Source organism: Lactuca serriola, chromosome 5 (assembly GCF_051521515.1).
Source record: "Lactuca serriola cultivar US96UC23 chromosome 5, Lser_US96UC23_V15, whole genome shotgun sequence".
Classification (NCBI taxonomy): Eukaryota; Viridiplantae; Streptophyta; class Magnoliopsida; order Asterales; family Asteraceae; genus Lactuca; species Lactuca serriola.
Window position 1 is genome coordinate 296677200 of NC_136412.1, and position 72089 is coordinate 296749288.

The following is a 72089-nucleotide window of genomic DNA, read 5'->3' on the forward strand; positions in this document are numbered from 1 at the left end:
CAGCATAGATAGCAAGTATACAGATAATATGCACACATAGCACGTAGTTTATATAAAATACTTCATATCTATGTGTAAGATGAAAGTAACTATGCACTCACTTGCAAAGGTGGTGACTTGGTACTTGGACAACACTTCGTTATCTCAAAACAATTTCCTTCGACAAAACCTAGTATCATTACCTTTAGGGTTTAGTCTAATATTCACCGAGACTAATTAATAGTCTAGCTATTATTACTATTATATAAGCGTTAAACAATACTCTTCAACCACTATGTACAGACATGGCCAGACATAAAACACCTGTCACACCTTGAACCAGACAGCGGAAACGTCCAAGGGCTATTGTGACTTAATTGAATACCATCACAATGATTATACATGATTCATAACATCATTCATCACCATGCATTGAAATATTACAACCGATAGTGTTTACATTCAGTACATTGTTTTAAAACATTACATTTCCAAAACATAAACCGTTCGATATTAATTAAACAAAACATCATGATATCACTGGATACATTTTCTTCGATTTACCTTTTACCTGAGAATACAAGTATTTTGGAAAAACTTCAACATATGAAATGTTGGTGAGTTCATAAGTAATGTTTGAAAAGTAATGATTTGTGTTGTTTTGAAAACCACCAGAAAATCCGATATTTTCTGAAAAGAGTATTGTATATAAGAAAAAGTGTGAAGATCCGTAAGTATGCTTGTTGATTTTTGTAAGTGTGAATAATTGTTAGACTTGGTATGCATCACATACGTGAAAGTGTTGAATTCCCTAGGAAACCCCAATGTTTTCCTAATACATCAAATTACGTGTCTTATTTATTGTTATGCCGATGCGACGTTTGTATTCGATAATTCCAGGTGACATTGGATTAATTATGGGTTGTGAGTCGTTATAATCACGCATTAATGAAAATGACTAGTTTATAACTACCAATTACAAACGATCCTTTTGGCGTCGTCCGTAAGACTCACTTAATCCAACCACCCTGACTTCTCATAACCCCACAACTGAGGAGAAAAGAGGGTACGAAGCCCTCGATATTTCCATAAGTCGTTCAAGGCTATCGTGAATACGAAAGGCACTTGGCCCAACTCGCATTTGACTTCTCGACTTTGCTAGCAGTACCAAAGGACCCTTGGGGCCCAACAGCATAATAAAGCTATTGAAAGTCCTTTTACACGGAATTAGGTCATATAAGGCCCAATATCATGTAAGCACGTTCCCTTCGGGCCTAAAGATCATGTCATTGGGCTAGCTAGGCCCAATGTCACACCCCCGAACCAGACGGCGGAAACGTCCGGGGGATGTCGTGACTCAATTGAATACCATAACATTGAATATATGAAACATAACAACATTCGTCACCATGCATTAATATAGTACAACCAGTAGAATTTACATGAAGTATATTGTTTAAACATTACATTCCCAAAAATAAATGGTTCGATTCGTACATCAATACACTGCAAGCCATCACTGAATATGATTTCCTTTGGTTCACTGGTTCCCTGAGAATACAAGTATTTTGAAAAACGTCAACATATGAAATGTTGGTGAGTTCATAAGTAGTGTTTGAAATCCAATGTTTGTATTGTTTGAAAACCACCAGAAAATCCGATATTTTCTGAAAAGAAAAAGCTTTTGAAAACGTTTGTGAAGATCCATAGGTATGCTTGTTTGTTTCTATACTTGTAAAAAAAATTGTTCATTGAAGTTGTATGCATTTCAAATCTGTATGTATTGAAAACCCTAGGAAAACCCGATGTCTTCCTAATTCCTTGAATTACATGAAGTTACATTGAAACCATTGCATAGCGTATAGTGTCAGTCCCAGGCGACGTTGGATTATTTTGAGCATGATTAGTTGCTACAAACACGCATTACACAAACGACCAGTTTATAGCTATACTAACGATCCCGTAGGCGTCGTCCGTACTAATCACGTTATCCAATCGCCCTGACTATGTGTAGTCCCACATCCGAAGAGAAAGAGGACACGAAGACCTCTATGACTCTATTAACCGGTTGGGGATAAAATGTGTACGAGGGGTCCCCGACCCGCCTCGCAAAAAATGTAGACTTTACTAGCAATACCAAAGGACCCTTGGGGACCAGTAGTATACAAGCCATTGAAAGTCCCTCTACGTTGTGCCAAGTCGGTGAAACCCAACACTTCGTAGAAAAAAAAATGTCTTCGGGCCTTAAGATCAGGTCGTTGGGCTAGCTAGGCCCAACAAACAAGATTTTACACTTTTGGGGCCCAAAGATGGTGCGTAGACGTCTGTGCACACTCGCATGTAAATTGAATTCCCAAACGTTATTTGTATGTATCGTAGTGTCGCCATGTTAGTAGTTTCGGATTTTCATTGGTTCGAGACCGAACCAATTCGTTTTACAACGATTTTGGTATTGTAGTGTATTGTATTTCGTCGATAGTCGCGGTACCATTGTTTGATCAAATTGCATGTATTGAATTAGCCTTGAAAGTTTTCTGTTTCAGCCCCTCATTGTTTGTAAAATTTACTTTTTCACCCCTTTAATTGAATACTTTCCGGTTTGGTCCTTAAATCAATTTTCTTGACATTTTAACACCAAAAATTATTGAAATTAATATTTTTCAGCATATTTTTCATAGAAAACAGTTTAAGTCCCTGAAAATGCAATTTTCTCGGCTATAACCCTTCTTTTTCGCAACTTTGACAATTTTGGCCCAAATTGTAAGATTTTTGCAATTTTGGTCCTTTTTAAATTTAAAAGCATTTTAAACCTTTGAAAAGGACTTGGAACAATTATAGTCCACTGTTTTACAGAAAAATACAGTTTTGACCCTCCAAAACAGGAAATCTCGCATAATGGGCCTCATTGGGCCGAAAATGTCATTTTTAGCCCATTAAGCTTGAAATTTATGTTTTTAATCCTCTAAATGAGTAAATTTCCAGAAATTGTTTTATTGAAACTGTTTTGGCACACCTCATCCATCAGAATTCGTGGTATGTCAATTTGGACCCTTAATTTTGTATTTTTCACATTTTAGGCCCAAAATTTGTGTTTTTAGCCCAAAGAAAATTGTTACTAACTACTTAGCTATTTTCTTGAAACACTTTGTATGTAGAAATATATTTGATGCTAAAATCATTTAACATAAGATATATCTCGGTTTTGAGGGGTTTTATGGCTAGATCCAACATTATAACACACAAAAGCATACATGTAAGCATGAAAATCATACAAGGCATACAAAACACATATAGATCTACACTTTCACTTGTATTCCCCCCCCCCCCCCCCACAAAACTCATAAAAACAGAAAATAGGGGGTATGAAGCTCACCTTAGGGTGTGATTTCCGGTTTTTGGAAGAAAAGATGGAAGAAAACTTGGTGATTTTTGGCCTTAGCACCTTTCCTTGGTAGATCTCGAGTTTGAGATGGTTCTAGGATGCAAGATCACGATTTTTGCATAGATTAGGAAGGGATTTTGATAACAAAAAGAATCTAAATCATAGATCCATGCATAATCTTACCTTAGATGAAGAATTTGTGGAAATTTCCTCTTGAATGCTTCCTAAAACTCGAGATTTTTGAGTGGAGAGGGGGGATGTTCTTGAGAGAGTGTGAGAGATTTTTGTGAGTGTGTGTGGGTGTATGGCCGAGAGTGAGAGAGATAGGAAGAAGAGATGTGATCTTTGAAGTGATATGCTCCTAGAAGTATGAGTTGTGCATGGAAACATGTTGGATATTAATGAGGTGGCAAGCAAATAGTCAACTCTTCCATTTCTTCTTGGACTTGGGCCTTGGGCCGAGAATTTGAAAGGGAAAAAAGGAAGAATTTGGGCCTTTGCCCCTAAGCCCAATATTAGAGTTAATTTGGGTGAATTTTCTCATAAAAGAATATAGTATGATTTTTCCATTTTTGTTGAACTAGTTTAGGGTATTCATGGATCAAAGCTTTCAATTCATTTCATTCTAGGCCCAATATGGCCCAAAATGTTGAAATAAATTAGTGTGGGTCCAATTAGAGCCCAATTAGGGTTCTAAGCCCATGAGAGTCTAATTGGAAGCTTATTGGTCCATTTGGATCCAATAAGGGAGTCCTAGTCCAAAGTGGACTTAAACAGGGACTTCTAGGGTTTCCAATTGTTTGGTGACTATTTGTAGTACTTGTATAATGTATTTGATTGAAGTTTTTGAAGTCATAATCATAGGTGTTACACATGTTCTTAAGTTTTTGATTCACATTAGCTTGAATGTATAGATTACATAACACAAAATTTCCAGTTGTGACACCCAACAAGCAAGATTTGAAACTTTTGAGCCCAAAGAATGTGTATTGACTTCTCGTATATTACCGCATGTGTATTGAAGTACCGTTGTTTATTGATTTTTTGATTCGTTATTGATTCGAGACCGAATCAATTCGTTTGGTAACGATTTTGGTGTTGAAGGTGTATTTATTATTACGTTTCGCCGGTAGACGTAGTACGCGTATTTTTATTTTAAGGGATCTATTGTTTTAAGAATGTGAGTTTATCTTCTTAAGCCCATTCTCGGATAAAATTTACACTTTTAACCCTTTGTGTATAAAAGCATTTCCGGTTTAGTCCGTAAACTATCTTTCTTGACACTTTAGTACCAAAACTTATGGGAAAGACATTTTTAGCACAAATTTACTTGATAAACAGCTTAAGTCCTTCAAAAATGAAATTTTCTCGGTTGAAACCTCCATTTTCGCAATTTTTACAATTTTGACCCAAAATGGAAAATTTTTGCATCTTTGGTCCCTTTTTAATTTGAAAAGCACTTTTGACCCTTGAAATAGATTTGGTACACTAGTAATCCTCTGCTTTACAGAAATGTGCAGTTTCAGCCCCTCCAAATCAAAAATCTCGCAATTTGGGGCTTTATTGGGCCGAAAAGTCCATTTTGGCCCATTATGTTTAAAATTCACATTTTTAACCCTTCAAAAGTGTTAATTTTCAGAAAATACATATTAGAAACTGTTTAGACTCATCTCAACCTTCAGAATCTATATTTTGTCGTTTTGGGCCCCTTAATTTTGTATTTTTAGCATTTTGAGCCCAAAAATGGGTTTTAAGTCCAAAAATGTTCATATTAACCAACTAGGTTATTTTTCTAGACTTGATTAGTGTCAAATGGTATAAGTTATACTTATTTCATTCATCATATTGTAGATCTCGGTTTTTAGGTTCTTGTGGCTAGTATAAACATCACAATCACACAAGATCATACATATAAGCGTAAAAATCACACAAGGCATACATATACTCATAGATCTACACATTTGCTTGTATTCTCCCCCACAAAACTTATAAAAACCGAAAAAGAGGGGGTATGAAGCTCACCTTTGGGTGTGGTTTCGGTTTTTGGAAGAAAATGAGAAGAAATTCGGCCTTAGCAACCTTCCTTGGAAGATTTTGAACTTGGATGCTTCTTAAGTGCTAGATCATGAGTTTGAATGAATTAAGAGGTGATTTTTGGATGAAATGAAGTAGCTAGCTTAAGGATCTAAGAGATTCCTTACCTTAGATGATGATTTTTGTGTGAAAATCCCCTTGATTCCTTTTTAGATCTCGAAATATGGATGAGTTATGAGAGTGTTTCCTTGAGAGAAAAGTGAGTGAAATGTGTGTGTGTGTGTGTGTGTGTGCTTGGACTCGGCCGAGGGCAAGAGAGAGAGGGAGAAAAGAGTAGCTAGACTTGGAAGTATGTAAGTGCATGGATGTTTGGGTCTTCATGCATGGATGTCCCTTGAACAATTGTGAGGTGTCACTCACAAAGTCAACTCTCCTCTTCTTTTGGGCTTGGGCCGAGAATGGTGAGGGTAAGAGGAGGTTCTTGGGCTTTTTGCCCTTAAGCCCATGTTATAGCTAGGTTGGATGATTTTTGGCCCTAAAAAAATATAAATTGATTTTTATGCCTTATTAGGCTAGATTAGGTTAATTATGGTCCAAAATGGTTCATATAATTAATCTATTTCATTCTAGGCCCAATATGGCCCAAAATATTGAAATAAATGGAAGTGGGTCCAATTAGAGCCCATTTAAGAGTTCTAAGCCCAAGATAGCCAAATTGGAAGCTTATTGGTCCATTGGGCCCAATAAGGAAGTCCTAGTCCAAAAATGGACTTAAACAAGAACTTCTAGGGTTTCCAATTGCTTAACGACTATTTGAATTGCTTGCATGGGGTGTTTGATTGAAATTTTGTTGTCATAGAGTAAGCATCATACATGCTCTTATGTTTTTGATTCATAATTTGACTTAAGTGTTGTAGTTACATGGCACAAAATTCCTAATTGTGACATCATCCCCCCGTTAGAGGGAATTTCGTCCCGAAATTCTTTTGAAAGCTAGATTTGAGAATGCTAGAATAGGTGAGGGTACTTTTGCTTCATTTGATTTTTGTGTTCCCACGTGAATTCTGGCCCACGCTTCGCGTTCCACCGTACTTTCACGATCGGGATGCGACTTTGCTTAGTACGCTTCACTTCCCTGTCCATGATTTCGACCGGTTCTTCAACGAATAGGAGATTCTCGTTGATTTCAATCTCGTCAAGGGGAATGATGAGTGTTTCATCTGATAGGCACTTCTTTAGATTAGATACATGGAACACGGGGTGTACATTGTTTAGCTCAGCGGGTAGTTGCAGTTTGTACGCCACTGGACCTATTCAGGCAACGATCTCGAAAGGTCCAATGTATCGTGGGTTCAGTTTTCCCCGTTTTCCGAAACGAATGACTCCTTTCCAAGGTGAAACTTTTAACAACACTCGATCCCCGACCTGAAACTCTAAGGGCTTTCACCGTTTATCGGCGTAGCTCTTTTGTCGGTCGCGCGATGCTTGTAATCGAGCTCTGATTTGAACTATCTTTTCCGTGGTTTCACGAATGATCTCCGGTCCCATTAGTGCCTTGTCCGATGCGAGTGTTTTTGCTAGCTGGGTGTCACCCACCTCAGCCCAACACAACGGTGATCTACACTTACGCCCGTATAATGCTTCGAAAGGAGCGACCTTGATGCTCGAATGGTAACTGTTGTTATACGAGAATTCGAATAAGGGTAAGTGGGTATCCCAAGACTTCCCAAAGTCTATCACACATGCGCGAAGCATGTCTTCGAGCGTCTGGATGGTTCGTTCGCTTTGACTATCCGTTTGTGGGTGATAAGCGGTGCTTATGTTGAGATGGGTTCCAAGTGCTTTCTAAAGTGATTGCCAAAAACGTGAAGTGAATCTACTGTCTCTATCCGAGATAATAGACACTGGTATTCCATGGAGTCTCACGATTTCTCAAATGTATAATCGTGTTAGTTCTTCCATCTTGTAGGATTCTTTTATTGGCAGGAAATGAGCGGATTTCGTCAGTCGGTCGACTATTACCCATATGGTGTCTAGTCCATCTGACGTCTTAGGTAGTTTGGTCACAAAATCCATAGAAATCCCTTCCCATTTCCACTCGGGAATCACCGGTTGCTGTAATAACCTCGAGGGCTTCTGGTACTCCACCTTTACTTTGGCACAAGTAAGGCATTTGCTGACATAGGTGGCAATTTCTGCCTTCATGTTAGGCCACCAATATTGTTGTTTGATATCCAAGTACATCTTGTCCGAACCGGGATGGATGGAGTATCGCGTTTTGTGAGCTTCATTCATGAATACCTCCCTAAATCCTCCGAGTTTAGGGACCCAAATACGGTTCATGAAGTAGTATACTCCGTTCTCCTTTACCTCTAGATTCTTCTCCATTCCGTGTAATGCTTTGCTTGCTCTGTTTTCCGTTTTCATGGCATCTGACTGGGCTACCCTGATCTGAGTGGTTAGGTGAGATTGGATGGTTATCGAGAGAGTTTTTGCACGACGATTAGAGTACTCCTTCTGGATCAATGCATCAGCTACTACATTGGCCTTGCCTGGGTGATACTTGATTTCACACTCGTAATCATTTAATAATTCAACCCATCTTCGTTGCCTCATATTCAGCTCTTTCTGGTTCAAGATGTGTTGGAGACTTCTGTGGTCCGTGAAGATGGTGCACTTCGTACCATAAAGGTAATGCCTCCAAATCTTCAGAGCAAAGACCACCGCTCCCAATTCCAGATCATGGGTTGTATAATTCACTTTGTGTGTCTTTAGTTGGCGGGAAGCGTAAGCTATCACTCTTCCACGCTGCATGAGAACGCAACCTAAGCCCTGATTCGACGCGTCACAGTAGACCACGAAATCTTCCGTTCCCTCTGGTAGAGATAGTACCAGGGGACTACAGAGGGCTTGCTTCAGGGTTTGGAATGCAACTTCTTGTTTGTCCGTCCATTTGAATGGTACGCCCTTTTGTGTAAGCGAGGTAAGTGGCTTGGCGATCTTAGAGAAGTTTTGAATGAACCTCCTATAGTAGCCTGCTAGGCCTAAGAATTGGCGAATTTCTGTGGGTGTTGTTGGGACTGCCCATCCTTCAACGGCTTTGACCTTAGAGGGATCCACATGAATTCCATCTTGGCTAACAACATGACCTAGGAAGTTCACGCTACGGAGCCAGAACTCACACTTGGAGAGTTTTGCGTATAGCTTTTCCGTTCGCAGAGTTTCTAAGATTTGTCGGAGATGTTGGCCATGCTCTTCCTCGCTTCGGGAATAGACGAGAATGTCGTCAATGAAGACGATGACAAAGTTGTCGAGGAATGGTCGACAGATTCGGTTCATCAGATCCATAAATGCGGCAGGGGTATTTGTTAGACCGAAGGTCATTATAACGAATTCATAATGTCCGTAACGAGTTCGGAAAGTGGTTTTTTGAATATCCTCTTCCCGGACTTTGAGTTGATGGTATCCGGACCGTAGAACTCTATAAGGACAACACATTTAACAGATAAACAAGTAAAATGTATTAATTAGAAGCAAAATGTAATAAACATGCTAAGGATACCTACTATATAATAATAATAAAAAGTTATAAAAAAAATAATTATAAAAGATAAAGATGAGTTATGAAATAATATATATTTCAAGTGCAAAATGGAAAAAATTCATTTGCAATGCTATCATAGATTGAGCAAATAATACGAATAAGAAACAACCAACAAACATCTCAATTGCAATTTTGCACCACAAATGAGTTAAAAAGAACCAAATCAAAGTAAACATGAATGCATGTATTATTAGGTTCCACCATAGGTTTTTATTATAAGTAAAATGCATTGAGAATACACACAATGCTATATTTTGATTTAAAATGCCAATCAATGTAAACTAATACACACAAGACAACAAAATATATACCTGGATAAATAATTGAAGTGTTTTGCTGTTTCTCAGCATCCCCACTATAATTGACAAGATTTAAGAACACACAACAAAATAACAGATGTTTAGAATCACTCAGTTGTATCTTCTTACACTGTCCACGAGAATATTCAAAATTAAAAAGAATAAAACCAACTGCATAAATTACAAATTGTCACAAAGGGGTGGGACTATGAGACGTAGTGCCTATTGTGTAAACCCTGGTGACTATGATACGTAGTGTCTATTGTATAAACCCCGACGACTATGTGACGTAGTGCCTGTTGTATAAACCGTGGTAGCAAATGGACTTTGTGCCAATCCCTTAGGTCAATCCTTAGGAATGAATGAATGAAGGATAATTGACTCTTAGGGTAAAGCTTTAAGAAACAAAAGGAGATAATGGGGATGGGTAATTTGGGTTGATTGTCTGATGATTAGATATAATTAACATAATATCTTACTGTGGGTTAATAACCCTATATGCTCACTAGGCTCCCAAGCCTGACCCACTCAGTTTTCTTTGCATTACAGGTAATGGCACAAGAGTATAAGTTGATGGACTTGATGAGAGATTTTGGATTATAGATTAGTGGTTATAAATAACTGTTGTAAGGTCTATTTTATATTGTTTATGCTTTTGGTCTGTATCGAAACATGACATCCAGAGATTTTGTTATATAAGGAAAATACATTTCTTTAACGAAATGTTTTGATAAATTCTTATCATCTTTTGTTTTGGGAACAAATTCCGCAACTGTTTTCTTTAAAAGATTACTCTGATTTTAAAAACAAAGCATAAACAAATCGGTATTTTCTGGCCGTGAAATTGGGGATGTCACAATACACATTCATCAACAGCAATGAAGACTTCACTTTTTAAATATTACTCTGAAATTATTATAAATGTATTTAGAATAAAGGTTTTCTCAATATTGGTTTTCTAATTAGGAGGATTTACTTAAATAAAAATGAAAATTTTTTGTTGTGAAAATGGGACATTACAACGAAGCTTAACATGTTCCCCAAGATACCACATACAACACAACATACATATACAATTATGGGTTATCAGCAACCTTGAGGACTATTAACAGTCCTAATGAGCTAACAACACGTCCGATCGGTTATCAGCAACCCTGGTTAGCTATCAGGCATCAGCAAGCCCAGTCACATATAAATAGCATAAAATAACAATAACAGCTAGACCCTGCTGGTTATCATAAATACACCTAAATGAACTTGCAAGGCTCACACAGTCACCCAAACTTAGGATTAGGGTTTACGGAAGGACTGGAGGCTGATAAGGATGACCAAAACAGGACTTAATGTTCTTTATATAGGGAGCAACCCATGGAATTAGGGTTTGGAGTCTCGGTTAGTGCGCTAGGCGTACCATACGTACACCCAATGTACTAGCTGGCCATCCGCGATCATACATTCTGCATGAGTACGCTGTGTACGACCTAATCCACGAGTATTTTTCTTCAAAGGTCCAAATGTGCCATTTTTAATAAAGACTCAAGAGATAATAAATATACCTGATTTTCGGGACGTTACAGATGTAAAGGGTGAGATTATATATTACATTGATTATATTTTAAAAGATAAAAAAGAAAATCATAAATATTATGTAAAGTGGTTTTAAATTGATCTTATTATATAATATTGTTTATATTTAATATTTAATAAATTGAAATGTCATCTCAATTTGGGTTTAGAAGTCAAAGTGGTTTTCAATTTATAAAATGTGGTTTTGATTCAAAATCAGGTGTGAATAACAACACTCGGTTTTTAAGCTTTTAGTGTTGACCATCTTCTCTTTATGGTCTATTAAATTAATATTTTATTGATTTTTTTGGATTGTGCTATAAGTACCTTTTTTTTAATCTTTTTTATTCCCTTTAATCTCAATCTAATCAATCATTTGCCCTTTGATTTGACATCGTTTTTTGTTTTGTTTTCCTTTTGGTTTTATTGTTTTTCTTTTCTTTTATTTATTAGATTATTCTTATTATTTAAAAAAATTAAAACTTATTTTTTTAGAATTACACTACAGATATAATTTCACATTGAAAAGTGTAATTTTACTTATTCGTAAAACTTTTATGTAAGATATTTTCATAATGGATAAAAAGCTCACTTATTATTATTATTATTATTATTATTATTATTGATAAAAAAAAACTTATTTTTCATAGTGGAATTACACTATAAATGCAAATGCAAATTTATATTGGATAAAAAAGCTTCTTGTCGTCTATGGGTCCATCACATTCATTCATAAACAATCTTTCTTTCAAAAATAGATTCATATAAGTAGAAAGAGACAACTCACTACTCGTCCAATGATATTATTTACACAACATAAAAGTGAAAAAAAAAATATAAAGAAAGTGACTTCTCTAACAATCAAAACCTACCTCCAACTAACTCCTCTCTTCCGTATATAAAAGACACATAATGACAGAATTGCCCTCAAATCAGTTGAAAGTTACTCATTACTAACATGAGATTTTCGAACATAGTAAACTCTAAGTCTTATTCGTTCTTGTGTAAGTGAGCCTTAGGGAATAGAACTAAATATATATGTGCAATTGGTGCCACTATAGCAACTGTAGAAAAAAGATAAAACTAAGGCATCATGATCAAAAGAAATAGAAGATTTAAAAAATAAATAAATAAAACTTAAGAGTACTGCATAAAGACCATTATAGACACAAGGATACTTAAAAATCATCATCATTAGATTATATATCCACAAAATAGACAAGTTAAGGGAGATAATCATTGAAGAAAAATAAATGTGATATAAGTGATGCCCATTTATCCCCTTATTAAATTTCTACTCCAACAACAAAGTACATGAAAATAAATTGGTTGAATTTTCAAAGTAAAATATCTTGATAAGATAAAAATGATATAATGTTCAAAATAAAATGCCTTAAGAAGAAAATACTTGAAAGTTATAATGTTTTTAACACAAATAAAACTGTAAAGTGAAATGATACAAATGGGATCATTTTTTACATGGAAATAGGCTTACTATATAAAAAAGGAAAGTACAATGCTATAGTTGATAGATTTTTCAAAGAAAAAATGCCTTAATAATGAAAAATCCGATAGATTTTTAAAATTAAAATGCCAATGTATCACTTTGAAAACAGTGGAGTAATAGAATAGTTATTTCTATGATTTTCTAGATCAAATTATCATGTAGTTCCCCATCTACTACCCTTAAGAACTCTATAAGGTCAAGTCATTTAACAGATAAACAAGTAAAATGTATTAATTTTAGAAGTAAAATGTAATAAACATGCTAAGGATACCCACTATATAATAATAAAAAAGTTATAAAAATAATTATAAAAGATAAGATGAGTGGTGAAATAATATATATTTCAAGTGCAAAATGGAAAAAATTCATTTTCAAAGTAAACATGAATGCATGTATTATTAGGTTCCACCATAGCCACATAACCAGATAGGATTCCTAAGGTTGAAGAACACAAACATGGGCTACCTTCCTAATGAACAAATCCAAAAGATTATTAAACAACTGAAAATATATTAATATGGAATAGATAGGATAACACAATGCAAGAGTCAACAAGAACTCAACATGAGTAAACATAAATGCTTCATGATCAAAAGGTTAATAATTTATAACAACAAACTATCTCAATCACAATTTAACACCATTTATGAGTCGACAAGAACAAAATTAGAATAAACTATCTCAAGATTTCAAGAAAAATGGTACACATTCAAGAGAAGTGAACAATTTCCATCTCCAGATAAGAAGGCAAATATATTACTGCATAGCTCATGTATAACAACATAAACAAGGTAATGGAAAGAACTCAAAAAGGGAAAATAATAAACTGGATACTAGTAAAAACTATAAATATGTGAGCACATAAAACCTTATAGAGAGACCCGAAAAAAGAAGGGAAAACAAAGTGAACTTAAGATTCACAATCAAAAGGTTAATTATAAACAACCTCCATGTTCACCAAAAGACTGTTATCAACAAAAAACAAAATCCAAATAAATTTAAAAAATACAGACATGGTAAAGTGGCTGAATGGGTGAAATGGTTTGTATGGAGAAAAATACTGTATAGATAAAGCATGTTTTTTTGTTACGTATTAGGAGTGACAATTGATTAAACCAATGACATTTTACAAAGTTCAAAGTTGAGGAGATCAAAGTAAAATTTAAAAAAATAGAGATAAAAAATACATTTTACAAAGTAGAGTTATTAAAATTCATAATGGAAAAATTCATTAGATAAAGAAAGAGACCCCAAGCATCTCTAGAGGATGGAAGACAAGTAGGTGAATACTAATCTTGCAACAGAAAGAAAACAAAGAAGTGTGAAGCTATAAATGGGTTGACTTTTCAAAGGGAAATTAATATGCTTATAATAAGAAAAAATTAAAGTACAATGCTATAGATAGTATTTTTGTTTTCAAAAAAAAATGTCTTGATGAGGTAAAAACTTGATAGATTTCTATTATAAGTAAAATGCATTGCTATATTTTGGTTTGAAATGCCAATCAATGTAAACTAATACACACAACACAACAAAATATATACCTGCATAAATAATTGAAGTGTTTTGCTGTTTCTCAGCATACCCACTATAATTGACAAGATTTAAGAACACACAACAAAATAAGAGGTAAGAATATTCAAAATTAAAAAGAATAAAAGGGGTGGGATAATTACATCAAACAAAAAATAAAAATAGAAAAGGTTAGAGAAGTTTACCTCATGAAAGACTTCCTTGATACCCTTGTGCTCTTTAATTACTACACATGTTGAAGATATCCAAAAAATGATTTGTAGACATGATCATATTTCCGCACATGAAGGGTAGGATAGTCATATTCTAATATTCAACATACAGTTATTTCTTTCATCTAACAGGAAATGTTAAATGTTGATTTTTATTTTGTTCATATTATAAGGTTTTATTAATATAAATTTCTAATTGCAAAAAAGATACTACTAAATAGAGATATGAACACAGCAGGTAAGTCGCATGTTTGTGCCCTAAATTTTAGCATCATGTCCTGAATACTTAAGAAAAATTGCATTGCTCCTGAGGTACAATGAAAAAAAAAAAAAACTAAAATCAACAAACATGGAATCGACAATGAAAAATCAACAAACATACATGCATTTTGTGCCACAATCACAACTGTAGAAAAAATGAGATGGACTTAATATTTATAATCTAAAGGTTAATAATATTGTTTTTAATTGTAGAATAGTGAAAGTTCATTACACTTATATATATATATATATATATATATATATATATATATATATATATATATATATATATTTCATCAAACGATTAAACAACATAAAAAAATCTCCTTTGTTGTGTTGTCAAGGAAAACAAGAAGAAAAAGTCAGCAACAGAGTTGAACTTCCTCATCACTGGAAAAAATATTAAAAAGATGAAAGGAATTCAAAGCAAGTAAAATCGATACACATACAAGAGAAATAAACATCTTATATCTCCAAATAAGAAGACAATGTAAATATACATTCCATAGCATGAATATATTACTAAATAGTGAAGAACAGACAAATAGTTGAAGAAAAATATAAAAATGGGGACAAAATAGTCATTTAACATGGATTTAATGGCTAACTTTAGGCAGCATGAAGCGTTAAAAAAAAAAACAAGTGGTTATATAATAGGGACAAAATTTGTAATTTAGTAGTATAAGGCTATTGATATAAATTTCTAAGTACAAAAATGATTAAAGTTGATAGGATGGTATTAAATTGAATAGAGTGGGTGAATAAAAAACAACAAACTATTTCAATTGCAATTTAAATTTTAACACCATTTATGAGTTGACAAGAACTGTAGAAAAAAACCAGCGCCATTGTGATTTGTGAAAGTTAATAAGTTGAAGCATAGAATGATGAAAGTTCATTAGATTGCTCTAAAAATTCAGGATGCCTCCTAGCTTGCTTAATCAAAAACATCATATATTAATAGTGCATAACTTGTGTACAGAAAATAACCATGCAAAGAAGAGTTGACAATAAGTTAGGCTCAACCATGAATTTGTGCCACCATAACAGCTGTAGAAAAAAGACCACATGATTTCAAAATCATCATAATCATTCTACATGGATTTAACAGCTAACTTATATTTAAAATAAAAAAAAAATGAAACTACAACAATCAAATATGCAAGAAAAATCATTTTTGGTCAATATTCGAAAACAAAGTGCAAACTAGAGGTTGGAAAATGAAAATAGTCAATCAAAAAAGATCATTAAGGTGAAAATGAGCTATAAAAATAAGCTAAGACATTAAATATCTTTTTATAATTATATAAGAGAGGTTTTTTAATATATTAAGAAAGCAATTTAGAATTTGGATGAAAGCAAACCAGCTGCTGCAACCTGTCTTGGGCTTTTAAAAGTCATATTATCCTCATCCTGCTCTGAGTTTAAACCTACAGTAAGTAACAAGGATCCATAAAAACTAGCATAAGATTAAGGGCTTAAAAGGGTCCTTATATTTTTTTATTTTTTTAAAAAAAGGAAAGTTTGGAGAGGTTGATATGGTCTCTTTCGCCTTTGCTATGATCAGTGGTATCAATTCTGCATCAGATATATAATTCTCAATTAGGTTGACTCAATGTTGTTGAATGATATACTTTCAATAGAAAATCACGTACTTTTGAGCTTTAAAATCTCTCATCACATCAAGAAACATGTAACATCATGATCAAAAACAACATTTTTCACATGAGACATTAAATAACCAAGGCATCACGACCAAATATGCATGCATTAAGTGCTACTTAGGATTAATATTGTAACAAAAAAGCTCACATGATCTTGGGATTCATAATTAAAAGTTTAACAATCAAGATTTCAAGAACATAATGGTGAAAACATCTTGTCAAAACAGAAACACTTATTGATGAATAAATCCAAAATTTTATCAAACAAATGATATTATATTAATTTTATATATAAATGTAAAAGCTGTAAAATAGAAAGGGAAAAGTTAATGATACTGAAACAACCTAAAAAGGCACCATTGTCACCAAAAGACTGTTATCAATAATAGAGTTGTTGAAATTCTTGATTACATTTTTAGAAAGTAAACTCGTTTCCAGACAAGAAAACCTAACTTCTATCTCCACATAAGAAGACAAAGTATAAAAGCATGAATATATTATACTACCTAAATAGCTCATCTAAATAAACATAATCTAGAGAAAAAAACAAGTCCCTGAACACACACATCAAAACCATGATAATAAAAAAGTATATGTAATAAAAAAGAATTGGTAGATTTTTAAAAGTTGAATGCCTTGATAAGAAGCTTTTTTGAAAGTTAAAATGCTCTAACATACAGAAAAGTGAATAGTGCAATGCTGTAATTGGGTTGATTTTTCAAAAGAAAATGAGCTTACAACAATAATTATTGAAAATAAAACTTTTGCTTGGATTTTTTAAAGTAAAATGGCTTGTTAAGGAAATTTTAATAGGTACAATTGGGTTGATTTTTCAAAGGTAAATGTACTTTTTATAGGAAAACTAAAAATACAGTGCTATAATTGATTAGTAGATTTGTCAACATAAAATGCCTTCATGTTGAAAAATAAGATAGATTTTTCATAGTAAAATGCCTTGATAAGAAAATACTTGGAAGTTACAATGTTAAGATAAAATTTAAAAGTATTAATGTTGTAACAAAAAGAAAACTAAAAAGTGCAGTGCTATAATTGGGTTGATTTTTCAAAGGAAATATGCTTATAATAAGAAATTACTTAAATCAAAAAAAGAAACCGATAAAATCATCAAACCCTCACTATGATAGACATTTCAACTATCAAAAACAATTACAAATAGATAAAACCAAAATATTAAAAGATTCTTCTATGTATAAAATGAAGAACATGATGAAAAACAAGAAACTCAATGACCTTAATTTTCAAGTAGGAAAGAATTATATAAGGGAACATCTGCCATTCAAAAATCAAAATCCTTTGAAAAGATCCATCAAAGAAGAATCAAGAACAAGGCAATTGACAGATGAAAAAACAAAATATGATAAACAAAGACACGAGTTGAATAGACAGATGAAAGTTAAGGTCATTAAGCAAATGAAAATATATTAACATGTGATAAAATAAGAATGGACAAACCAGACACAAACTGCAATTTACCACAAATTAAGCATCGGTTGACAAGAGCTAACTTTCAGTTTTGCTCAACTATATATAGCACACCTGTATCATAAGTAAATTAGATTTTATTATTAAGACTCATAATGAAAATCTAAAGGCGATGTAAGAGAAGTAAGTGAATAAGAAAGGATAAACCATCTCAATTACAAATTTACCACCACACACAAGTTGACAAAAACAGAATTTTTGGATGCATACTACTGTTGCCACCATAGAAACTGTAGAAAAAGAATGAGATTCTCTTAAGATTAAAATTCAAAAGGTTAAAAATCTACACAGCTATGAACCGAGTGTCTGAATAGAGAGTTGATGAGCAGTAAATATGAGTAAAACATAGCTGCATTTAGTCATCATAGCAACCTATATAAAAAGCTCAGATGATCTTATGATTCAAAATAGAAAGGTTAATAATGGAAGAGAAGACACAAATAACCTAAGCCACCATAAAGACTGTATAAAAACAAAGACACTTCAATATCATCATCATGCCTAAGCTTATCAATCTCATGTAACTTATAAGCAGCATAAACATACTAACAGAGGTAGACATAGAATGGGCAGAGAAGTTTGTATGGATAAAATGTTTTATACATAAGGCATGTTTCCTTTTTAGACTGAATAAACTGTCTAAATGAGACTAAATGACAATTTTACCCTCAATTTCCGACAAATTAATAGATATTCAACATTTTAACAAAAGACAGATATGTAAAGTGTTAGTGTCTTAATACATTAAGTTAAGTTGATTCATTCTGTCTGGGTTAAACTAAAAAAGAAACAGTCATCTATAGCTGTCCAGATTAAGTAGTTAAACCATCAAGCTGATTAAGTCAAAAAATAAAATAAAAAGAGTTTCAACAAAATAAAATTGGTACACATTCAAGAGAAGTGAACAATTTCCATCTCCAAATAAGAAGGCAAATATACTACTGCATAGCTCATGTGCAACTACATAAACAAGGTCATTGAAAGAACTCAAAAAGGGAAAATAATAAAGTGGAAACTAGTAAAAACTATAAAAAGGTGAGAACATAAAAAGCTTATAGAGGGACCCGAAAAAGAAGGGTAAAAACAAAGTGAACTTAAGATTCACAATCAAAAGGTTAATTATAATCTTAAATTCCAAGAACTGAATCATTACACTGCAATAAAAGAGAGAAAGAAAGAGCTGAAATCAGACACCAAAATGGAAGAGAACTCTCATGCTTATGCTCCCCAACTATCTATCAACTGGAAACCCAAAAAAGGAAACACATTGAAGAAAAATTAATGTTATATAAGTGATACTCATATCCCTTTATCAAACCCCCCTCCCTATGATACACATATCTGAATTCTGATAGTTAAAACCAAACTACACAAAAAATGAAATTGCATGACCCCAAAAAGCTAGAAGGAGAAAACCCCCCAAAAAACTCACTATGTTTCATTATGTATCTTCTTTATTCTAAATGATTGACAAAGAAACTCAAACAATGAACTTAAAAAGAATAGAGAGTAGCAAATATATTACAAATAAATAAAACCAAAAAATTAAAAGATTATCTCTGTATAAAATGAAGAACATGATGAAAAACAAGAAACCAATAACCAAGAAACTCAATGACCTTAATTTTCAAGTTGGAAAGAATTATATAAGGAACCTCTGACATTCAAAAATCAAAACCCTTCAAAAAAAACAAGATGTGATATTAAGATTCATAACAAAATTAAAGAGCTAATAAAGGAAAAAGTTCATTCTTTAGGATTTGCTTCTACAACAACTTAAACAACCTCCATGTTCACCAAAAGACTGTTATCAACAATTAACAAAATCCAAATAAATTAAAAAAAAAAAAAAAGTATAGTAAATGTCATCATAAAGAATTGCTAGTTTGTCAAAATAAAATAACTCATTTTGAAAAATATGATAGATTTTTAAAAGTAAAATGCCTTGACAGGCTAAATTTAAAAGTTATAATGTTGTAACTGAAAGAAAACTAAAATGCACGATGTTATAAAAATGAGGTGATATGATCTTAAGACTCATAATAGAAAGGTTAAAAATGGAAGCATCAAAGAAAAGATTACATTCTTAAAGAGGAATCAACAATTATCAAGCACAAAATAGAATACAGCAGAAACTCACTATCAGTTATTACCAATGATCAAAAGTAAGAGGAAAGAGCAAATAACCTAAACCAGCATAAACACTGTATTCAATCAAAATAAAAACATAAACATGCTAGTAAACATAACTTTTTTAAGCGAATTGTGCTTGTTATAAGAAAAAAAAAATGAAAGTACAATGCTATTATTGGTAGATTTTTCAAAATAAAGTGCCTTGATAATAATGAAAAATATGGTAGATTTTTCAAAATAAAATGGGTTGATAAGATGATAAATTTTGAATGTAATAATGTTGCAACAGAAAGAAAACAAAGAAGTGTGAAGCTATAAATGGGTTGATTTTTCAAAGGGAAATTAATATGCTATAGATAGTATTTTTTTTTTCAAAAAAAAATGCCTTGCTTGATGAGGAAAAAGCTTGATAGATTTCTATTATAAGTAAAATGCATTGCTATATTTTGATTTGAAATGCCAATCAATGTAAACTAATACACACAAGACAACAAAATATATACCTGGATAAAAAATTGAAGTGTTTTGCTGTTTCTCAGCATCCCCACTATAATTGACAAGATTTAAGAACACACAACAAAATAAGAGATGTTTAGAATCACTCAGTTGTATCTTCTTACACTGTCCACGAGAATATTCAAAATTAAAAAGAATAAAACCAACTGCATAAATTACAAACTGTCACAAAGGGGTGGGATAATTACATCAAACAAAAAATAAAAATAGAAAAGGTTAGAGAAGTTTACCTCATGAAAGACTTCCTTGATACCCTTGTGCTCTTTAATTACTACACATGTTGAAGATATCCAAAAAATGATTTGTAGACATGATCATATTTCTGCACATGAAGGGTAGGATAGTCATATTCTAATATTCAACATACAGTTATTTCTTTCATCTAACAGGAAATGTTAAATGTTGATTTTTATTTTGTTCATATTATAAGGTTTTATTAATATAAATTTCTAATTGCAAAAAAGATACTACTAAATAGAGATATGAACACAGCAGGTAAGTCACATGTTTGTGCCCTAAATTTTAGCATCATGTCCTGAATACTTAAGAAAAATTGCATTGCTCCTGAGGTACAATGAAAAAAAAAAAAAAAACTAAAATCAACAATCATGGAATCGACAATTATCAACAACTGAATCTGAGTGAGTAAACATACATGCACTTTGTGCCACAATCACAACTGTAGGAAAAATGAGATGGACTTAATATTTATAATCTAAAGGTTAATAATATTGTTTTTAATTGTAGAATAGTGAAAGTTCATTACACTTATATATATTTCATCAAACGATTAAACAACATAAAAAATCTCCTTTGTTGTCGCGGAAAACAAGAAGAAAAAGTCAGCAACAGAGTTGAACTTCCACATCACTGGAAAAAATATTAAAAAGATGAAAGGAATTCAAAGCAAGTAAAATTGATACACATACAAGAGAAATATACTACTAAATAGTGTACAACAGACAAATAGTTGAAAAAAAAACAGTGTACATACTACACACCTCATGAGAAGTAAAAATCATTTGCTTCAAAGTTCATTGTTGTGACTGAGTTCTTGTACAGAGCTAGTAAAAATATAAAAATGTGGGCAAAATAGTCATTTTACATGGATTTAATGGCTACCTTTAGGCAGCATGAAGCGTTAAAAAAAAACAAGTGGTTATATAATAGGGACAAAATTTGTAATTTAGTAGTATAAGGCTATTGATATAAATTTCTAAGTACAAAAATGATAAAAGTTGATAGGATGGTAGTAAATTGAATAGAGTGGGTGAATAAGAAACAACAAACTATCTCAATTGCAATTTAACACCATGTAACTGTAGAAAAAAACCAGCTCCATTGTGAAAGTTAATAACTTCAAACATAGAATTAGTAAAAATATAAAAATGGTGCCAATTATGCTTCAAAGTTCACCAATTAGTAAAAAAACCAGCTCCACAAACTTAATTAAACATGCTATATAAGGATACAAAAAAGGAAAGACGCCATAGTATTATAGAAATCATTAATTAATAGAGGAGAAGAGAAGTCACCTATTTGTGCCCCTTAAATTCTAGCATTATGTCCTCCTGAATATTTAAGAAAAATTGCATTGCTCTTGACTCTTGAGGTACACTGAATAAATCTGAAATCACCAACTATGAGGCACATAAACTAACAATGCTGACTGATGTATGATAAATGATCAAAAAGAAGAGGAATGAGCAAACAACCTAAACCACACCACATTAATTAAGGTTGTATAACAAGAAACAAAAACTGGAATTCAAGATCATATTAATGCATAAAACAAAGAGAGGAAAAGAAATTCATTATCAGTATTATCAATGATCAAAAGGAAGAGGACTGTAAGTAGAAACACAATAATGTTCAAGCAAATAGCTAAATGCTTTCATGAATTGAACTTGTGTATTGTAGCATCTTACCTTCGATTATAAGTTCATAACATTGTATTTTCAATTAAAGCATTGATATTTTTCTTATTTAGTAGGGCATTATACTTTGAAAAATATGCCTTATTATAATTAATAACAGTAAAAATTGTTTTGTATTTGTAAGATATTGCTATAACTGGGTAAGTATTTCAAAGTGCCATGTTGTAATAGGAAGAATGATGCTATAATAAACAAATCAATGAAAGTACATTGTCATTTATTGCATTTATCATAAGATAAACAAGTGTTTCCTTCATCTTCAGTGAAGGAAAAAAGAAGTGTTTCTCTCAACATGCTTTGGAGGATAGGATAGGAATCCCTGATTTTGAACTTTCTGCACAAATGAAACCAATCATTTTGATCATTGAGCATTACTGAATTAATAATCACAAAGAAACATATAAATGAACCTTGCATTTTTGCTATATACATAATAACATGTGCTCCCCAGTGTGTTGCTCCTATCAAATTATTCTTCATGAGAAGCTTACAAATAACCTATTAGAGAAAAAACAAGTTAAAACAAAAAGACAGATTCTTGAAATCAACATACCAATCAGGCAATGGGCTAAAAGCATGACTTTCAGGAGTGATTAAAGCACCTCCTTATACACACTTTGAGTAAACCCACAAATCATCATTCACATAAACACCATTATATTCATATTTCATATAATCAAGTAACCTACAGTTCCTGATTCATAGACTATAAGCAGAAATACACAAACAGAGTAAAAAGAACAATATTAACAATCTTTAGTCGATTCTTCTGAAATCATACAGTGCACTGTTTTTAGATGGTTCTTAAAAATTTAGAGTACAAGTCTTAAGTTAGGTTAAAAGAAGAGGGAAATTGCTAATTCCACAACCAGAGAAAAAGTATGGCTCAAATGGTTCATGGAGCTATGATGACTAGTTATGAATATGAATAAAACATTTGGTGCCACCATATCAACAACAGAAAAAAGATGAGATGATCTTAAGATTCATAATCAATTAAGCTTTTATAAATTTATTCTCAGTTATATATAGAATGGTAAAAGTTCATTACATATACTAACATAGGATAGTAAAGCCATTCAAATAAGCCCTCTCTCTCTCTCTTGACATGAGACACAAACAAACTAATTTAAAAGAAAATCAAGGATAAACATGTGTGAAACAAATGGGACAAAGGTTAATAATGAAATAAATAATTAAAATAAGACCCCAGGCATCTGAAGACGATGGAAAGATACCCTGTTATGATCCCACATCGGCCGAAAGTACTATAAGTTGGTGGCTTATAAGTCTAAGTGTCCCCTCCTCCCACAAGCTGGCTTTTGGGAGTGAGTTCTACACTTGGGCTTATGGCATGATACGGGCCTAGTATGGGATGGGTACGTATCATACCCTTACTGTTTGAATATAGACATAAAACTAACTTGCCTAGGAGAAATCCAGTTATACTACTCTAACTGTTTGAATAAAACTGACTTGCTAAGACTTATGACCAAGATACCCTTACTATTATTAAACTTACTACATCAGGATAATTCACAAAGATTTCCTTCTCCTGTAGAAAAACAATGTAACTATCTTAGGATCTGTAACAAAAGGTATATATAATTAAAATATAGAATCATGAAAGTTCACAACATTACTACGTTTTGGCTGTTTCACCATAAAACTGACTTACAGATCGGATGCCTAAAGATAGGTGGAAAAAAAAAAAAGACAAAAAGCTTGACAAGAAGATAACCTAACCGGTGCATGAGGCAATGTTTAGATTTACAATTAAAAGTTGATTAGAATGATCTATCTATATATTCAGGATGTATGCGAGAGTTGACAAGAGTGGAATCTGAGTAAACATGCATGGACTTTGGGGCCTCTGTAGCAACTGCAGAAAAAAGATGAAAGTTTAAGAATCTATAAATGCTCAATTGCAAAATGAAGAAAGTTCATAACATTGCTATAAATAGATATAATGAGTAGGAGCACAAATGAATGGAGCAGGCAAACATGTTCAGTTGTTTACAACTGCATTTGAGTAAACATATTCAACTGCAGAAAAAAAAGAAAAAAAAAAGATGAAACTCTTTATGTGTGATAGTTGAAAAATCTAATCTGACAAGAACTCTTTCAATCATAGAATGGTGAAAGTTCATTACAAGTGCTTTTTTTGCTTCACCAAAAAATTAAACGGAAAACCAAAAGAAAGTCACTATAAGAGGTAGACTTCATCATTACCAAAAAACATTAACAAGAGATATATAAACAACTTATATTATCTCCAAAATAAGAAGGCAAATACTGAATATACATACATACCATCATGCATAGGAATGAATGTGAGTGTGAGTGTGTATACATACTATAGATGCATTAGGTGCCACAAAAGCAATTGTAGGAAAGAGTTCATATGATCTTAGGATTATAATCAAAGGTTTAACAATTAATTAAGAAGATTTCAAGAACATAATTTATTACATTTCCATAAATAGATAGGATACAATTTACCATCATCCAAGAGTTGAAAAAAGATCCAGCTCACTTGCAATTAATTTACCACCATGCAAGAGTTGACAGGAACATAATAATATATGTGCATGAGGCGATCTTTAGATCTAGAACACAAGAATTAGGGCTCAACTGTATTCCAACATAGCTGAATGATTACAATACAACTTCTATCATTCAGATCTCTCCCAAGGAAATGACTTCTCTAACAATCAAAACCTAACTCCTCTCTTCCGTATATAAAAGACACTCAAATCAGTTGAAAGTTACTCATTACTAACATGAGATTTTCGAACATAGTAAACTCTAAGTCTTATTCGTTCTTGTGTAAGTGAGCCTTAGGGAATAGAACTAAATATATATGTGCAATCGGTGCCACTATAGCAACTGTAGAAAAAAGATAAAACTAAGGCATCATGATCAAAAGGAATAGAAGATTTAAAAAATAAATAAGACTTAAGAGTACCGCATAAAATTGACCAGTTAATGGAGATAATCATTGAAGAAAAATAAATGTGATATAAGTGATGCCCATTTATCCCCTTATTAAATTTCTACTCCAACAACAAAGTACATAAAAATAAATTGGTTGAATTTTCAAAGTAAAATGCCTTGACAAGATAAAAATGATATAATCTTCAAAATAAAATGCCTTAAGAAGAAAATACTTGAAAGTTACAAAGTTACTATATAAAAAAGGAAAGTACAATGCTATAGTTGATAGATTTTTCAAAGAAAAAATGCCTAAATAATGAAAAATCCGATAGATTTTTAAAATTAAAATGCCAATGTATCACTTTGAAAGCAGTCCAGTAATAGAATAGTAATTTCTATGATTTTCTGAATCAAATTATCATGTAGTTCCCCATCTACTACCCTTAAGAACTCTATAAGGTCAAGTCATTTAACAGATAAACAAGTAAAATGTATTAATTAGAAGTAAAATGTAATAAACATACTAAGGATACCCACCATATAATAATTAAAAGTTATAAAAAATAATTATAAAAGATAAGATGAGTGGTGAAATAATATATATTTCAAGTGCAAAATGGAAAAAATTCATTTTCAAAGTAAACATGAATGCATGTATTATTAGGTTCCACCATAGCCACATAACCAGATAGGATTCCTAAGGTTGAAGAACACAAACATGGGCTACCTTTCCTAATGAACAAATCCAAAAGGTTATTAAACAAATGAAAATATATTAATATGGAATAGATAGGATAACACAATGCAAGAGTTAACAAGAACTCAACATGAGTAAACATACATGCTTCGTAATCAAAAGGCTAATAATTTATAACAACAAACTATCTCAATCACAATTTAACACCATTTATGAGTCGACAAGAAAAAAATTAGAATAAACTATCTCAAGATTTCAAGAAAAATGGTACACATTCAAGAGAAGAGAACAATTTCCATCTCCAGATAAGAAGGCAAATATACTACTGCATAGCTCATGTATAACAACATAAACAAGGTCATGGAAAGAACTTAAAAAGGGAAAATAATAAACTGAATACTAGTAAAAACTATAAATATGTGATACTCATATCCCTTTATCAAACCCCCCTCCCTATGATACACATATCTGAATTCTGATAGTTAAAATCAAACTACACAAAAAATGAAATTGCATGACCCCAAAAAGCTAGAAGGAGAAAACCCCCCAAAAAACTCACTATGTTTCATTATGTATCTTCTTTATTCTAAATGATTGACAAAGAAACTCAAACAATGAACTTAAAAAGAATAGAGAGTAGCATCAATCAACTATCAAATATATTACAAATAAATAAAACCAAAAAATTAAAAGATTATCTATGTATAAAATGAAGAACATGATGAAAAACAAGAAACTCAATGACCTTAATTTTCAAGTAGGAAAGAATTATATAAGGAACTTCTGCCAATTAAAAATCAAAACCCTTCAAAAAAAAACAAGATGTGATATTAAGATTCGTAACAAAATTAAAGAGCTAATAAAGGAAAAAAGTTCATTCTTTAGGATTTGCTTCTACAACAACTTAAACAACCTCCATGTTCACCAAAAGACTGTTATCAACAATAAACAAAATCCAAATAAATTTAAAAAATACAGACATGGTAAAGTGGCTGAATGGGTGAAAAGGTTTGTATGGAGAAAAATACTGTATAGATAAAGCACGTTTCTTTCTGAATGAGAATAAATGACCTATTACCCTCACTTTCCAAAAAAGTATAGTAAATGTCATCATAAAGAATTGCTAGTTTGTCAAAATAAAATAACTCATTTTGAAAAATATGATAGATTTTTAAAAGTAAAATGCCTTGACAGGCTAAATTTAAAAGTTATAATGTTGTAACTGAAAGAAAACTAAAATGCACGATATTATAAAAACGAGGTGATATGATCTTAAGACTCATAATAGAAAGGTTAAAAATGGAAGCATCAAAGAAAAGATTACATTCTTAAAGAGGAATCCGCAATTATCAAGCACAAAATAGAATACAGCAGAAAATCACTATCAGTTATTACCAATGATCAAAAGTAAGAGGAAAGAGAAAATAACCTAAACCACCATAAAGAGTGTATTCAATCAAAATAAAACCATAAACATGCTAGTAAACATAACTTTTTTAAGCGAATTGTGCTTGTTATAAGAAAAAAAAATGAAAGTACATGCAATGCTATTATTGGTAGATTTTTCAAAATAAAATGGGTTGATAAGATGATAAATTTTGAATGTAATAATGTTGCAACAGAAAGAAAACAAAGAAGTGTGAAGCTATAAATGGGTTGATTTTTCAAAGGGAAATTAATATGCTATAGATAGTATTTTTTTTTTTTCAAAAAAAAAATGCCTTGCTTGATGAGGAAAAAGCTTGATAGATTTTTATTATAAGTAAAATGCATTGAGAATACACACAATGCTATATTTTGATTTGAAATGCCAATCAATGTAAACTAATACACACAAGACAACAAAATATATACCTGGATAAAAAATTGAAGTGTTTTGCTGTTTCTCAGCATCCCCACTATAATTGACAAGATTTAAGAACACACAACAAAATAAGAGATGTTTAGAATCACTCAGTTGTATCTTCTTACACTGTCCACGAGAATATTCAAAATTAAAAAGAATAAAACCAACTGCATAAATTACAAACTGTCACAAAGGGGTGGGATAATTACATCAAACAAAAAATAAAAATAGAAAAGGTTAGAGAAGTTTACCTCATGAAAGACTTCCTTGATACCCTTGTGCTCTTTAATTACTACACATGTTGAAGATATCCAAAAAATGATTTGTAGACATGATCATATTTCTGCACATGAAGGGTAGGATAGTCATATTCTAATATTCAACATACAGTTATTTCTTTCATCTAACAGGAAATGTTAAATGTTGATTTTTATTTTGTTCATATTATAAGGTTTTATTAATATAAATTTCTAATTGCAAAAAAGATACTACTAAATAGAGATATGAACACAGCAGGTAAGTCGCATGTTTGTGCCCTAAATTTTAGCATCATGTCCTGAATACTTAAGAAAAATTGCATTGCTCCTGAGGTACAATGAAAAAAAAAAAAACTAAAATCAACAAACATGGAATCGACAATGAAAAATCAACAAACATACATGCATTTTGTGCCACAATCACAACTGTAGAAAAAATGAGATGGACTTAATATTTATAATCTAAAGGTTAATAATATTGTTTTTAATTGTAGAATAGTGAAAGTTCATTACACTTATATATATATATATATATATATATATATATATATATATTTCATCAAACGATTAAACAACATAAAAAAATCTCCTTTGTTGTGTTGTCAAGGAAAACAAGAAGAAAAAGTCAGCAACAGAGTTGAACTTCCTCATCACTGGAAAAAATATTAAAAAGATGAAAGGAATTCAAAGCAAGTAAAATCGATACACATACAAGAGAAATAAACATCTTATATCTCCAAATAAGAAGACAATGTAAATATACATTCCATAGCATGAATATATTACTAAATAGTGTAGAACAGACAATTAGTTGAAGATAAATCTAAAAATGGGGACAAAATAGTCATTTAACATGGATTTAATGGATAACTTTAGGCAGCATGAAGCGTAAAAAAACAAGTGGTTATATAATAGGGACAAAATTTGTAATTTAGTAGCGTGAAAGTTCATTATACTAATAATATGAGGGAGATAAGTCAATCAATTGAAGAAGCCCTCTGTGTAGACAAACAAACTATTTAAAAGAAAATCAAACCATAGGATAGCCATGTGTGAAAGAAATGGGACAAGGGAAACATTCATGTAAACAGAACTGCATCTTAAGATTCGCTATCAAAAGGTTGTTTATAATCTCAGATTTCAAAAACAGGATCATTACACTGCAATAAAAAAAATGGGATACATTTAGTGCCAATTATACTAACAGAGAGAGAGAGAGAGTTAACATTATGCTTCAGAGTTCATTGTTGTGAGTTTCTTGTTTATATCCAAAAAAAATGAAACTACAACAATCAAATATGCAAGAAAATTCATTTTTGGTCGATATTCAAAAATAAAGTGCAAACTAGATGTTGGAAAATTAAAATAGTCAAATCAAAAAAGAGCATCAAGGTGAAAATGAGCTATAAAATAAGCTTAGAGATTAAATATATTTTTATAATTATATATTAGAAGTCTTGGGCTTTAAAAGTCATATTATTATCCTCATATTATTATCCAACAAGGGTCCATAAAAACTAGCATAAGATTAAGGGCTTAAAAGCTGTAAAATAGAAAGGGAAAAGTTAATTACACTGCTATTTGATTTTGCTTCAGCAAAAACTAAACAACCTAAAAAGGCTCCATTATGTTATCAATAATAGAGTTGTTGAAATTCTTGATTACATTTTTAGATTAAAAAGAAAGTAAACTCATTTCCAGACAAGAAAACCTAAATTCTATCTCCAAACCTAAATAGCATAATCTAGAGAAAAAACAAGTCCATGAACACATTACATACATCAAAACCATGATAATAAAAAAAGAATTGGTAGATTTTTTAAAAGTTAATAAGAAATTTTTTGAAAGTTAAAATGCTCTGACATAAAGAAAAGTGAATAGTGCAATGCTGTAATTGGGTTGATTTTTCAAAAGAAAATGCTTGATATAGTAAACAGATCGATAACCAAGGAATTCAAAAACCCTAATTTTCAAATAGGAAAAAATTGTATAAGGAACACTTCTGACATCCAAAAATCAAAACCCTTCAAAAGAAGAATCAAGAACAAGACAACTGACAGATGAAGAAACAAAATATGAAAAACACAGACATGGGTTGAAGAGACATGAATCATTTCATGGGCTAGCTTCCTACCTAACGAACAAAACAAAAAGGTTATTGAACAAATAAAAATATATTAATATGAAAAAACAAGATTACCTTTCATAAAAAAAAAAAAAAAAAAATGTAAAATCTTAGGAAGAATATAAACCTCTACTCCAAGTTGAAGATAAAAGTCAAGAAGAAGGCACTTTAACATATTTACACTAAAGCCTTATTAAACAAAACATTAGACCTTACACTTAGTTTTAAGCCCTACAATATCAATTAAATGAAAAGCTAGTAAATAGTTAAAGCACATAATCAAACAAATAATAGAGGGATATTCCCAAACCAAATCAAACCAAACCTTGAACCACAAATATAAACATAAATAAAAACATCACTCAAATCGAACACTAGCATTCAAAAGAAATTTCTTATAATTAAAAACATCAATACCTCTCAACCTTGCATTTTTGCTATATACATAATAACATGTGCTCCCCAGTGTGTTGCTCCTATCAAATTATTTTTCATGAGAAGCTTACAAATAACCTATTAGAGAAAAAAAAAAGTTAAAACAAAAAGACAGATTCTTGAAATTCAACATACCAATCAGGCAATGGGCTAAAAGCATGACTTTCAGTAGTGATTAAAGCACCTCCTTATACACACTTTGAGTAAACCCACAAATCATCATTCACATAAACACCATTATATTCATATTTCATATAATCAAGTAACCTACAGTTCCTGATCCATAGACTATAAGCACACATACACACAAACAAAGTAAAATGAACAATATTAACAATCTGTAGTCGATTCCTCTGAGATCATACAGATAACTGATTTAGGTTAAAAGAAGAGGGATATTGCTAATTCCACAACCAGAGAAAAACTATGAATAAAACATTTGGCACCACCATATCAACAACAGAAAAAAGATGAGATGATATTAAGATTCATAATAAATAAATTAAGCTTTCATAAATTTATTCTCAGTTATATAGAATGGTAAAAGTTCATTACATATACTGACATAGGATAGTAAAGCCATTCAAATAAGCCCTCTCTCTCTTGACATGAGACACAAACAAACTAATTTAAAAGAAAATCAAGGATAAACATGTGTGAAACAAATGGGACAAAGGTTAATAATGAAATAAATAATTAAAATAAGACCCCAGGCATCTAAAGACGATGGAAAGATACCCTTACTGTTTGAATAAAACTGACTTACTAAGACTTATGACCAAGATACCCTTACTATATATTATTAAACTTACTACATCAGGATAATTCACAAAGCTTTCCTTCTCCTGTAGAAAAACAATGTAACTATCTTAGGATCTGTACAAAAGGTATATATAATTAAAATATAGAATCATGAAAGTTCACAACATTACTACATTTTGGCTGCTTCGCCATAAAACTGACTTACAGAATCATTACACTGCAATAAAAGAGAGAAAGCATCTCACCAAAATGGAAGAGAACTCTCATGCTTGTGCTCCACAACTTTCAACCACAAACCCAAAAAAGCAAAACACATAAGAGTAAATATACATGCATTAAGTGCAAAATGATAAACTCATAGGATGATCCAAAATTAAAAGTTTCAATAACATAATGGTGAAACTTCACTAGTCTGTTATAAACAGATCGGATGCCTAAAGATAGGTGGAAAAAAAAAAGACAAAAAGCTCAATTGCAAGAGTTGACAAGAAGATAACCTAACCTGTGCATGAGGCAATATGTTTAGATTTACAATTAAAAGGTTGATAATATGATATAGATATGAAGCACAGAATGGTGAAAGTTGATTAGAATGATTTAAATATGCAGGATGCATGCAAGAGTTGACAAGAGTGGAATCTGAGTAAACATGCATGGACTTTGGGGCCTCTGTGGCAACTGCAGAAAAAAGATGAAAGTTTAAGAATCTATAAATGCTCAATTGGAAAATGAAGATAGTTCATAACATTGCTATAAATAGATATAATGACTAGGAGTACCAAAAAAATCCTGCATGTAAAAAAAACCATGAGTTTACCAGAACTCAAAAAGGAAAAAACATTTAACTGAAAACTAGTAAAAACTAAGAGGGAAAAAAAAGTGAACTTAAGTTCAAATCAGTAGTTAATAATTTAGATTCCATTACACTGCTATAAACAGATAGGAAGCATTGGAATACAAGTTTTGTCTAGAGAAACCCAAAAAGAAAATTATAATAAATTACAAGTAATTAGCACTTTGGTGAATATCATCAATCAACTAACGAAAATGTGTGATAGTTGAAAAATAACTAATCTGACAAGAACTCTTTCAATCATAGAATGGTGAAAGTTCATTACAGGTGCTTTTTTTGCTTCACCAAAAAATTAAACGGAAAACCAAAAGAAAGTCACTATAAGAGGTAGACTTCCTCATTACCAAAAAAACATTAACAAGAGATATATAAACAACTTATATTATCTCCAAATAAGAAGGCAAATACTGAATATACATACATACTATTAAATTGCATTGCTTATGTAGGAAAATAAAAACGGTAGGAGAAAAATAAGCCAAAGTATGAAGACATGAGTAACATAAAAGGAGAGAAAGAAATTCCTGACTACATTATTTACCATCATGCATAGAAATGAATGTGAGTATACATATACTATAGATGCATTAGATGCCACAATAGCAATTGTAGGAAAGAGTTCATATGATCTTAGGATTCATAATCAAAAGTTTAACAATTAATTAAGAAGATTTCAAGAACATAATTTATTACATTTCTATAAATAGATAGGATACAATTTACCATCATCCAAGAGTTGAAAAAAGATCCAGCTCACTTGCAATTAATTTACCACCATGCAAGAGTTGACAGGAATATAATAATATATGAGCATGAGGCAATCTTTAGATTTATAATCAAAAGGTGAATACTCTTATATTTATATGCTCTACTCTAGATCTACAACACAAAAAATTACATTACAACTTCTATCATTCAGATCTCTCCCAACGAAATGACTTCTCTAACAATCAAAACCTAACTCCTCTCTTCCGTATATATATCCACAAAATAGACAAGTTAATGGAGATAAAAATAAATGTGATACCCATTTATCCCCTTATTAAATTTCTACCCCAACAACAAAGTACATAAAGATAAATTGGTTGAATTTTCAAAGTAAAATGCCTTGATAAGAAAAAAATGATATGATTTTCAAAATAAAATGCCTTAGAGAAGAAAATACTTGAAAGTTACAATGTTTTTAACACAAATAAAACTGTAACGTGCAATGATACAAGTGGGAGCATTTTTTACAGGGAAATATGCTTATTATATAAAAAAGAAAGTACAATGCTATTGTTTCTAGGTAGATTTTTCAAAAGAAAAAATGCCTTAATAATGAAAAATTCGATAGATTTTTAAAAGTAAAATGCCAATGTATCACTTTGAAAACAGTGGAGTAATAGAATAGTTATTTCTATGATTTTCTAGATCAAAATATCATGTAGTTCCCCATCTACTACCCCCTTAAGAACTCTATAAGGACAACACATTTAACAGATAAACAAGTAAAATGTATTAACTAGAAGCAAAATGTAATAAACATGCTAAGGATACCCACTATATAATAATAATAAAAGTTATAAAAAAATAATTATAAAAGATAAAGATGAGTTATGAAATAATATATATTTCAAGTGCAAAATGGAAAAAATTCATTTGCAATGCTATCATAGATTGGGCAAATAATACGAATAAGAAACAACCAACAAACATCTCAATTGCAATTTTGCACCACAAATGAGTTGAAAAGAACCAAATCAAAGTAAACATGAATGCATGTATTATTAGGTTCCACCATAGGTACATAACTAGATAGGATTCCTAAGGTTGAAGAACACACACTTGGGCTACCTTTCCTAATGAACAAATCCAAAAGGTTATTAAACAAATGAAAATATATTAATATGGAATAGATAGGATAACACAATGCAAGAGTTAACAAGAACTCAACATGAGTAAACATACATGATTCAGAATCAAAAGGTTAATAATTTATAACCACAGAAAAACGATGAGTTGTTATCAAGCTTCATAATCAATTGGACTGAAGAAAAAAAAACTGTTTGAAAAACAATGAGATGTTATCAAACACTAACAATGAGGTTATTAATAAAAATTCCTAAATGCAAAATGATAAAAGTTCAATGCACTGCTTCATAGATAGGATGCAAGTAAAATGAATAGAGTGGGCGAATAAGAAACAACAAACTATCTCAATTGCAATTTAACACCATTTATGAATCGACAAGAACAAACTCCACATGCATTGAAGAAAAAAGCACAAATGATCTTAGCATTCATAATTAAAAGTTTAACAATCAAGATTTCGAGAAAAATGATACACATTCAAGAGAAGTGAACAATTTCCATCTCCAGATAAGAAGGCAGATATATTACTGCATAGCTCATGTATAACAACATAAACAAGGTCATGGAAAGAACTCAAAAAGGGAAAATAATAAACTGGAAACTAGTAAAAACTATTAAATATGTGAGCACATAAAACTTTATAGAGAGACCCGAAAAAAGAAGGGAAAACAAGGTCAAATCAAAAGGTTACTTATAATCTTAAATTCCAAGAACTGAATTGTAATTTACCAGTATTCAAGAGTTGACAAGAACTGAATCTAAGTAAACAGATGATGTACATTTGGTATAGCAACCATAGAAAAAGATGAATATTTTCCAAAGTAAAATGCATTGAGAGTTGCAACGTTTTAACACAAATAAAACTAAAAAGTGCAATGCTATAAATGGGTTGAGTTTTTAAAGGGAAGTGTGCTTATTATGTAAAAAATGAAGATATGATGTCATGTTTGGTTTGATTTTTCAAAAGAAAATGCCTTCATGTTGAAAAATATGATAGATTTTTAAAAGCAAAAAGCCTTATATGAAATACATAGACATGGGTTGAAGATAAAATTTTTGGGCTTGCTTACTCGTGAACAAATCTAAAAGGTTATTAAGCAAATGAAGATATATTAATATGGGATTGGATCATAAACCATTTAAAGAAGATTAATTTGAAGGAAAAAAAATGTAAAATATATAAAATAAGGGTAAATAAGAATGGACAAACCAGACAAACTGCAATTTACCAGCAAGCATGAGTTGACAAGAACTGACTTTCAGTGAGCATATATGTGTGTTTTCCTCCACTATAGACTCTGTATAAATAAATTAGATGTTGTTAAGATTCATAATGAAAAGGTTAATAATGGAAATTTTCATTAAATAAAGAAAAAGACCCCAAGCATCTCAAGAGGATGGAAGACAAGTAGGTGAATAAGAAAGGAAAAAACCATCTATCTCAATTGCAATTTTCCACCATTCATTCACGAGATGCTCTTAAGCTTAAAAATCAAAAGTTTAATATAATAATCTATACACTGCTATGAATCGAGTGTCTGAATAAAGAGTTGATGAGAAGACTAAATATGAGTAGAGCATACATGCATTTAGTCATCATAGAAACTATTAAAAACGAGGTGATATGATCTTAATAGAAAGGTTAAAAATCAAAAGGAAGAGGAAAGAGCAAACAACCTAAACCACACCACATTAATTAAGGTTGTATAACAAGAAACAAAAGAAGAAACAGTTTTCACCATGAAACTTATAGCCATAGTAGTTTTGTCAAGACTTTTGAGTTAAAAAAACACACTTTAATAAGTATAGACATTCCTTTAGATTGAGGAACTCATATGTAGATGGAATACCAGATATGGAAATCAAAAACTTTAATAGTAAAAAAAAGAGGTAAAATAATGTTTTTAAAATATGGGCTTATTATATAGGTTTTATGAAACTTATCTTGATGTTAAAACTTTATCATTTTGTGGGACAATAAAGTTCACCTACAAATACAATTCATGACAAATCCAACTATTGAGGGATATTCCCAAACCAAACCTTGAACCACAAATACAAACATCACTCAAATCAAATCACTATGTTTCATTATGTATCTTCTTTATTCTAAATGATTGACAAAGAAACTCAAACAATGAACTTAAAAAGAATAGAGAGTAGCATCAATCAACTATCAAATATATTACAAATAAATAAAACCAAATAATTAAAAGATTATCTCTGTATAAAATGAAGAACATGATGAAAAACAAGAAACCAATAACCAAGAAACTCAATGACCTTAATTTTCAAGTTGGAAAGAATTATATAAGGAACCTCTGACATTCAAAAATCAAAACCCTTCAAAAAAAACAAGATGTGATATTAAGATTCATAACAAAATTAAAGAGCTAATAAAGGAAAAAGTTCATTCTTTAGGATTTGCTTCTACAACAACTTAAACAATCTCCATGTTCACCAAAAGACTGTTATCAACAATAAACAAAATCCAAATAAATTAAAAAAAAAAAAAAAAAATACAGACATGGTAAAGTGGCTGAATGGGTGAAATGGTTTGTATGGAGAAAAATACTGTATAGATAAAGCATGTTTCTTTCTGAATGAGAATAAATGACCTATTACCCTCACTTTCCAAAAAAGTATAGTAAATGTCATCATAAAGAATTGGTAGTTTGTCAAAATAAAATAACTCATTTTGAAAAATACGATAGATTTTTAAAAGTAAAATGCCTTGACAGGCTAAATTTAAAAGTTATAATGTTGTAACTGAAAGAAAACTAAAATGCACGATGTTATAAAAACGAGGTGATATGATCTTAAGACTCATAATAGAAAGGATAAAAAATGGAACCATCAAAGAAAAGAAAAGCTTAGAGAAGTTTACCTCATCATAGACTTCCTTGATACCCTTGTGCTCTTTAATTTCTACACATGTTCAAGATATCCACATAATGATTTGTAAACATGATCATGTTTCTGCACTTGAAGGGTAGGATAGTCATATTCTAATATTCAACATACAGTTATTTCTTTCACCTAACAGGAAATGTTAAATGTTGATTTTTATTTTGTTTACAGTTCTCTTTGGTGGCACCTCATCAATAACAGCAATGGGCAAACCCAAAAATTAAATTATTGTGGCCTTTAAATAATCAATTCTGCATCAGATAAATAACTCTCAATTTTGTTGAGTGGAAAATTACATACCTTTGAGCTTTAAAACCTTTCATAACATCTGATCTTTGACCTCCTTCAAACAAGTCATTGGTTGTGAGTTTCTGTCCATTGTTGTGATTGCATGAGTTCTTGTACAGAGTTAGTAAAAATATAAAAATGTGGGCAAAATAGTCATTTTACATGGGCGGCATGAAGCCCAAAGACCAAATCCAAAAAGGATAAAAAGTGCAAGAAAAACAATCCGAAAACAAGTGTTATAAAATTTGTGTAATTTAAGTGTCTTATAAGGTTTTATTAATATAAATTTATAATTGCAAAAACATATCACTGAATAGAGATATGAACAGAGAGAGCAGGTAAGTCACATGTTTGTGCCCCCTAAATTTTAGCATCATCTCCTGAATACTAAATTAAAATTGCATTGCTCCTGAGGTACAATGAAAAAAAAAACTAAAATTAACAAACATGGAATCGAAAGGGAAAAGTTAATTACACTGCTATTTGAAAGGGAAAAGTTAACTAAAACTAGCATAAGATTAAGGACTTAAAAGCTGTAAAATAGAAAGGGAAAAGTTAATTACACTGCTATTTGATTTTGCTTCAGCAACAATTAAACAACCTAAAAAGGCTCCATTATGTTATCAATAATAGAATTGTTGAAATTCTTGATTACATTTTTCAGATTAAAAAGAAAGTAAACTCGTTTCCAGACAAGAAAACCTAAATTCTATCTCCAAACCTAAATAGCTCGTCTACAAAAACATAATCTAGAGAAAAAAAAAAGAAGTCCATGAACATATTACATACATCAAAACCATAATAATAATCAAAAAAAGAATTTATAGATTTTTTAAAAGTGAAATACCTCAATAAGAAATTTTTTGAAAGTTAAAATGCGAAAAGTGAATAGTGCAATGCTTTAATTGGGTTGATTTTTCAAAAGAAAATGACTTGATATAGTAAAATATGATACATGTTTAAGGAAACATTTGAAAGTTTTATAAAAAAAATGTAAAATCTATAAGATAGGATGCACATGAACATGAATAAAGGGGGGTAAATAATAAGAATGGACAAACAACAATTTACCACAAAAGCAAAGGTTGAAAAGAACTGGCTTTCAGTAAACACATATATGTGTATTTCCCTCCACTATAGCAAATGTATAAATAAATTAGATATAATTAAGATTCATAATGAAAAGATTAATAAAAGAAAAAGTCATTAACTAAAGAAATCTCAAGAGGATGGAAGAGAAGTAGGTGAATAAAAAAGGAAAAAGATCTCAATTGCAATTAATAGAAGAGAAGAGAAGTCACCTATTTGTGCCCCTTAAATTCTAGCATTATATCCTCCTAAATATTTAAGAAAAATTGCATTGCTCTTGACTCTTGAGGTACAATGAATAAAAACTAACAATGCTGACTGATGTATTATTATTTATTATAAATGATCAAAAGGAAGAGGAAAGAGCAAACAACCTAAACCACACCACATTAATTAAGGTTGTATAACAAGAAATGAAAAATGGAATTCAAGATCATATTAACGCATGAAACAAAGAGAGGAAAAGAAATTCATTATCAGTATTATCAATGATCAAAAGGAAGAGGACTGTAAGTAAAAACACAATAATGTTCAGTTCAAGCAAATAGCTAAATGCTTTCATGAATTGAACTTGTGTATTGTAGCATCTTACCTTCGATTATAAGTTCATAACATTGTATTTTCAATTAAAGCACTGATATTTTTCTTATTTAGTAGGGCATTATACTTTGAAAAATATGCCTTATTATAATTAATAACAGTAAAATTTGTTTTGTATTTGTAAGATATTGCTATAACTGGGTAAGTATTTCAAAGTGCCATGTTGTAATAGGAAGAATGATGCTATAATAAACAAATCAATGAAAGTACATTGTCATTTATTGCATTTATCATAAGATAAACAAGTGTTTCCTTCATCCAAGTCTACTAATGAAATGTGACTTACCACCTATAGTAGTTTTGTCAAGACTTTTAAGTTTTAAAAAAATTACATTTTAAAAAGTATAGACATTCCTTTATACTGAGAAATTCATATGTAGATGGAATACCAGATATGGAAATCAAAAACTTTAATAGTAAAAAAAGAGGTAAAATAATGTTTTTAAAATATGGGAAAACTTATCTTGATGTTAAAACTTTATCATTTTGTGGGACAAAAAAGACAATAAAGTCTACCTACCTACCTACAAATCCAACTATTGAGGGATATTCCCAAACCAAACCTTGAACCACAAATATAAACATCACTCAAATCAAACTACCATTCAAAAGAAATTTCTTATAATTAAAAACATGAATACCTCTCAACCTTGCATTTTTGCTATATACATAATAACATGTATGTGCTCCCCAGTTGTGTTGCTCCTATCAAATTATTCTTCACGAGAAGCTTAGAAATAACCTATTAGAGAAAAAAAGTTAAAACAAAAAGACAGATTCTTGAAATCAACATACCAATCAGGCAATGGGCTAAAAGCATGACTTTCAGGAGTGATTAAAGCACCTCCTTATACACACTTTGAGTAAACCCACAAATCATCATTCACATAAACACCATTATATTCATATTTCATATAATCAAGTAACCTACAGTTCCTGATCCATAGACTATAAGCACACATACACACAAACAGAGTAAAATGAACGATATTAACAATCTGTAGTCGATTCCTCTGAGATCATACAGATAACTGATTTAGGTTAAAAGAAGAGGGATATTGCTAATTCCACAACCAGAGAAAAACTATGAATAAAACATTTGGTGCCACCATATCAACAACAGAAAAAAGATGAGATGATCTTAAGATTCATAATCAATTAAGCTTTCATAAATTTATTCTCAGTTATATAGAATGGTAAAAGTTCATTACATATACTAACATAGGATAGTAAAGCCATTCAAATAAGCCCTCTCTCTCTCTTGACATGAGACACAAACAAACTAATTTAAAAGAAAATCAAGGATAAACATGTGTGAAACAAATGGGACAAAGGTTAATAATGGGGGAAAAAAAGTCATGAACTAAAGAAAAAGACCCCAGGCATCTGAAGATAATGGAAAGAAAAATAGGTGAATAAGAAAGGACAAACATGCATTTGTTGCCACCATAGAAACTGTAGAACAAGAATAAGATGATTCTAAGATTCAAAACTAAAAGGTTGATATAATCTAAAGTGGTGTTTGTTTTCTGCCAAAAGGTCTTTTTGACCTCTTATGTCTACGGGAGGAAAGACATTTGTGAAAAAGACTGTTTGCTTTTCAGAAGACAAAGGATATATAAAAAGGTCTTTTTGACATCTTTTTCCGGAAGACAAAAAAAAAAGCTTCTAACTTTGGAAGACATTAATTTTTAAGTTCTAATCCTAATTTAATATTTCTTTTTCCACCTATTTTAAGATTCAAAACTAAAATTTGAATAATCTACAGACACTGCTATGAACCGAGTGTCCGAATAGAGAGTTGATGAGAAGTAAATATGAGTAAAACATAGCGGCATTTAGTCATCATAGCAACCTATATAAAAAGCTCAGATGATCTTATGATTCAATAACAGAATCAGTACACTGCAATAAAGGAGAGAAAGAGAGCTGAAATCAGACACATCCACATTGAGAAAATATCCCACCATAATGGAAGGAGAAGTCTCATGCTTGTGCTCCACAACTTTCAACCAGAAACCCAAAAAAGCAAAACAAATTAAGACCATTATAGAAAAGAAGATGCTTTAAATTCATTAGATTTAGTCAGACTCCCATCTGTCTCCTGTAAGGTATATATCCACATACAGAGAGAGCATCAGAAAAATCACCATATCCATAGCTTCAAATAACTAAATATGAGTAGAAAATTTTGACATTAATATGATCTTATGATTCATAAACAAAAAGATTAATAATCTAGAGGGAAATTGTCAGAAAAGTCCCAATATTTACGGAAACGTTACAGTTAAGTCCCAATTTTTTTTAACATAAAAGCCCCGATTATTTCATTTTGGCTCAAATTAACAAAAAAGTCCTTTTTTTTCTTTTAACAGGAAATGACATATTACCATGTAAAATCAACTAACCGGGACTTGTCTGTTCAAAAAAAATAAATTGGGACTAAAGTGTAACTTTTCCGAAAATATTGGGACTTTTCTGACAATTTCCCTCTAGATTGCAACTTAGCAACGTACAGGAGTTGACAAGAACTGAATCTGAGTGAGTAAACGTACATGCATTTAGTGTCACCATGCATCATCACAACTGTAGAAAAAAGATGAGATGATCTTAATATTAATATCAAAAGGAAAAGGTTAATGATATGATTTTTAATTAAACAATGTAAAAAGCTCCTTCATTTCTCATCGAGGAAAACCAGAACAATTAGACAGAGTTGAACTTTTCCTCATTACAGTAAAAACTACAAATCAGAGAATTAATATTTATGAACAGAAGTAAAACTCATATAAGTGACACTGATATATCCCTTTATCTTTCAAACCACAACAGAATACATACATTAATTAAAAGTTTAGCCAACAAAATAAAAAGATGAATAATATATACCTGAAAGTGGTACCTAAACACATGAAAATAGTCTACAAGAGGGACATCATATTCAGGCTATTAGTCGAGTTGTTTTGAACATAATGTCCTTCCTGCAAATAGCCTGGAAAGCCCATACCATTAGAGATTAGAAAGATTCAACCAACAAATATGAGCAAGATAGAAAAGACCAAAGCATGAAACATGTTGAAAAAAAAAAGCGTTAAGAGAATTGATTTAACATCAATCAAGTTGATTCCTAATAATAAATACGATACAGTTCATGAGAAGTAAAATGGAAGTCTGGATCATTTGATTCAAAGTTCATTGTTGTGAGTTCATGTACAGAAGAATTAGTAAAAATACAAAAATGTGGGTGAAATAGTCATTTTACATGGATTTAAGGGATATCTCAGTTGCAATTTAACATCATGTATGAGTTGACAAGAACCAAATCAGAGTAAATATGTGTGCATTAAGTAAGTGAAAAAAAGTTCAGGTGAAAAAGAAAAGACAAACCAGCTAAAATGAAATTTACCACTGTGCAAGAGTTGACAAGAACATAATCAATCTTTAGATTTACAAACAAAAGGTCGATGATATAGATTTCAAGCACAGAATGTTGTGAATATGAAGGATGCCTAGGAGTATGAATATGAAGGTGAATAAGAAAAGGCAAACAAGCTTAATTAATTGCAATTTACCACCATCACAGGAATGGATTCTGAGTAAACATCCATTGACTTTGGGTGGGGCCTCTATAGCAACTGCAAAAAAAAAAAACAAAAAGGTGAGCACATAAAACCTTATAAAGAGACCCAAAAAAGAAGGGAAACAAGTGAATTTAAGGTCAAATCAAAAGGTTACTTACTAATAAGAAAGGACAACCTAACTCAATTGTAATTTACCAGCATGCAAGAATTGAAAAGAACTGAATCTAAGTAAACAGATGTACATTTGGTGTCATCATAGCAACTATAGAAAAAAAAAAAAAAAAAAAAAAAAAAAAGATGAGAGGATCTTAGATTCTAAGAACAGGATCATTGCACTGCAATAAAAGAGAGAAAGAAAGAGCTGAAATCAGACACCTACTTGAATGGAATATCCACATTGAGAAAACATCTCACCAAAATGGAAGAGAACTCCCCAACTTTCAACCAGAAACCAAAAAAATAAAAAAGGAAACACATAAAGACCATTATAGAAAAGATGATACTTCAAAATCATCATCATTAGTTATCCTGTAAGGTATATATCCACAAAATAAACAAGTTAATGGAGATAATCATTAAAGAAAAATATTTGTTATATAAGCCATACTGATATCTCTGTATAAAATGAAGAACATGATGAAAAAAAAAGAACCCGATAACCAAGAAACTCAATGACCTTAATTTTCAAGTTGGAAAGAATTGTATAAGGAACCTCTGTCATTCAAAAATCAAAACCCTTCAAATAAACCCATCAAAGAAGAATCAAGAACAAGACAAGTGACAGATGAAAAACAACATATGATAAACAAAGAATTGAATCTTTGGATCCATACATGCCTTTGTTGCCACCATAGGAACTGTAGAAAAAGAATGTGATGCTCTTAATATTAATATTCAAAAGGCACACAATCTACACTCACTGCTATGAATCGAGGGTCTGAATGAAGACTTGATGAGAACTAAATATGAGTAAAAAACATTTAGTCATCATAAGATTCAAAATAGAAACAGTCATATAGCTCTCCAGATTAAGTGCTTAACCCATTAAGCCAAAAAGAAACACTAAATATACATTCCATAGCATGAATATGGTACTAATTAAATAGTGTAGAACACACAATCAGTTGGAAAAAAAAACCATAGCATCAAAGAAAGAAATTCCTGACCACACTACTCATGATTCATATAAGCATTTAACTGGAAACTAGTAAAAACTACAAGTGACACTGATGTCCCTTTATCTTTTAAACAACAACAGAATACATTAAAAGCTTAGCCAACAAAATAAAGATAATTAATAACCTAAACACGTGAAAATAGTCTACAAACATATATGAGCAACACAGAAAGAACTCGAAAAGGAAAAACATTTAACTGGAAACTATAAAAAGGTTACCACACAAAAGCTTGCATAATAAGGGAAAAGAAAGTGAAGTTAAGTTCAAATCAGTAGTTAATAATTTAGACTTCATTACACACTGTTATAAACAGATAATCTAGATCTGAAACATGTAAAAATAGAGACAAAATATGACTCAATGAGATGATCTTAAGATTCACAATCAAAAGGTTGTTAATAATCTCAGATTTCAAGAACAGAATCATTACACTGCAATAAAAGAGAGAAAACATGCACATAAAGACCAATATGGAAACAAAGATACTTCAAAATCATCATCATTAGTCAGCCTCCAATCTGTCTCCTGTAAGGTATATATAATATCCACAAAATAAACAGGTTAGTGGAGATAATCACTGAACCTATATCATTGAAGAAAAATAACTTTTACATATATGTGATATCCCTTTATTTCTACTCCTACAACAAAGCACATAAAAATAACTTGGAATTGCTCATCTAGAGAAACCCAGAAAGAAAACACGTTTGTAGATGAACAAATTCAAAAAATAATATATTTATATGGAACAGATAAGCCATCTAACAAAGCATTACGAAACAAGACACATCTCTCAACTATTTTCAGAAATATTCATCAAACCCTCCCTACGATAGAAGGGGAAAACCCCCAAAAAATTTATTCTGATTCATTCTATCTTCTTGTTCTTAATGATTGACCAAGAAACCCAAACAATGAACTTAAGAAGATTAAAGAGCAGGATCAATCGACTATCAAAAACTATTTCAAATAAACAAAACCAAAAGATTCTAAAGATTATCTATGCATAAAATGAAGAACATGATGAAAAACAAGAAACTGATCGATAACCAAGAAGTGGAAAAACCCCCAATTTTCAAGTAGGAAAAAACTGTATAAGAAACTGTTAAAAAATCTGTCAAAGAAGAATCAAAAACAAGACAATCGACAGAAGAGAAAATTAAAAGATGCAAAATACAGACATACATGGGTACTTGAAGAGACTTATCATGGGTAGCTTGCTAATGCTGTTGGAGAAGAACGATCGAAGGGAGTGCAGATTGATTGCTGATATATGTAGGTTTCTAAAGGCGGTTTATGTGGGCAACGGTAATATATTTTATTTCCTTATTTCGCGTATCCAACTAACGATTCTTCTTCTTCATGGCTTTTAAGGCGAATCTAAAGATACCTAATTTAAAACCACTTTGACTTTGAGTAAACCCCTAGGATATCATAACATATTAAATTTTCACAGTATTGGTCTAAAGATATACGAAATTATTAAAATTTTTATTTATAACCATCTAGGATATACTAAAATTCTAGTTTATATTTTCAAATATTAAATATTTTATTATAGGAATTGTGATATAATATCTCAATTTTATTTTGTATACTTACATAATCAAGTTTATTTTATATAATTACACAATCATTTTTATTTTGTATAATGTCTCAATTTTATTATAGGGATTTTTATATAATATTTCAATTTTAAAATTGTTTTTAACGGTCGTATTTTAAGATGAATCTAACAAACATGAATAGAGATTTGTCCAAATTCTTTCATTTAACCTTAAAGGATAAACAACAAAACACGAATAATTAAAAACATAATATCATATTTTTTTCATATCAATAATAAATAAAAATAACAAGTTTCATTTACAGTTGTTTTGTCAAATACTATCAAATTTTAATGTTATTAATTACCAAGAACATCAACTACATGAATATTATAATTATTAAGTGGTGCATTCGGTGGAATATATGCATTAAGTCGAACATTATACAATATTTCTCATCTAGTAAAACATTCTAATATGTTGTCACTTCAAACTGGCAAAACTATAAGCATTGGGTGTGATTCTTGTAAATCAACTTTCACGTAATGGCCATTTATAGTGAAATATAGGGTAAGTTAGAGGATGATTATACACATTCATCGGCAGCCTCACTAAGCTTGTATATTGGCATTCCAACCTGGGGTATTCCATCCTAATGATGACTAGACCAGAGGTTGACTAGGTCTGGGGTATTCCAACCCGATGGTCGATTGGACCCGACATGCATGATTGTATGTTTTATCGTATGGGATATTTTGGGAGAAACTCACTAAACTCCGTGCTTTCCCAGTTGCTTATTGTTACAAGTATCATCAATTTTCTCAGGAAGATGAAGGCGTGAATGTACACATTCATCAGCAGCAATGAAGACTTCGCGTTTTAAATATTACTCTAAAATTATTATAAATGTATTTGGAATAAACCTTTTCTCAATATTTGTTTTCTAATTTGGAGGATTTCCTTAAATAAAAATGAAAATTTTTTGTTGTGAAAATGGGACGTGACAACGAAGCTTAGCGTGTTCCCCAAGATACCACATACAGCACAACATATATATATACAATTATGGGTTATCAGCAACCTTGAGGACTATTAACAGTCCCAATGAGCTAACAACACGCCCGATGGGTTATCAGCAACCCTGTTAGCTATCAGGCATCAGCAGGCCCAGTCACATATAAATAGCATAACATAACCATAATAGCTAGACCATGTTGGTTATCATAAGTACAGCTATCCTAACACCCAGGTAAGAGTAAGTAGGTAAGAGTAAGTGAGGAGACTCACCAGATACTACGACACGAAAATCTAGCACCTGAACTTTCGGATCTACACTCCGCCTAGATAACAAAATAATTAACTCTAATTAATAATTAAGGTCCAAAAACTCACTTGCAAATCCAAATCCCACGGCTAATCCTTCTAAGGGTAAAAGGACCATTTTACCCTTCACATGGTCTAAAAACCCTAAATATTGACCAAAGGTCAAAGCCAACGAAAGCCAACGCTCAACGAGTACGCTGAGTGTACCAATCTTTACGCAGGGTGTACAACAGGGCCAACTTTCATCAGGGAAGTATTAAGCTACGTTGTGCGTAGCCAATAGTAAGCCCGACGTACTCCGTTTGCCTCTATTTCCACTAAGTTAGTGTCTTAATCCATTAAGACAACCAACCCAACCACATATCTGACCAATGTACGATGTCTTAATCCATAAAGTTGTTGGCTTTAAGCCTTTTCACCATGTTTTGAAAACCGGACCGGACCGGCCGGTTCAACCGGGAACCGGTCGCGGATCCGGTTCTTTAATGCTAAAAAACCGGTATTCATGTGAACCAGTAAAAACCGGTCCGGTTGAACCGGTAAAACCGGTCAAAACCGGAAATTTTAAAAAATATTTATTTTTTTCGTTTTTTGTATTTTTTTTATTTAATTAAATATAATTATGCATCATCCGGTTTTTCTGGTTTTCGAGACCGGTCTGACCGGTTGGACCACCTGAACCATCGAACCGGTAAGACGATCGGTTCAGTCTCCTATCCGGTTTTCAAAACCTTGCCTTTTCATGGTTAGGGAGCACTCAATATAAAAATCTTCAGCTTCTAATGCACTCTAAGCTACTTTATTCATGCATGAACCAAAAGGAATGATCAAGGAACCATTTTTGTGAATCCACAAGTCCCATAATACATGAAAGAACAGCTATAAACCCCTGGAGTACCCCAAACTCATAAAGGTCTAATCTTTGGGGACAATACTATTAAAAATTCGAACATGGAGATCTAATGAAATGCTTTCCAAGATACAAACTTTATACATGAAAATGATGCATAGGGAGGGAAGTTTTCTGGATCTACAAGCTTGCTAACACCCACTCCTTTTTCTCTAGTTTCCTTCTTTAACTAAAAGCACCAAAAACACCTAAATGAACTTGCAAGGCTCACACAATCACCCAAACTTAGGATTAGGGTTTAGGGAAGGTTTGGAGGATGATAAGGGTAACCAAAAGAGGACTTAATGTTCTTTATATAAGGAGCAACCCATGGAATTAGGGTTTGGAGTCTGGGCTAGTACGCCAGGCGTACCACACATATGCCCAACGTACTAGCTGGCTATTCGCGATCATGCATTCTGCATGAGTACACTGCACTTACTCATAAGTACGCGCTGCGTACGACCTAATCCGCAAGTCTAAGCACAGTTTTGGAAGGCTAAGCACAGTTGTTCATCGGCCGGAGAAATCTCTTTGTTATACTTGCTATAGATTAAGGTCTTCTCATTGGCATCATATTCATTACCAAAGATTTTGTCATCTGCTGAAAAACTGAAAACCTTGTTGATAAAGATTTTAATTCTGGCGAACAACCTTCAGATCCTTGTTATGGATTTATCCTTAAAAAATAAAGGTAGAGGAGATTCTGAAGAGCAACCTTTCAGATCATTCGTTAAGCTTCGTTGAAAATGAAGATGGTTTTCAAGGAAGACTAATGATTAAACAAGAACTTCTTTCAAAAAATTGAGATAACAGATCTTAAAATAAAGAAAGAAAATATATTCAGAAACGTTCATTCAAGATTTAATATTTTGAATACGTTAAAAAGAAAAATGAAATATTTTACTTCATTAGTACAAAAGAAATTTATGTCGACATAAAATATACTACATTATCTGTTTATCTACCACTATTAACCAAAGAACAAATAAATTGTAACCTAAAAGATATTCCTACATAAATAAGATCTAAAATTAGAATGGTCCACATCGGAGCAGTAAAAATTCCAATCACATCTCAATTTCAAGAAGGAATTAATTCTCCAATATAAATGGCCTTGATTGATGATAGAATTAAGCATCGACAAGATTGTATTCTTGGTGTAGCCTGAGGAAATCTAGCTTACCAAAAATTCATGTTTTCAGTTTATCCTAAATTTGCCTTAGATCTAAAATCAACAAAATTAAATAAGGTTTTATCTTTTATGCATCACTTTGAAAGAAGTGATCTCATGAATCCAAGAGATAAACCCTTCACAATAACCTACCTCATAGGATATGCATTAACAAATAGTCATCATAGCATAGATTATAAAAAAGAAGAATACATAGAACTTGAAGATGTATTATCATAAATAAGACATGTCAAAGATAAACAACTTTGTGACATAGATCCTCAAGATAGCTCTTGGGCTTTAAACATAGCCAAAAAAAAAGACAAAAAGATTTAGGAGAAAAGCTACCACCTAGAATCTCAATAGATTCTCATCATATAGGTGATATATCCAAATCCCTAGAACCTACTCCAAGTGATATACTCAAAAGCAAATGAAGTGTAACATCCCAAATTTCGAGTCCAAAAATTTCTTTTAAAACATTACTAATTCATAATGTTAAGTCATTCAAACATACAAAACGGGTTTATATGACAAATCATAGTTTAATTTCCAAAACACTTGCTTAATTATCAGAGTAAACATCCCATGCTAACTTGTCATGGTGTGTGCACTGCAACCCTCCCGAGCTCCTCTTCTGAAAACTAAATACCTGAAACCAAAACTGAAAACCGTAAGCATGAAGCTTAGTGAGTTTCCCTAACCTACCGCATACCACACATATCTACTGATCCATACATGCCATACATAACACTGTGCACATAACCACATACTGGGCTCCTGTCCGCTGCATTGGGTCTCGCCCGCTATCAGACCCCGTCCGTTACCAGGCCCCACCTGGCTTCGAGCCCCGCTTGGCGTACAGATCTGTTTTCCTTAGGCCCCGCCTGTCTCCGGGCCCCGCCCGCTAACATATATTAACATACAATCATATCACAACACATAACTAACATACTCTATTGGATTACTGTACTAAGGCCTCGCCTATCTTGGGCCTCGCCCCTGTCCTACTACTGAAGAATCATGGAACCCCGTCCACGCCCCTACTGACAGTGAGATACAGGCCCAGCCCACACTCACTCTTTTCCTATCTTGGGCCTCGCCCCCGCTCTACTACTAATGAGGTATGGAACACCGTCCACACTCTGCTATTGGTGAGATACAGGACCTCACCCACACTCACCTCCCTACCAGGCACATACATGTATCACACAGACAACAAGTATAACTATCATACAAACCATTCCTTGGGCACTCGCCCGCTAACATTGGACCTTAGTCCCGAATGTCATACTAGAATATTGTGCCTAGGGCTAACCCCCGGGTCTTCCTACTCATAACTACATGGGCCGATATTGTGGCCGTAGACCCATTCACACAAAGGGAAACTCACTTGCACTGCTGAACGTTGCTGATAACCCTCTGGCTGTTGTCCGACAACTTTCTCAACCGCTGCTCCACTAGCTCCTCGAGCTACTATTATCAATATAATACTTAGTTCCAAACTGAACTCTAGAAGTCAAACTAAGTCAACTCTAGTCAAAGTCAAAGTCCTGGTCAAAGTCAACCTTCTAGTTGACTCGACTCACCGAGTCAACTCATAGACTCGCCGAGTCCCTAAGATCAGAAACTCACCAAATACGACTCAACTCGCCGAGTCACCCAAAGACTCGTTGAGTTCAACAATCTCTGAGTACCATCCTGTCCAACTCGCTGAGTCACCACTCAACTCACTGATCTGCGTCTTAACCAGAAAAGGTTGAGATTTTGCGACCAGACTCGCCGAGTCCAAGGAAATCTTCAACAAACTCGTTGAGTCGTTCTTCCAACTCGCCGAGTCCACGCTCATATTTATAAAACTCGCCGAGTACACCCCTGTGACTCGCCGAGTCTCTTTAGATCTCAATCCATACAGTGGCTTTTCGAGCCATGCAGGGGCTCCAATCCATAGATCCACTCTTCAACAGTCTATCCCCCACGTAAAGTTGCAAACTTTACGTGAAACTAAGGAGCTAAAGGCCCAAAACACTCTAGGGATAGGGTTTAAGACAAAGGGGCTTCACCAATAACTTATTGACATAAACTTTATGACCTTCTGGACCATCCCAAGTCTAGATCTGAGGTAGCAACCTCAAATCTAGGCCTCTAACTTGACATGGATCTCAATCATGCCCAAAATGCCCCAAATCTCAAACATAAGATAGATCTAATTGCAATAAAGCCAAAGCAACAGCTTATTACCTCCAAAATATGCTCCAACTAATGTAGATCACGGATCTATACCACTCCCTTGCAGCAAGCCTTTTGATCTTCAAGCCCCTTTCCACCAAAATCACTTATCTAGGCTCCAAATTGCTTCCAAGGACTCTCACTCACGATTTAGGGTTTCTTGATCTCAAAAGGGGAGTAAAGAGGTTGGGGAAAGGGTGTAATGTTCTTTAAATAGGGCACAACCCCCAGAATTAGGGTTTTTCTCGTCCAGACCAGACTCGCCGAGTCCACTAGCCAACTCGCCGAGTCGGTCACTTACTCAATACCCCGGATCCCGCTCCGACTCGTCGAGTTCCTCCCTGGACTCGACGAGTTGACTCATGACTTAGAGCTTTTCCTTTCTTTTCTTGGTCTTTCAGATTCTGGGTGTTACAAGAAGTGTCTTCTAGAGTTGATAATTTAAATCTAACGATCACCCAACTAAGCGAAAGTAATAAATGAGTAAGATAGACCTTCCTCATATTTACAAAAAGGGTTAATCATTGAGACTTAAAAATCTTGATGATCCTACTCAGAAGAAAAAAAAGAATATGCTTTTTCTTATTCAGGAAAAGTAGGCATTCAAACCCTAGCTAACCTTTGTAACAATATAAATCAGATTGCCGCAAGATGTTGGTTAAATACACTCAAAATAAATCATTATTTTGTAATTCAAAAAGATATTTCTAGAGATATATCAAAAAATAATAAACCTTTCAATCAATTTAAGAAAGATTTAATTGCCCTTCAAAAAGGAGGAGAAATTGATAACAATTCGTTTGAAAAAAATTACTCAGTTAGAAAAAATGAAAAACATAATAGAACATAACTCAAAACTACTAGAAACTTTTAATAAAATTTCTAAAAAATTCGATGATCTACTAAAAGAAGTTGCCCATAACTCATCGAATTTTTTAGAAATTTTATTAAAAGTTTAGAGTAGTTTTGAGTTATGTTCTATTATGTTGTTCACTTTTTCTAACAGAGTAAATTTTTTTTCAAACTGATTGTTATCAATTTCTCCTCCATTTTGAAGGGCAAGACTTAAATCTTTCTTAAATTTATTGAAATGTTTATTATTTTTTGATATATCTTTTTGAATTCCAAAATAATGATTTATTTTGAGTGTAGTTAACCAGCATCTTGCGAAAATCTGATTTATATTGTTACAAAGGTTAGCTAGGGTTTGAACACCTATTTTTCCTGAAGAAGAAAAAGCATATTCTTTTTTCTGAGTAGGATCATCAAGATTTTTAAGTCTCAATGCTTTACCCTTTTTGTAAATATGAGGAAGGTCTATCATACTCATTTATTACTTCGCTTAGTTGGCTAATCGTTTGATTCAAATTATCAACTCTAGAAAACATACTTCTTATGCTTTTGAGTATATCTCTTGGAGTAGGTTCTAGAGATTTGGATATTTCACCTATATGAAGAGAATCTATTGAGATTCTAGGCGGTAGCTTTTCTCCTAAAGCTTTTTTGTTTCTTGCTATGTCTAAAGCCCAAGAGCTATCTTGAGGATCTATGTCACAAAATTATTTATCTTTGATATGTCCTATTTCTGAGAATACATCTTCAAGTTCTATGTATTCTTCTTTTTTATAGTCTATTATATGATGATTATTTGTTAATGCATATCCTATGAAGTAGGTTATTGTGAAGGGTTTATCTCCTGGATTCATGAGATCACTTCTTTCAAAGTGATGAATAAAAGATAAAACCTTATTTAATTTTGCTGATTTCAGATCTAAGGCAAATTTAGGATAAACTGAAAACATGAATTTTTGGTAAGCTAGATTTCCTCAGACTACACCAAGAATACAATCTTGTCGATGTTTGATTCTTGTCGTCAATCAAGTCCATTTTTATTGGAGAATTAATTCATTCTTGAAATTGAGATTTGATTAGAATTTTTACTGCTCCGATGTGGACCATTCTAATTTTAGATCTTATTTATGTGGAAATATCTTTTAGGTTACAGTTTATCTGTTCTTTGGTTAATAGTGATAAATAAACAGATCATGTAGTATCTTTTATGTAGACAGACATTTATTTTGTACTAACGAAGTAAAATATTTCATTTTTCTTTTTAACGTATTCAAAATATTAAATTTTGAGGGAACGTTTCTGAATATATTTTCTTTCTTTATTTTAAGATCTGTTTTCTACCTTTATTTTTTATCCATAACATGGCTCTATATGCAAGGCGCTTAATCCCAAATGAATCAAAAATGATTAAAGAAATGAAGATAAACAATGTCCCCTCACGAGATATTCTATCGGCGCTGAAGAGACAAAATTCCAAAAATGTTTCTATAGTAAAAACATGTTATAATGAGTGTTACAAACTTTGAATATATGAGTGTGGAGACCCAATTCAAATGCATGTTGTCTTCAGATTTTTGCATTCAAAAGGATATATATTTAACCATCGTGCAAATGATACAACCAATTCCTTGGAAGATCTGTTCTTTTTTCACCCAATGTCATTGGAGATATGGCGTGCATTTCCATAGGTTATGATGATGGATGCCACCTACAAGACTAACAAGTACAAATATTGTATTCTTAATTGTTTTGTATTTATTAATAGGAGTAACATGCCTTTTATGTTTTGTTATACTAATTATTTTTTTTATTAATAGGTATAACATGCCTTTTTTGGAGATTGTTGGTTTTACTTCAACAAACACGACGTTTTTCATTGGTTTTGGGTTCATGGATAAAGAAAAAGATCCAATTACATTTGGGTTTTAAATTGTCTTAAGTCCATAATCAACGGATATGATAGCTCATGTGTGATCGTTACTGACAAAGAGATAGCATTGATGAATGCATGTGAAAAGGTATTCCCATCGGCCATTCAGATACTTTGTAAATTGCACATATCTCAAAGTATATTTACTAATTGTAGAGGATGTTGATGATGAATGAAATTCTTTTTTAAAAGATTGGGATACTTTAATTAACTCATTAACATTGGCAACATATTTAAGAAATTATGCAAAACTTGAATCAAAAGCGACATATCATCTAGGTATTAAACAAGTTCTCGATTATCTCAATCAAGTATGGTTGGATAAATACAAATAAAATTTTGTATCCGCTTGGACTAAACAAGTTTTAAACATTCACAACGACACTAATAATAGAGTTGAGAGACAACATGCGAAGTTGAAAAAATTCTTGCAGACACACCATGCTAACTTAGATAAATTTTTAAACCGAATAGTAAAGGTAGGCGCATCACAACACACAAAGATAAAATACATTTTAGAAACAAACCAAACTAATTTGATGTGTCGATACAACATACCTCATTTTAATGGTTTGTGTGGAAATGTTTCACACCATGCATTGGAAAAATCAGACAAGAGTTGGAACGGCCTGACGCACATCAAATAACTAAGGACGATTGTTGTTGCCAATTGCGCCATAGTTTTGGGTTACCTTTTACCCACGAAATTGCAATTTACTCACATGCGAACCTAGTGATACCATTATCATCTATTGATAAATATTGGCGTAATCTTGATTTAATCAACGTAAACATTATTGATGATGCTAATTTTGGTTTCGAAGAGGGCATGGAATTTTTAAATGAGCGGAAATGTAGTTATGCCATAAAATTGTGGGACATATTTTCACCATCAACAACTATAGTTGTTGATTCAGGTACTATTTTCTTTAATATAGTAATTTGTATAAAAATATGCTAACAATTTACTTGTTTATTCAGATGTTCATAAAAATACTTGTGGATGACCACGATTGAGCAAAAAAAAAGTCCAAAAAGGTAGAACACAACACCCCACCCATACCAAGATCAACCATTTAGCACGTACTCGTTTTGAGAACCTCCAATGTCCAATTCATACTTTAACCAAGATCAACCATTTAGCACGTACTTGTTTCAAGAACCTTCAATGTACAAATCATACTTTAACCAAGATCAATCATTTTATACTTCAAACCCACCTATGAATGAAATTCCACATCAATTTCATCCATACGTCTGGAACATTACAGATGTCGAAGGAGATGGAAATTGTGGATTTCAGTCTACAACAGTTGCTCTTGGTTTTAGTGAACATGATTGGCTTCAACTTAGGTACGATCTATACAACGAGTTATTATCACACTATCAAGAGTACGTTATGACTTATGATTTATGGTGATGTTGGTTTTTTAAATCGCATAAGTCACTCATTGAATTACTCTGGATTGGGCTTTGCAGTATTGGAGTATTGGTTGGTTATGCCAAACACTGCTATACTCATTGCTAACAGATATGGTGTTATCGTTGTTTATCTAAGCAAGCAAGGTTCTTCAACATGGTTCCTACATTGATATGGCCCGCAAAACATACCAACTCCTGCATATGTTGTTATCACCCACGTTCACCCTAACCATTATGTAATGTTTGATTTACGGGGAGCATATCCAATGTCTGATGTTTTTTCCAGGCTTCTCCGTACATATAGATCAGAATATTTGGTTACATGGGAAACATTGTATAGTGTTCGACTAAATGCTTTCAATCCGCATAACACACCACACAATTGTAATATCGAACCAATTAATATATGTGATAAATAAAGACAAACTATGTTTTTATTCCATTTTATATAGTCATTTGAATTTTATAATGTCGTCTGAATTTATAATGTCGTCCAAATTTAAAATGTCATTCGAATTTTAAAATACTGTCTGAATTTTATACGGTTATCGAAAGTTATAATAATAATAATAATAATAATAATAATAATAATAATAAGATTAAAATATAAAACAAAGAAGAATTAAAAACAACAAAAAACAAAATAGGGAAAAAAACAAAAAAAACCAAAAACAAAAACAAAAGAAAAAACAACAAAAGACAAAAAAAACACATAGCGGGTGGAATTGGAAAATAAGGGAGGTACTTATAGCATTACCCTTTTTTCCACAGTTTCTATTAGGGCAATTTCTATACGTACCCCCACCCAATGTTGTATACCCCTTACATGTGAGTGTAATAGTGCTTGTGCACCCCCTGATGTGACACTATATGTGAGTGAAGGAGGGGTACTTATAGCACAACCCTTTACTAGCCTCTTGAAGATTTGTTAAATTAATTAAAGGGAAAAAAATTAAAATGTTAAGATATTTTTCAATTTGTATACATTAAGTCACTGGATTTTTTTTTGTCAATATTTACCCCTTCAACTTGTATATATTGTACACATTCAATCACTATTAACAGTTGATTCAATATTTCTCATGTGGCTACCTACATGGACAATCATTAAAAAGAGTCATATGTGGTATAACACGAACAAAACCCCCAAGATTGACCAAAACTATTCCAACCCTAGCCAAAATCGGAGAAGAAAATACGATGGGTTCATCTAGCTCATCGCAAATAAGGAGGATCTTTGTGATTTTCGTCTCCCATATTGAGTATGCAAGTCCAAGACTAAAGATAACGTAACATCCTAAAATTCAAGATTGGTTTTTTAAATTAATGAAGTGAATAAAGGAAAGATGATTTGTATAGTTAAAGCATCAAGGGATAATTATAACATTAGTTGATATAAAGCTTAGAAGGTTAAAAGTGAAAATAATGACATTTTAAAAGTTCGAGGACCAAAAGTGTCAAACTGGCAAAGTAAGTTGACCAAAGGGCTGACTCAATTAATGGAATGGAATAATAAAGTTTTATAATGGATGGATGAGGACTTATTGTGTCAAAACTTAAGTTGAAATGACAAATATTAAGGTTTGGTGAGTTTTGGCAAAAACAAGTAAACCTGAGGGACCAAATGTGAGCAAGTGGGAAATAAGATGAACACTCCTTTCATTTCTCTTCCAGTTACGTATTGAGCATGCTAGAGATCTTCAAATGGTGATTTTCTTTTCCTTTCCATCTAAGGTTCGATCCAAGTGAAGAATGAAACAATCAAACAATGGAGAGAAGGAATGAAGGCTTAAAAGGTAAAATATTCTCATCATTTAGCTTAGAATTCGGATTTGTGGAGTGGTTCTAACCCCAATGTCGATTTTAGCTTGTTAGGATGGTTAGGGTTTGTTTTTCTAACCTCCCTGAGTTGTTTTGATGATCCCAATCTCAATCCAATCGTCCCATTGATGGATTTGAGTATTTGCGGTGAAAACCCTCATGAACCCTAGAAATCTAAAATTAGGGATTTCTTGTTTATATGTTAATTGGAATATACTATATGACATAGATGTTTTTTGATGACAATGAATCCAATTGGAATACTAAAACACATCAATGATGGTAGAATCGTGTATAAGTTAGGATTGAAATGCATTTGAGGACAATATGACGAAACCAATGGACTCCTTTCTAGTTGAGCAATTGATGAGTAAAAGAAATTCATAATCATGAGTGGATACTATCATAATTATTATAATTCAAAACATAAGGTGTTTCTTGATTCCTAGATGGATAAATGGAGTTATTGGCCATAAGGGCATTTTGGGAAATGTATTAATAATTACATGATGATTGGAATATTAGAAGTGAATGGCATTCATGAACATGGATTGACACTCTTGAGATGATATTGGAACACAAACATGAAGGAATGTTAGTTAAGTTCTAGTTCTAGTGATTGTTTTAGCCCAAAGGGCAATTTAGGAACCTTGGAATTGAATTGAGAATTCCATAATTGGATTAAGTACTTGCAATGAAATTAATGATGGTTTTATGTTCCCAACAACTTTCATATGAGTATTAAATGAGTTAATAACAAACTATGTGAGTTTTGGAATGTTCAATTTCAAAATAGGCTGATTAACCTTTATTTTTTCAACTTGAAGGTCATATATTCTTAAATGGTTTCAATAAGCAATTAATGGATTAAATGGAGTGTTTTAAGATGATAAAACTCCTCCTAAACATGTGTGAGAACCTAAATAAATGGTACAAAGTGAATGGGAAAAATGTCTTCAAAAACTATGCAAAGTTGAGTGCTATATTGAGAAAATCAAGATTTTTGTGCGTACAGACCTCAAAACACGGCCGTCTAATGGCAAGGCATCATTACACAGGGGCGTGTTTCATTTTAAGCAATACAACATGTTTTTATCGTAACTTTTGTGTTCGAACTCGGATTTACGTGTGGTTTTCACCTACGTTCCTATTTTTACATGAGGAATAGTTTGAAACAATAAAATTTACTAATGGAACCTATGAAGAGTATTTTTGTCAATTTAATGACTTATGTATATGTTATATAGGTGATGTTTGAGAGTGTTGGTCTAATGAAAGGAACTCGAACAGGACTAGCTAACCTAAGTGGGATTGAGGTGAGTATTGTTGGATTAATGTCTAAGTCCATAACTATATTTGGTATGTACTTGACCCGACCCGACATGGTCCATTTGGGTTGCACTTCACCGACACAATTTATATGGATAGTCTTTTGAGAATAGTATATTTATGATTTATATTACTATATTATAAGTTCTAATATATTAATATATAATAATATTATTTAATTAGTATTGATCAAGAATTAATTTATAATTAATTAAGTGATCAAAATGAACTAATTAAATATGGACTCTTATATATATGGAATGGGCCAAGTTCATTTAGGTTGGGCTAAGCTTTCATAGATAGTCCATGGAGTGTTTAACCCATGGATCATATGAAATGAAAGGTCATGGGTTTAACCCTAGTTTCCATACTATATAAAGATGTCCTTGGTTGGTGAAATTTACACTAGTGCGGGTACACTAAGAGGGCTAGCCGATTTCACTAGAGAGAACCAAAGTATTCTTATTCTCAAAGTCTTCCAATGTGTTTTGGTGATTTGTGATTCCACTTGAGGCTTCCATACTATTGGGGCTAAGCTCTTAAAGCTTGAACACATCAAGTTACATCAAAAGGTATGTCATCTAACCATTACTTTGTAGTATAAGAGCTTCATAATATGCTAGTTAGGATTAAAGTCTTGTAAAGTTCTTATTTGCATGTATAATAGAGAAAACATAGATCCAAGGTTTATAGGGTTGCATGCACACCATAGGAGTGTTAGAATGCTTAAAACCCAACAATGGTATCAGAGCCTAGGCTTGTTTTCTTGTTATTCTTGCACAATTGGCTGAAAAAACGAGTTTTTATGCTGTCTGCTCAGTAGACTCGCTGAGTCCAAGACAAAATGCATCCAACTCGCCGAGTTGGTTCGTGCACTCGACGAGTTGGACCCCCAGACAGCATATATTCGATTGTTTTGGCTGGAATTGGACTAGGAACATTACCCTAAGATGTTTTTGGACTTATAAACTTGTTTTTGATGTGGTAATGTCCATGCTAATCCACTTTCAAAGATAATTGTCAATAGATTCATGTTTTGTATTAGTTTAAAGTTTAGACTAATTACATGAAAAAGTTTGATTTGAATTATCTTTGTTCATATGAGTTGCTTAGATTAATAGAAAAGTTAATTGAATAGTTGTTTTCAATCTATTTTAATCTAAAAGTTGATTCTAAAATGTGTTTGTGTAACTTGTCCTCAAGTTACATGAAAAGTCACATTTAAGTTTCTTAAAACTCATAAAAATTGTCATAGGTTACAAAATAAAGAGTCTTGTTCTCATTAAATGGTTTTATGACTCCATAACTTGTCCTCAAGTTGTGGAGGTTCAAGAGTCTCTTCATTAAATAAAATATGTGTAACCTTAGTTAAACTCATAAAGCTTCCATAAGTTATGAATTATGAAGAGTCACTTTCTTAATTAGTTTAAAGTCTTCCATAACTTGTCCTCAAGTTATGGAACTTGAAGAGTTTTGTAATTAAACTACTTTAAACACATAAGCTATGGAATTAATTAGTTTTGAATAGTTTCGAAACTTGCCCTCAAGTTTTGGAATTTGGAAAAGTTTTCACTTATGAATACTTTAATTCCAAGTTAGCCCTTAGAATTTTAAAAGTTAAAATTCAACCATTATACTTTATAATATTATAAGTATTAAAAATATTTATATATATGTATACGAGTAAAGTCAGTCTTACCATTAGTAGGCCTCATTCACGAAGCTGGTCTATAAGGAGGGTATAAGGTTACTGCCTATAAATTGGCAGTTTAATGGGTGTCCACTCTCACCCACCGCTTCCTTGACTGGTGGAGGGTCGTTAGCCGAACGGGTAGGACAAAGACTATAAATTATCCCTTCATTAAAAGTATTAATGATAAATACTAAGTAACTACACCTTTTATAAATACCCAATCTTAGTTACTTAGGAAAATGTGAATAAGGTGCTAATCCATGAAATTACACTTTGCACTTTGTTTAAGTCGGTTAGTGGAGCGTGTGTGGTTAACCGGCACACTAACTCGTATTTCACAAGGTAGGCAAAGGGTAACTTAATGTTTAACATAGTATTGATGGAGCGTGTGTGGTTAACCGACACATCGATTGAGGGGTAAACACTTAAGGGTACCAAGTAATTTGCATGGTTACTTCACACCTTGTTTTGTGATCCTCGGCATCCCAGTCACAAAACCTGAAGGGCACACTCGAGATTGAAAAATGCCTTTGAAAAGTTCAATGAATCTCAAAAGATCTAGGAGTTTCAAATCCATTTAAAAACCTAATAATTTATTTCATTTTTCATGGTGGAAATTGGTAAATCTTCATTCACCTACCTTCAAATATTCTATAGCTTGGATTACGGCATCCCTCTTCCAAGTTATAAAATAGTTTGTTGGGTCGTAGCCTTAATATTTCATATTGGGTGTTATATTAAGGACTTTAGATCAACTGTACTTGAATTTCTCCCATTGTAGATGTCTAGTTCAGACATCTATGATCTTCCCAAATCTCTTGGAACTTCACTTCCTCCACCTCCTCCAATTATTCTCCCTAACCCACAAGTTCAAGGTCACTCAAGCCCTATTGGAAAGGCAAGGTTTAGGTGTGATCATATCTTGGAGATGAAGTCACATATTGACAAACCGGGAGAGTTGGGTGTCAAAGTCTTGAGAAAGTTAGTGGTTCAGTCACTTTCTAAGTCACATAGTAAGTTCCTTTGGGACTCCTATGAAACAGACTATGACAAGACCCTTAACGATCTTATCTATTTGCTTGGTGCTGCTGAATCAACAATAATTTGGAAGGCTAGTAAAACAAATTTGATTAGAAGATCGACTTCCCAAAACTTTATGGACATTGAAAATGGTGACACTGGAAATCCAGAAAAAGCATTCTCTACTCAATGGAAAGGGATCGGTCATAGTCAACTCGGTTGACCAAATGGTAAAGAGAAGACTAAGTCTGTGATAGTCCCATGTGTCATTCCTAAAGAGTCCCTATGTTTCTCTTACCAAAGGAAGGGGCATTGGTTGCAAAGCTGCCAAATTTACCTGAAAGATCATAAGGCTGGTAAAGTCAAGAAGTTTGACTCTACTTCAGGTAAAGTCCACTATCTAACTCGATTATGTTTCTATTCTGAGATTCTTATTACATGATGTGACTGGGTCACATGTTGATGTTTTAAGAATCAAAGGAAAAGTGAAGGAAACTTAAAGAAAGAGTATGTTGAATCTGACCGCGAAGATGGATTTCTATCGCTTGATTGAAGATCAGATTCTTGAGCTACTTATTAGGAGTTATGGTAGATTGCTAGGACACATGTAATAACATAGTTTTCATTTCAAATTACATTGTAAGGAAAAAGTTCTTCTGCATTTTAAAATAAATAAAAGTTTGTTTTACTTTATTTTATTTCCTTACAATGACATTTATGAAAACTTGATATTTGTATGTTTATAGAAATATTGGAAATCTGAATTTGATTCTTTCATTTGTGGTAGTGTCTAAATTTACCAAATAAGGAAATATTCTCATCACCCAAGTTTCAGTTGGACCGAAACTTGGAATCATACATGGTGTTGAGTGTGATGTGTAAGAATTTTCAACTTTGGAAAATTAATACTAGTTCCGTGTTCACATGTATATGTGACTCAAGAGAAGGACTAAGGGATCAAGTACACTTTCTTGTACACTTGTCAAAGTCTACCACAAAAGATGGATAAGACTATTCGTCATGATTTACTAAGGTTTAGTAAATATGGTTACACTTACAAGTTTAAGTGTAATTCTGATACATTGGAAAAATTCCGATGTATGGCAGAACGAATAAGAAGAATCAATTAGGCAGAAGGATAAAAGTTTCTCAAATCTAAAAAGTTGGGAGAGTACTTTAGTATCATGTTTTAAGATCATCTTAATGATTTTGATACCTTATCACAATTCATCCTCTAAGTGCATTATGATAGTTAAGAAGAGGAGTTATGAATTGTTGAAGTGGTTAAATCAAGAAGATGATTCATACTTCGTTCCAAAAATAATTCATAGAGTTATACTCTAAGATTGTAACTTGAGTGACATGTCTTAAAGAAGGTTTAAAACACTTGTCAAATGTAAGAGTAAAAGTTTTCTGTAACATCCCGAAATAGCAAGAGTAGAGTTGAAGGGCTAAAGGTGTTATTTGGGAAAGAGTGACTCGGCGAGTCCATGGCTGGACTCGGCGAGTAGAGTCGCAACTTGGTCGCGTGTTAAGTAGCCGACTCGGCGAGTCGATGAGATGGACTCGACGAGTAGGCGCTGGGTGGAGAAAACCCTAATTCTCGGGGTTGTGCCCTATATAAGGAACATTATGTTCCTTCCCCAGCCTCTTTATCTCCCCTCTTGAGTACCAGAAACCCTAAATCGCAGAGGAGCTCCATTGTTGAGTGGATTGGAGCATTGAAGAAGTTTATTGAAGGAATTTTGTGGGAATTGAAGGCTTGGGGCAAGGGGCTTTGCTTGGAATCAACTTCATTTCAGTTGGGGGCGTCCATTGGAGGTAATATCTTGTTCTTGGCCTGATTGTATGTTGTTTCTTCAATTTGGGGTTTGTGGGATCTTGCCTAAGGATGTAAATGGAAGTATAGAGGTTAGATATGAGGTTACTACCTCAGATCTGGAAGGGAGGAGAATTAGAGAGCATGAAAGTCCCTGTGTTGGAGTGTTTGGTGAAGCTTGCAAGTCCCAAACCCTAGTTACAAGTGAATAAAGCCTAGATCTCTTGGGATTCACGTAAAGTTTGCCACTTTACGTGATGGATGAGTTATATAAGGCTAGATCTATGTTTTGGGTCATTTGCATGGCCTGGAATGCTTCTGAATGGATTCAGATCGGTGGTACTCGGTGAGTCACATGGGTGAACTCGACGAGTTGCTTGAAGATGAGCTGGGACTCGATGAGTTGGAAGAACAACTCGGCGAGTCGGATGAAGATAGCCTGGAACTCGGCGAGTTGTATGAACAACTCGGCGAGTAGGTTGATGATAGCCTTAGACTCGGCGAGTCTGTTCCTGGACTCGGCGAGTCTTGTCAAAGAGTTCCGATATTCTCTGGTCGAGTCGAGAATCGGTGAGTCAAGGGATGACTCGGTGAGTTGTGTGCGAGTGGACTCTGAGTTGTTGGACTCGGCGAGTCTCGGGGTGACTCGGCGAGTTAGGTCGCGGATGGAGTGAAGTCTGAGTATGGGAACTCGGCGAGTCATAGGGTTGACTCGGCGAGTAGGGTCAGTCAGGAGTTGACTTTGACCTTGTCCTTGTCCAAGGGTTGACCAATGGTGTCCAGGGGCATTTTGGTAATTGTTGTTTGTTGTTTTGAGTTCAGCGCATTGGTGGTTGACCAGTGGTGGAGATCGTGTCAGTGATCGGAGTAGCTTGGATTATCTGTTCAGTCGGCAGCTTCGAGGTGAGTTATCCTCACTATATCAACGGGGTCTAAGGCACCAAGGCCGGCCCTTCTCGGATTGAGATCTGGGTAGTGTTTTTATGTTACTGCTTTACCATGTTTGCATCCTGTGAGTTAGGATGGTATATGCTAGAGACCTGATTGAGATCGGTATCCAAAGAGATAGGGATATGCTATGTTAGTGACCTGTTAGGTCGGTATCCTGGTTAGGATAGTGGCATGTTATGTGATCTGTTGATCTGCTTGTTATCTGTGAATTATTAGATGATTGTGTATATGTGCACATGGATGTTTGGACTGGAGTTGGGTTGAGGCGGGTCCTGCTGTGTGCAGTAGGCCAAGATACCCAGGGCGGACCGGTTGTCCCGTAGGCCCAGCGAGCGGTCCGGATAGGCTGTAGGTCCCGGTAGGGGCGGACCAGACGTGCCGAAGGCTCGGAGAGTGGACCAGACAGACTGAAGGCCCGATGCGGGCGGACCAGTCATACTGTAGACTCAGAGAGTGGACCAGGTGGATTGAAGGCCCGGGAACGGGCGGACCAATCACACTGTAGACTCGATGAATGCGGATAGACTCAGAGGGTGGATCAGGTGGACTGTTGGCCGGTGCGGCGGACCAGTCACACAGTAGACCTGGAGAGCATGACTGTTCTATGATCGGATATGTTATGGCATGTTATGCGTGTATGGTATTTGTGGTTGGTATTCTGGGGGTATCTCACTAAGCTTTCGGGCTTACAGTTGTGGTTTCATGTTTTTCAGGTTCTTCAGGAGATCGTGGCAAGGCGAAGGCGTGATCGTACCGCTCCTCATGATTTTGTGGTGTTATGATTCTGGGAATACGATAAATGTTTTGTATTGAAAACCTTTTTGTAAAGAATTATTATAATTGAGATGTTTTTGAAAAATTTAAAATTGGTTGTATTTTTTTCGGTTGTTACATTTTCTACTCTTGTACATTTGAAATTGGTAAGTTGTGATGTTTTGGATAAAACAAAGACCAACTAAGGCTAATTGTGTTAAGTGACTGTCTTGATTAGAATTCATACTATCTCTTGAATATTTGGCAAGAAAGTCTTATAGGTCAAGGAGACAGTGGGAGTCTAAAAAATCCTTAAAGGGTTTCAAGAAGTAATCAAGAATAAAAACCTGTATTTCATCACTAGCACACAACTAGAGGTTCATAACCTATCGTCTTGACATATTTTGTGCCCATTCCAGTTAGAGTTAGCTATACATTTGAAGTTTTGTATGTTCTCAATTGTTTGCATAACTACTTGGAAGCAATGGCAGGCTCTGTACTGCCAGGTGGCAAGAAGTTAAGATTGCATAAGTTCAGTCCATATGAGTTTGGATTTGTCACTAACCTAGTCTCATGATTATGGTTTTGACAAATTCACATGGATAGGAACACTTACACCATAAAATCTAAGTGTCATAAGGTTTCTCTTCGATTCATGAAAATGATGGTAAGGAAACTCTTTCACTAAGTAGATTTTAAGTAGATAGCAATTGTGACTTTTGTAGTTCTCAAAGTCGTTAGTGGAGCGTGTGTGGTTAACCGGCACACTAACATTGACTTATGAGAAATGGCAAAAGGTCTAAACAATTTAGATTATGATTACGGCATACATTTTCATAGTTATGAAATTGTTTAGACACACCTGTGAGCTATCTAAGATGCGGTGTATAATTTTGATAAAGCCTTATCAAAGCAATCTAGTATCAGAAATCTAAACTTTGGTAAGAATGTCAATAAAGTATTGACTTCTAGAGGTCCAGCTATTTTCTGGATACATGTCAAAGCTAGTGGGAGCATAAGTGTTATGTTGTTAGTGGGGGCATGATAATTATGATAAGAATTGCAAGTTAGCAATGTTAATTATAGAAAACAAAAGTTTCAATTCGTGAGGTTGCAGGGGTTGAAAAAGTTGTTTTGCTATAATTAAGGGAGAGGAAATTATACTTCATCTCTAATCTAAAAGCTTAGATTGAGGTTTTAATCGTATTTAGTCAAGGATATATATAAGAATTTCATGTTGGAATGGCTCAACATAAGGAAATTCTATATATGGGTCTATTATTTGCGTTCTAAAATTCGATTATGATTACGACATCCCTTTTCATAATCTGAATTATGAGAACTTGGCAAATCATGTGCTATAATATTCATCATTTCTAAATTTTTCAAAAATGCTCGGAGCATTAAGAAGGAAAAGTCTAGAATTGGATATGACTAAATTGATTAAGAAATTGTCGAGGACAATCTAAGGTTTAGCAAAGATTCGTTGCTCAAGGACAGTTGGAAGTATATTGTTAATATTGGAAGGACCATATTGACATAATCTGAAAAGAGGCATCTCTTGTTCAGAAGTGATAGTCAAAATGAGAGTATGGAGTTGTCTCCATAAGTGGAAGTTATCTGTGTAAGATTAGAAAACTTAATGCAAGAAGCATGTTCAAAGCAATGCGCTTTGAATATGAGACATCTTTTCCATGGAATTGCTCTCCATTGGGATACTCTGTAATGATTGTTGCCAAGCCTTTGTGGCTTTGTGCATAATCATTACAAGAGGAACCATGCATATAAGTTTAAAATCTAAACAGATTTGGATAAATGATAGGAAATTGGAATTCTTACATTTAAGATAAGGAATTGGGAGTGTGAAAAGAGGATCATCAAAATTATGTTCAATTGATCTAGTTCACAAAGAAAAAGATCATAGACAAACATATAGTTCATACTTTGAAACGACCCAAAAATACGACCCAAAAATTTCGTTTTTAATACCATCAAAACTATAATCAGAGTATCATATAGATAAACCATGCGTGATATGTCCCAAAAGATAATAAAGTACTGTGCGGAAAATGTAACATGCTATATCCAAACAACAACTAAATCAAATCCAAACTAAAGCTGAAACGGTGGTGTGTGCGATGCCGTCATCCAGAGCTCTTCCCTTTGCTTGCGGAAGTACCTGAAACCAAAACTGAAACTGTAAGCACGAAGCTTAGTGAGCTCCCCCAACTTACCACATACCATACAACAACATATAAACACATATTGGGCCTTGCCCACTGCATCGGGTCGGGACCCGGAAAACTGCATCGGACCGAAGTCCGGAACTGACTGGGACCTTGTCCCCTGCATCGGACCGAAGTCCGGAACTAACTGCATCGGACCGAAGTCCGGAACTGACTGCATCGGACCGAAGTCCGGAACTAACTGCATCGGACCGAAGTCCGGAACTGACTGCATCGAACCGAAGTCGGGAACTAACTGGGACCGTGTCCCCTGCATCGGACCGAGGTCCGGGACTGACTGCACATAGCATAGCATATCATAACAATTTATACTGCATACTGCATCGGGCCGTGGCCCGGAACATAAACACATACACATAGCACATAAAACATGTCTGAACCACGAAGGCATCAAACATACTAACTACTACATCGGACCGAAGTCCGGAAACTACTATTAACTGGACGGGCCGGCATTGTGGCCTTAGACCCGCCCCTACGGGAAGGAAACTCACCTCGTAAGCTAGCGGATGAGAGTGCGGCTCGGAAAGCTAACGGCTGCTGCTCCTGAATCTCCTCGGCTACAAATCCATAAACACACTCAATCAATCACTAGCACTACACTCAGGGTAAAATGACTCTTTTACCCTTGGTCAAAGTTGACTTACTCAGGGCTGACTCGCCGAGTCGGGATACCCGACTCGCCGAGTCCTAGACTCTCCGTTCAACTCTTACCTGCTGTTACTCGTCGAGTGTGGCATCGACTCGACGAGTACCCTCTGGATCCAAGAACTCAGATGATCTTCATCCGACTCGCCGAGTCAGATGAACAGACTCGACGAGTTGTTCTTAATCCTCAAGGAGATTGCCTTGGACTCGCCGAGTTGTATGAACAAACTCGCCGAGTCCCTCCATTACTGAGTCTACTCTTAACTCGCTGAGTCCACTCCCTAACTCACCTCGTACACTCGACACTGAAGACTGAAGAACTCGGGACTCGCGACCTGACTCGTCGAGTCGTTCCTCCGACTCGCCAAGTCGCCGCCATGCAACATATTTTTACTCGATTTCTCTTGAATCCAACACATGCAAATGATAGATCTAGGTCCATTAAGCTGTTTTACCACGTAAAGTTTCCAGCTTTACGTGCACAACCACATGAATGAGGGAAATAAGACTAAAATATGCACAATAAGGGTAGATCCATGGCTAATAAGCAATGTAACTCCAAAAAGACAGTGGATCTGGACTCTTCAACACCCCAACACTCAGATCCAAAGGTATTTCGGCTCAATAACACAATCAAGCAAGCATAAAGCTTGGAACAAGCATCAAATAGCCCTTAAAAGAGCTCTAATGGAAGTTTAAGCATGAAACCAGAAGAGAACTCCGAAAATACCTCAATAAGTTCACACTTGATCTTGGATCTTGGCACTAGAACTCGTTTCCTTGCTTCCTTCTTCTTCTCCTTCTTCACCCCTTCACAAAATGGAACAAGATCACTTATAAGCTCACAAGAGGAAGGTTTAGGGTTTCTCACAGTGCTCTCAGGGGGAAAGTGACGAGATGGAGGCTATAATGGGGTTTAAATAGTGAGCAAACCCGGGGAGTTAGGGTTTCACCCAGACGGACGGACTCGCCGAGTCCAGGATATGGACTCGCCGAGTCGCCGGCTCCCGCGTGCACAAGATGCGCGATCCGACTCGGCGAGTCAGGCTAGAACTCGCCGAGTCCCTCTTGAAAACTTAGCCCAAATCAAATTAATTAACATACCGGAAACGGGTCGTTACATACTTGGTGTATGACAAAGCTATTGTTTAGAAAATATAGTGTACATGCTTGGAGCATGGGACACCTAGTGTTTTGTTTTTAAGTATAAAGTTGATAAAACCGAAATAATGAATAATGAGTAATCAGTATGGTGATAAGTAGAAAGTGTTTTATTTATATTCATAGGTTTTGATACCATATTAGATTCATTTATTTTTGTGTTTCACTTTGCATGTTTTGACTTCCATAATAACTAGGTTATTCTTCCGGAATGACTAAGTTATTCAAACCATCCACAGTCGGTTATATGTTGGAAGTAGATATGAATCAAGACTGTCATGGGTTGGCTTGTAGAGGTCCAAGTTGGTGGACAAAGATGTGCTACAACACTCATGAGTGCTCATAAGTTCTGAGTATTGGATTCAACCCGCGCTCATTTGAATAACTTCATGGATTTTATCACGAGTGATCATGAGACGATAATATATTATATTCTTCAAACCTAGAGATATGAGTTGTTACTATGAGTTGATAGTACATTGATTACACGAAAACGCATTGGTAACTCGATGTTATAAAACGTGCCTTTGTGTATGATTCAACAAGTAGTAGAACAAGCCATATGAGTCAAAGTTTATCCATTCCTTTTACCTTCGGGATAAAAGTGATATATGTGGGCCCCTCGATGATTTAATGATGACACATGTGAGTGCTTGGCCAAACCAAGACTGATTTGATTTGTTCAATCAGTCAGTCGTCATGAATCGGAAATCGGGAAACAACAAATGGACAGAGAGAATGATTATAATCCATGTCTCAGTCCATATGATATCTAGAATGGAGGAATATATGATCCCTTATCTAATGGATAAGTCATTGACAAAGGTCAGAGTTCGTTGACAAGATCAGAGTTCGACAACGGCTTTAAGAGCTACGATTGCCAGTTGGTTTTTGAAGTCATACTCAATAATAGTTTTAGACTTATCCAAGTGGGAGACTGTTGGATTAATGTCTAAGTCCATAACTATATTTGGTATGTACTTGACCCGACCCGACATGGTCCATTTGGGTTGCACTTCACCGACACAATTTATATGGATAGTCTTTTGAGAATAGTATATTTATGATTTGTATTAATATATTATAAGTTCTAATATATTAATATATAATCATATTATTTAATTAGTATTGATCAAAAATTAATTTATAATTAATTAAGTGATCAAAATGAACTAATTAAATATGGACTCTTATATATATGGAATGGGCCAAGTTCATTTAGGTTGGGCTAAGCTTTCATGGATAGTCCATGGAGTGCTTAACCCATGGATCATATGAAATGAAAGGTCATGGGTTTAACCCTAATTTCCATACTATATAAAGATGTCCTTGGTTGGTTAAATTGGCACTAGTGTGGGTACACTAAAAAGGCTAGCCGATTTCACTAGAGAGAACCAAAGTATTCTTATTCTCAAAGTCTTCCAAGGTGTTTTGGTGATTTGTGATTCCACTTGAGGCTTCCACACTATTGGGGCTAAGCTCTTAAAGCTTGAAGACATCAAGCTACATCAAAAGGTATGTCATCTAACTAGTACTTTGTAGTATAAGAGCTTCATAATATGCTAGTTAGGATTAAAGCCTTGTAAAGTTCTTATTTGCATGTATAATAGAGAAAACATAGATCCAAGGTTTATAGGGTTGCATGCACACCATAGGAGTGTTAGAATGCTCAAAACCCAACAAGTATATGTTGGTATTTTCCCACTTTAGGGTGCGTGGCAAAATGATTTTATGATAATGAAATCTCATGAACAATAGATCTAAAGACAACACCTATAACTGGGGATGGTCCAACGGCTATCCCACCAGAGAAAAATCTCCTTCATGGTCTGATGTCGAACACCCCTATGTCACATCTGATAGGAGTTTCCAGCTTCTAACTAATGACAAGACTCACACTCAAGATATTCAATGTCATTTTGGAAAACTTCATAACTTAAGCAATAACTATTTGATAGAGGAGCTTGTCCCAGAAACATCGGGAAACTCTGAAAGTTGCTATTTAATACTTATCATTGGAACAATTTATCATAGCTCGGGATCTGAAGTGTATAATGAAATCATTTTAGAAGGTCCAAACATGTCTCCAAAATTTGATGTTAACGAGGAGATCATTTTCAAAGCACCAGACTTACCCACAAAAAACAAATATCTCCAAAGATATGAGTATTGCACTCTTTGCAGTATCTCAGTATTCACCTTTAACAAAAGTCTCATTGGAGACCTCTATTAAGTTAACCACAAAGATCCAAGCTCTTCCACAAGGAGTAGGAATGGAAAATTTTTAAATTGGACAGTGCTCTCGATGTCATGAACTTTATAGTTCTGATGACTCCTCACCCAAACTTATATCGAAGTCTAAGCATTTCAAAAGTAAAAGACCAAATTTGAACAAATCTGACATTTTCTCACCAAACGACGAGGCAAGCATGCCTTGAAAGTTGAAATTAAATATCACATCGAGCAAAGGTAGGCTGAGTCAAATCCCAAGGTTACAAAAAAACCTCAAAATTTTCAAAGAAAAACTTTTCATCAAACTATGCGGTAGAAAAATCCTTTCAAAACGACTCTGCACAAAACACTTTTGTCAAAATCGAATCTTTGCAGAAACTCGATAAGGAAAAAAGTTCAAAAGTCCTAACAAGTCACCAAGTCCTTCAAAGCCTCATAGTTCCAAAGCTGTAAAGAATAATATAACGCCCGGGGATTCAGGCTAGTCAATTTATGATATTAAGAGTTAAAAACGACTTTTTGATAGAAGATTATTTAGAATGAATAATCTTAATCAGGTATATGTCACAAGGATTTCATACATATAAAGAACATTAAAATCCGAGTTATAACGAAGAAGTTATTATCCGTCGAAGTTTTACGGCTAAACCGACACGGCACCACGTAACGTAAAAAGTGAATTTTTGATAAATTACTTTTTAGCCTTAGGGATATAAACAAAAAGTTATAGTATATGTTAAAACGAGAACATACATAAAAAAAACATCCAAATTTTGACTTTGTATGAGGAAGTTATGATTATTCTAAGATTTAGCATAGTAGTGCACATCCCGGAAATCGAATTTTAGATCGATCGATTTTTAGCAAACAAAACCCAAATGAAAAATGAAGATCTCATTAATTGGATCTCAACAAAATAAAGACAGTCGAAAACGGACGTCGGATGACAAAGTTATGAAATTTTAACGGACTTTATTTGTCTAAGCTTTTTAAAATATAACTTTAAAAATAAAGTCAAAATTAGACGACGGAGTCTAAACGAAAGTTGTAGATCTTGTCGATAGCTACGTGTGGATATAAAAAACATCGAAAAACAGAGCTCGGATGTGAAATTTACGTAATTTAGAAGTTAATTATATCATGAGAGGAAGCGAGGTTGACATGTGACACTATCCTGACCCTCCCTTTCTCCCCACGACTTCGCTTCGGATGCCGATACCCGCCCCTCGCTCGTACAACGTAGAGCCTCGTACGCACAATGTACTTCAAGGTTACGTCCAATATAGTCTGAAGATGCAACCTATAAACAGATACGAGGATCACCTCATTTCTTCACAACTTTCTCATTCTTTCTCTCTCAAACATCCTTCTTAACCCCTTCCATTCCCTAGTAATTCCCAAGTACTATAAGCGAGTCCCAAAGCGCCAGAAGGATCAGAGAAAAAGAGATTTTGGCTCAGTTCTGCCCCCGCTGAGCCCGGCTCCTAGCTAATCTTCATTGAAAGTGA

General features: G+C 33.3%; 1 long non-coding RNA gene across 1 annotated transcript; it reads right to left on the reverse strand.

Moving 5' to 3' along the window:
• Nucleotides 1-21267: 21267 nt before the first annotated feature.
• LOC145054714 (uncharacterized) lies at nt 21268-44954 on the reverse strand. Its single transcript, XR_013684887.1, has 10 exons — nt 44728-44954; nt 43973-44067; nt 42356-42418; nt 41673-41775; nt 39425-41369; nt 37107-37177; nt 36784-36875; nt 31435-35194; nt 30410-31272; nt 21268-21820 (listed from the first exon to the last, which is right to left on the reverse strand). It is a non-coding gene; the product is annotated as an uncharacterized LOC145054714 (long non-coding RNA).
• Between the last annotated feature and the right edge of the window lie 27135 nt (nt 44955-72089).